The 72,089-nt window shown below is 35.6% G+C and overlaps 3 protein-coding genes across 3 annotated transcripts; all 3 read right to left on the reverse strand.

The window, feature by feature from the left end:
• Positions 1-18,546: 18,546 nt before the first annotated feature.
• Positions 18,547-19,634, reverse strand: LOC141690487 (uncharacterized). Its single transcript, XM_074495281.1, has 2 exons — positions 19,350-19,634; positions 18,547-19,221 (listed from the first exon to the last, which is right to left on the reverse strand). Exons 1-2 carry the CDS (start codon positions 19,632-19,634, stop codon positions 18,547-18,549), a joined length of 960 nt encoding a protein of 319 aa, XP_074351382.1.
• An 81-nt stretch (positions 19,635-19,715) lies between these two features.
• On the reverse strand, positions 19,716-20,051 carry LOC141690488 (uncharacterized). Its single transcript, XM_074495283.1, has one exon. It carries the CDS (start codon positions 20,049-20,051, stop codon positions 19,716-19,718), a length of 336 nt encoding a protein of 111 aa, XP_074351384.1.
• A 25-nt stretch (positions 20,052-20,076) lies between these two features.
• Positions 20,077-55,189, reverse strand: LOC141690489 (uncharacterized). Its single transcript, XM_074495284.1, has 8 exons — positions 54,984-55,189; positions 54,402-54,721; positions 54,024-54,159; positions 53,827-53,932; positions 37,999-38,091; positions 37,358-37,504; positions 20,517-20,655; positions 20,077-20,186 (listed from the first exon to the last, which is right to left on the reverse strand). The coding sequence occupies exons 1-8, from the start codon at positions 55,187-55,189 to the stop codon at positions 20,077-20,079; spliced, it is 1,257 nt and encodes a 418-aa protein (XP_074351385.1).
• Positions 55,190-72,089: the final 16,900 nt, after the last annotated feature.

The following is a 72,089-nucleotide window of genomic DNA, read 5'->3' on the forward strand; positions in this document are numbered from 1 at the left end:
TGTATTTATCACTAGGGAACGTGAGCTTCGAGGCTCGATTTGTCTGCTCTTGTGTTTCGTGACTCGATCTGCCTTACAAGATGCCTACATACCTTGCTGATTGCCAAGGATTAAGTCAAAAACGTAGTTCTGATATGTGGGGTGAGGCCCCTTATATAGATGTTGGGAGTCCTTAAATAGGACTTGGGTTAGGAGACTTGGTGGTCAAGTCTCAGAATTAAAATGGACTCTGGAGTCTTAAGAAGTAGGAAGCTGATTCCTTATCTCACCAGGTTCCTTGGAGACCAATCTACAAGGATTTATTTCTCCACTAGGACTCATTTTATCAGCTGACTTATCCCTTATTAATTAATTACGAAATTAACTAATATTCAGGGTTTTGGGGCTTCTCAAATGGGCCTAGTTGTTGGTCCAATTTTGATATGATTAATGCAACATTAATTACATACCCATGCCTTATTTTCTTCCCTATCAAATATGTTTGGCTAAAGATTAACATGATCTGAGTGCTCAAATTGAAGATCTGGTCAAATTTCGGAATGCAAGACGTTGAGACAGCTGAAATTACACCCATAACAATTTTTATGGTAACATTTCTTTTTAATTATTATCTTGATGTATTTAAAATAAAAGGGGTGGGTTAGTCAAGTAAGTTGTAGGACCAATTACCTAAAATCCAAATTCGATAAACTAATAGATATATTTAATCATCACAAAATAATAAAATCTCAATAAATATATATTTTTACAATTTTTATTGAATGTTATTATATATATGACATATTCTATAATAAATGTAATTTTTGTTTTCACCTAAATATTAAACAGTTCTTTAAGAAAATTATTTTCTAAATTCAAATGAATAATATTGTTATGGTTCAAAAACTAAGGTATAATAATTGCTGTATTTATTACTAGGGAACGTGAGCTTCGAGACTCGATTTGACTGCTCTTGTGTTTCGTGACTCGATCTGCCTTACAAGATGCCTACGTACCTTGCTGATTGCCAAGGATCAAGTCAAAAACATAGTTCTGATCTGTGGGGTGATGCCCTTATATAGATGTTGGGAGTCCTTAAATAGGACTTGGGTTAGGAGACTTGGTGGTCAAGTCTCAGAATTAAAATGGACTCTGGAGTCTTAAGAAGTAGGAAGCTGATTCCTTATCTCACCAGGTTCCTTGGAGACCAATCTACAAGGATTTATTTCTCCACTAGGACTCATTTTATCAGCTGACTTATCCCTTATTAATTAATTACGAAATTAACTAATATTCAGGGTTTTGGGGCTTCTCAAATGGGCCTAGTTGTTGGTCGAATTCTGATATGATTAATGTAACATTATTACATACCCAGGCCTTATTTTCTTCCCTATCAAATATGTGTGGCTAAAGATTAACATGATCTGAGTGCTAAAATTGAAGAGCTGGTCAAATTTCGGAATGCAAGAAATTGAGACAGCTGAAATTACACCCATAACAATTTCTATGGTAATATTTCTTTTTTAATTATTAACTTGATATATTTAAAATAAAAGGGGTGGGTTAGTCAAGTAACTTGTAGGACCAATTACCCAAAATCCAAATTCGATAAACTAATAGATATATTTAATCATCATAAAATAATAACTTCTCACTAAATATATATTCTTTACAATTTTTATTGAATGTTATTATATATATGACATATTCTGTAATAAATCAAATTTAGTTTTCACCTAAATAAGAAACATTTTTTTAACACAACTATTTTCTGAGTTGAAATGAATAATATGTTTGACTGAAGATTAACATAACTGAGTGATCCATATTGATGACAATACTCCATATGAACAATTTATTTTAATATATTAAAAATATAAATTATTAAAAAACTTATTTTTCCCTTTGAGATGCATTAACCGACCTTTTTTGGGATAAAAATACTAATTCGAAGTAGTTCAAAATTTGTTAAATAATTGGAATTTTTTTCGGGTTACAGTTTGAGGTTCTTATATAATATGATATATTGTCAAGTTTTAAATTAATATGAATAGGTAGGTGAATTAGTATCAATGAATTAAAATAACATTATAATAATTATCGAAAGAATAAAATATTGATATTTGATTTTGGACGTAGATTTAGACCAAATGGTTGTAATAGATAATTATGTTGGTCCTAATTTAGGCCAATTTTTAGGGGGGAAATTTTGGGCACTGTAGGACTTAACCTTAGGCAATGGATAGTGCCACCCTTAATTTTGGTCGCCAGTCTTCACCGGCCTAAATCTTGTTTAAAAATAAACTCCAAATTTATATATATATATATATATATATAAAGTACTTTTGAAAAATAAGATTTAACGTTTAAGTTAAATATATAGTAATTATTTAACAAAAATATATTACAAACCGTGATTTGTTTTAAATACAATTTATAATATAGTTGGTTGAAGATGTACTTGATTTAAGTGCTACAATTCAAGAGCCTATGGAAATTCATATATATATATATATTATATTAATAAAAAAATTTATTTTTTCTTTTTTGACTATAGTGATGTCTAATATTATAATAATAGATTTTAGAATATAATATTTCGGTAAAAAAAATTTACACTCCTTCAAATCGATATGATAAAGGATTGAAATAATGTTTGACCGAATATATGAGTTAGTTAAATTAAATAAGTGCATAACATAATTTATAGTTATAAAAACCTCTGCATTTTAATTAAAAAAAGTTGAACTAAACCACATACAACCCAATAGACTGGGTGCTTGCAAGTTGCAGTTATTGAACACGCAGGGGGAGAGCCGAGGGAAAGGGGTTGTCCAGTAACTTCTACAAACTGAGAAAGGGGTTTCTTAGGTTCTGAGGGGCTCATTGCACATTGTTAAAGGCAAGAAGTTCTTTTCTTCAATCTTCAGTAGTTGTTCATCTGCGATATATATGATCAATTAAACTATTAGACATATATGTACTCATGGCGGCTTCCTATGACGCAGGAGGGGTGTGTTATTCAGAATGAAAGGAATGCAATTTCTATGTCCTATTTTTCTAGAAGCATATAATAAAGGAGAGCTGGTATGTTGTTTCCCACTTTGTGATCATAAATCTTTATATTAAGGCATGTACTTATACTTCAGTTCTTTTCGAATTTGCTTAGTCAGTACAATTAATCTATTTATATTTTTTCGAATCAGCCTTTTCCTGAGGAGTTTGTAAAAATGTGGGTAATCAATTGACCAGAACAGTGTATTTTCGGGTTAGAAATGGTGATGCATGGCAATGTTCATTAGATAGTTCCAATGCATGCATATGAAATGTTGGGAAAATAATGGATTTTTATGCAATCAAACCATACAGTGTCTTCCTTCTTGATTACAAAGACCATGGACATTTTCATGTTCAAATATTTGATGGTAATACGGTGGAGATTGATTACCCACTAAGGCCTATTCAGTATCATAAAGTGTGCAGTACAAGACGTGATCGGAAAAATTTTAGTCCAGCAAAAATTGAGAAACTGGCAGCAAGGTTCTTCTACAATGCAATGGGTGACAGCCGCTTAAGTGACAGAGTTTACATTGGCAAAGAATACCTGCAAAAAAATGCTTACACTCAGGTTTTCTCAATCAAATGTCATTTCTCCTTGCTACTTTTACTATTAAGTTCAATTGTAATTCTATATTGGTTAGGTGCTGCCCAATGATGTAATCGCCCGATTAAATGTACATGAACAAATGACCTGGGTTCAGTTATGCCTGAACAAAAGTAGTTGGATTATAAACATGAAATGGGAGAATGGGAATTTGCTCTTTAACGAAGAGTGGACAAAATTCTGTGGATATGTGAACTTGAAAGAATGGGATGTTTGTTTGATTTCACTTACAGAGCATTCGTAGAGGTTGAATATAAGTATCATTGACAATGATAATGACAATGAATCAAAAAATGAAGGTATATTTGCCATTCTTTATCGGACCTCACAAACATTAACTGTATATGATAAAATTGTTAACCATGTTGTATTCTTCTTGGGCAGTTCATGGAAGTGGAACTTCAGACAAAAAATGTTTCAAAATGGTTACTCATGACATGCTGCATGACGTGTATCTGGTAACGTAATTGCATTAAATACATTTGTTGCAACAATTTTAGGGTGTGGCTAATACATTTATGTTCTTCACATCTATATTTATAATATATAGGAATTACCATCAAAGTTTATAGACGCTTATGGTTCAATGCTGGCAACGAAAGTTAGGTTGTCCTTTGGTGACAGGTGGCAGTACATTGCTAAGTTCTCTGAGCTCAATAAACGTTTGTTCGATTTGGATGAAGTTTTCAACAATTATTCTGTGAGGGAGAGTTTTTGGATTTTCTTCGAATTTATTGGTCCATCAAGTCTATACTTAACAATGTTTAACATAAATTGTATGGATATTCTTAATTCTACACCCGGTAAAGTGTCTTTGAAAGAGTTGGGGAAATGACTGTATTTTGAGGTTACTGATATTTCTATGTCAGATTCAGATTCTTCAGGTACTTTTTATTTGACCATACAGTATATTACCAAAGAACCATACAAAATAACCAAATATTCCTTTACTTTATAACAGATGCTCATTTGGATAAATTGCCAGACCATACAACAAGTATAACAATACTCTGTCCATTTATGTACGGCTGTTTGTTGGGCTCTATGCATAATTCATACTAATTCTTTCTATTCCAGGATTGGTTAATGACATTTCATCAGGAGGAAGTCAATTACCTGGGATTTTGCATGATGCGGCTGAGGCAAATGTCGAGGAAGGTACCTTTGAATTGATGGGTTAATTACTTGTTATAGTTTCATACGTAAGTGTATATTTTGTGCGGATGATCGTTGGGCTGTATGCAAAATTATAACTAATTATTTCTATTCCAGGATTGGTTAATGAGATATCATCGGGAGGAAGTCAAATACCTGGGATTTTGCATGATGCGGCTCATGCAAATGTGGAGGAAGGTACATTTCAATTGATGGGTGTAATATATGGGATATATTGTGTAATTATTTTTGCTAATAAATAATTATTATATGTGTTCAGTATCTATTCTATGAATTATTTGTTAAGTGTTAAATGTGTTTTGATGTTTAAAAATATTATTAATTAAGTATTTTAATTTTTATATGTCCAAAATAAAATATAGATAATTGTCATATCTTCCTAATTATTTTTATGTTGATTTATGAATTTATAAGAATCATATGAAATTTACAAAATCTTTTTCCGGGTATTTAAAATCTATTTTATAAAAACGGGAACCAACCGACGTCATCCGTTGTTACATTTTTGGAACCCGAAACTCTTCCGAGAACTCCTTCCTAACCCAATTGTAATATTCCGAGCAGATTCCATTTTTCGACTTTCTCGATCCGGTGTACGGTTTGTCCTGCGCGGGTCCCGGTAAATCAATAAAACCCGTATTTTCGATAAAAGGGAGCTTTTTATTAAACTATCCCAATTATCACCTCGTAGTACGTGTAACCAAGCGCTGAGACCAAGACCGCAGTACAAATTGTACTGATTTGGATAATTATCCCGAAAACCGATATCATTTGGATCAGTTTTTACAAATAAACGTACCGTTTTATATCCGGAATGATCCAACGGGATACTAATTTTCCGTAATTATAAATAGCCTTTATCGTATCAAAAACATTTGCAGTCAGTAATTATATAAATTTCCAGAGAAAATTCATATATTCATAAACCTTTATGAGAATCAAACCAACAATCGGAGGTGTTACCGGGGTCCGTTTGAAAAGCTCGAGTACTCAAAACGAAGGTCTTGAGGTGTTCTATCAGATTCTGTGTTCCAAATCACTGCAGAAATCAAGGTTCATTTTCTGAAAAATTATTTATTTTCGAATTAATTTTATTAAAAATATGAATTTTTGTTCGGATGATTGTTTGTATGATTTGATGCTTGCATGTTGTAGAGCTTGTTTTCCTGATGATTTTCATATGTCATACGTCTGATTTGGAGTTCAATAACATGCTCAAAAGTGGGTTTAATTCTCGAATTTTAAAATTAGGGTTTATAACCCGTATGAATATTTTCAATTGAAATTTGGGTCTTTTTGATTTAGGGGTTATTAGCTGTTGATTTATAGTGGATTATGTTCCTTATAAAATTTGCAATCGATTGGTATGTAGCTCGTTAACAGAGGATTAGTGAATCGAAGGGAGTTATGTTTTGAAGATTTTCGATGTTCGCCGGAAACCGGCAATGTTCTAGGTCATTTTCCGGCTAGAACAGGGATGATTGATGTGTTTTGATTGCATGAATAAGTTCCTGGTGATGTGTAGATCGTATTTGGAGGTGTTGGTGGGGTGAGAACGCCGGGATCGTCTTCTCCGGCGAGCCAAAACTTTTCCGGCGTCCCCCCTGTAAAATTACAGTCTAGTACCTTATCTTTTGGGGAAGAAACAGTTAGGTCCCTGAGGTTTCCAGAACTTGCAAATTTTGGATTCCTGTTTTAAAAATATTCAAAAATCATTATTCCTATTTATTTTTATTATAAAAATTCGATTTTAATTTCTGAAAATTCCAAAAATTATTATTTTAATTCCAAAAAAATTATATTTAATTAAAAATAAATCTGAATTAATTAGTTAATTAATTTCTGTTAATTTTTAATTGATTAATTAGTCAATTAATTCCAAAATTAATTGATTAATTGATTTAATTAATTATTAATTAATTTTAGTTAATTAATTAATTAGATTTAATTATTTAAAAATAATTTAAAAATTCCGAAAAATAGTTTCGAGATTTAAAATATTATTTTAAATTGTTTTCAAGGCTCGATAATTATTATGAAATTGTTTTGAAGCCAGAATTGGCCAACCGAACCCTGTTTACTACTTCGAAATTGATTCAACGATCTGTTTTAATTCCGAAAAATATTTTAAAAATCATTTTAAATATTCGAAAGCCTATTTATGACCCAAGACTTCTTTATAAATGATATATCATTGATTATGTGACGTGTTGTGTGTTATATATGACTTATTGGTTAACTATCGGTCTATATATTCAATATTTACTTGTTTATTGCATAACTTTCAATCCGTTAATCGGATTTGGGTGAAACGAAGGGTAGATAGAAGTATGTGTCGAATAGAATCGTATGAGTTAAATATTGATAGATGTTTATGTTATGTCAGCAGAAGAGGCAAGGCGTAGGAAAGGGAAACAGATAGTCAAGGAGTAAGACAGTGGTGATTGAGAGCAAGTGTAGTGTAGTAAGCTTGTACCAGGAAAGTGTTCTGAACTTTCTCGAGATATTATAGTGATTAATAGTCCTGTTTTATATTACAAGTGCTTTGAAGCACTGAACCCTAAACCCTGATTCCAGTTATTGATCTTGAGCTGTAAACCTGATTCTTTCTAAACCATTAATTGTTGTATCCCCAAATATGAACCTCAAATATACGATACTACTCCACAAATACATACAAACTAATTATCAAACACTGAACCAGATTGCTTACACACTCAAACCATTGTATCTTATGCTTTGAAAGACCAAATCCTTGAAACCCTGAAATACTGATTCTTTTATTATCCAGTTCTTTCACTACCTAGCAGCCAAGCTTTGGAAATGCCATATTGATGTTTATGTAGATTGAAACCATTTTCATTATTGTACGTCCAATGTTGTTAATGATCCTGTTTATTGTTTATTACTACTTATTCTGTTATTAAGGTAGAATTGGATTGTTTTTATAAAATTGTGGACCAAATTCGTGGTCAGACCATATAATGGTCAAGTTAGGCCAATATGTGCCTTGGATCCAGTAGTTAGAGTAGTGCTATGTGCTTTGCTCGGGGTTAGTGCGTGACTGATCAGCAGCCTAACCTTGGTTTTAAAATGAAAATATAATATCCAATTCTAAATCATAATCCATTGTTCACTTGTTATCATAACCATATTTACCTGATGATCATTATTCTCAGTTTTGTCATCGTGACTTGCTGAGCTAGTTATCTCATTTGTGCAATGTTATTTATGTTCTTTTCCAGTTAAGAAGGAACCGGTTGGTACCGAGGATCCCCAGTCCAGCGTGAGAGCTAGGGGTTCAGGTTGATCGAGTTGAGCTAGTAGGCTTCTTTTGGGAGTAATTTGAGTTTGTAAAAGTTTGTAATAATGTTTAATACTCAATGTTGAGTTGGAATAGTTGGGATTTGAACTGTTTGTAATATAAGTGTATGTTGGGCTTGTGTGTATACTTTAACCTGTTGCGGTCCGTGGTAGTTGGTAAGTAGGGTCACTGCATATCATTATTATTATCTTTATCATTGTTATAAGCAGGTTGTTAATAAGGTGTGTGTGTGGACCCCAAACTTCTGACCCAGGTTTGTAGGGCGCCACAGGTTTGGTATCAGAGCTACAGGTTATAAGTCACTGACACAAGCCTAGATTGACGGGAATGGGTAGAGGGTTAGGATTAGAAGTAAGGAATAGAAAGATAGAACGTCGAGAGGTTGAGTGCTATGGTATAACAGGTATTAGTGTAATTCGCGTCATGGTTCGAGATTCTTATATTGCGATATAATTTCAGATAGCAGCAATGGCCGACTCTTTTATCCCCGTATCAGCTAATCACTCAGAGCCTTCAGTTGGAGTACCGTCTTTGGATCCACGTCCTGTTGTTCCACCAGTGTTGGCTATACTACCTCCACCTGTGTTGCAGCCCGTATCACTACAGGCTATTCCACCCCCAGGCATGAGGCCACCTATTAGAGGACCTCCACCAGCAGATTCAGACTCCACTGGGCATTCAGTTGTGAGTGCCCCATTTCAGTCTACATTGCCCCCAGTTCCTTACTACCGGTATGAGGCTCTTCTACTGGAGCGTGATTCCTTATTGGCCCAGATCCGAGAGCTACAACATATCATTAGGACTACTGATGTTGATCGTGGTGTGAGGGAGCTTCGAGAGGAGATTCATATGACACGGAGGGTTCTTGAGGCTAGGCTACATGGAGCTACACTACCTGGCGGAGGCCCTGATGCACGGATGGGCTGGGCTACTGAGGTGATGGAGGACTTTGAGAGGCTGGCAGGGCAAGAGTTTCCTTAGAGTTGAATCAGAGATCCAGAGATAGAGATGCTGAGCAGTGTTGTTATGTTTATTTAGTATATACAGTAGTGTGTAGTGTGTATTAGTAGAATTTTGGGTTGTATTTATAGACTAGCTATGCTGACTAGTGAGTAGGTTATTGTACCCTTTTGCTTTCACTTTCGAAGCGTCTTTACGCTTGTACTACCCAAAACTTTTGATCTATATATATCGGTACCTTTTTCCTTTCCAGTATTGTCATTTATTTTACTGCACCTGTTTTACTTTACCTTATTTATTGCACCAGTTATACCCATGTGATACCATGTACCATGTTTTCCATAACTGTTTATATTCTGTAAAGAAGCATGCAATTTACTTAGTTACAACTGTTTTCAAAAGGAGATATTTCTGTTTTACAAAACTTTTCTTTTATGCAAAGAATTTGATTTAAAAGCTAAATAAGTTGTTTGATTCTTTACAGAAAATGCCTCCCAGAAGAAATACCCGCACCAGTTTGATTCTTTACAGAAAATGCCTCCCAGAAGAAATACCCGCACCAACACCCAGAATGAAGAAACCAACAACAACAATAATAACAATCAAGATGATACAAACCAGAATGCAAACCCAGGACCTATAGACCCAGCAATAGCCCAGATTCTTCAAATCTTGGCCCAACAAACAGTTCACCTGGCACAACAACAACAAAGACAGACCAATCCCCAGGTAACTTTCAAAACTTTTCAGGCAGTAAACCCACCAGAATTCAAGGGTTCCTTAGAACCGATTGAAGCAAATGTTTGGTTAAAGGAGATAGAGAAGGCATTTGCCTTAGTAAAAGTAAAGGATGAACAGAAGGTTGAGTTTGCAGGTTACTATTTGAAGAATGAGGCCACCTATTGGTGGGAGATGGTGCAGACATTGGAAGGTACAGATGTTATTACTTGGGAGAGGTTTAAGGAATTCTTTTTAGAAAAGTATTTTCTTCGGTTTGTCCAGGATCAGATGGAGTTGAAGTTTTTAGAACTAAAGCAAGGAAACATGTCGGTGACAGATTATGAGAGTAAGTTTGAGGAATTGTCAAGGTATGTGCCGTCGTATGTGGATACTGACCAGAAGAAGGCTAAAAGATTTCAGCAAGGTTTGAAACCATGGATCTGAGGGAAGGTAGCCATTTTTGAATTGGATACCTATGCAGGAGTTGTACAGAAGGCTATGATCGCATAGACAGAGAGTGAGATGTCACAAAAGGAGAAAGAAAGCAAGAAAAGAAAATTTGAAGGGAATGAAGGTCAGTCACAACCAGGGAAGTTTCCAAATTTTAAGAAGGGCAAGTTTCAGCTAGGAAGAAATTTTAATTTCAAGAGACAAAATGCAGGCGACGGAAGCCAGGGCAACCGTCCATTTAATGTGAATCAGCCAAATCAGTTGAGATTAACTTTTCCAGATTGTCAAGTATGTGGGAAGAAGCATGGGGGAGTTTGTAATAAGTTGAATGTAGTTTGTTTCAAGTGCAATCAGAAAGGGCACTATTCAAGGGAGTGCCGAAATCAGCCAGCAAGAGAGCCAGTAAATAAGGATCAGCCTATCTGGAATCCAGCAGTGAAGGTTCCAGCCATTGGATTTACGTGCTTCAAATGTGGGAAGCCAGGACATATAGCCAGGGATTGCAAGACACCAGCCCCAGTCGGTAATGTATTGAGGATTATGGGGTCTACCCCAGCAGTGAATGAGACTCCAATGGCTACAGTTTTTGACATGTCTGTGAAGGATGCTATCCAGGATACGGATGTCATGGCAGGTACGCTTAATGTGAATTCTTTATGTGCCAAAGTGTTAATAGATTCGGGAGCAACTCGATCATTTGTTTCACAAGATTTTGTTAGTAAGTTAAATTGTCCAGTTGAGTATTTAAATGAAATAATGACTGTGGAATTGGCAAATCAAGAACGAGTATCTATTAATCAAGTTTGTGGGAATTGTGAGATTGAGATTTCCGGTAGTAAGTTTTTTGTAGATTTGGTACCATTTAAGTTAGGAGAATTTGACGTTATCTTAGGAATGGATTGGTTATCTAAGCACGATGCCCAGATAGATTGTCGAAATAAGAAGTTAATGGTGAAAATGCTAGACAAAAGAATAGTAACGTTCTAGGGCCAGAAACAAGTAAAGAAGTTCATAACGATGATTCAATCCAAGAAGTTACTACGACAAGGATGCGGGCATTTCGTGGCATATGTGATTGATAGGAGTCAGGAGCCTGCGAAACTTGAAGATATTCTAGTAGTGAATGAATTTCCAGACGTGTTTCCCGACGAGTTACCAGGACTTCCTCCAGATAGAGAAATTGAGTTTGCAATCGACTTAGCACCTGGAACAGAACCGGTATCCAAGGCCCCGTGTAGAATGGCGCCCGTTGAGATGAAAGAGCTAGCGAAACAATTGCAAGAGTTATTAGAAAAAGGGGTAATCAGACCCAGTGTATCCCCGTAGGGTGCACCAGTATTATTTGTCAAGAAGAAAGATGGAAGCATGAGACTGTGCATCGACTATAGGGAGCTCAATAAGCTTACAATCAAGAACAAGTATCTGTTACCCAGAATTGACGATCTATTTGACCAACTGAAGGGAGCCAAGTACTTCTCCAAGATTGATTTAAGATCGGGATATCATCAACTGAAAATTAAGCCAGAAGATATACCGAAGACAGCTTTCAGAACAAGGTATGGACATTACGAATTTTTAGTGATGTCTTTTGGATTGACCAATGCCCCGACAGCGTTTATGGACCTGATGAATAGAATTTTTAAGGAATACTTAGACAAGTTCGTCATTGTGTTTATAGACGATATTTTGATTTATTCAAAGGCGGAAGGGGATCATGCGGAATAATTGAGAACAACTTTGGAGATTTTAAGGAAAAAGAAGTTATATGCTAAATTCTCGAAGTGTGAGTTTTGGCTACAAGAAGTTCAATTCTTAGGACAAATAGTCAGTAATGAAGGGATCAAAGTGGACCCAGCAAAGATCGAGGCAATTACAAACTGGGAAAGACCGAGAACACCCACCGAGGTAAGAAGTTTCTTAGGATTAGCGGGATATTATCGTTGATTCGTTCAAAATTTTTCAAGGATTGCAATACCATTGACAAAGATTACACGGAAGAATGAAAAGTTAATATGGAACGACAAGTGCGAAGAAAGTTTTTAGAAATTGAAGCAACAATTAATCACAACACCTGTTTTGTCACTTCTAGACGATCAAGGGAATTTTGTAATTTATAGCAATGCTTCTCATAAAGGACTAGGATGCGTTCTAATGCAGCACGATAAGGTGATTGCGTATGCGTCAAGGCAATTGAAACCACACGAACATAAATATCCTACTCATGATTTGGACCTAGCAGCCATAGTTTTTGCTTTGAAAATTTGGAGACATTATCTGTATGGAGAAAAGTGCGAGATTTACACGGATCACAAAAGCTTAAAGTACATATTCACACAGAAGGAGCTTAATATGAGGCAAATGAGATGGTTAGAATTGATCAAGGATTACGATTGCTCGATTAATTATCATCCCGGTAAAGCGAACATTGTAGCAGACGCGTTGAGTCGGAAGGAAAAGTTAAATGTGTTATCGATACCTGAAGAGATATATAAGGAATTTCAGAAACTGGAATTGGAGATTAAAGTTTGCAGGCCTAATGAACCAAAAGTGTACAGTATGACTTTTCAGTCGGAGTTGCTAGAGAAAATAAAGAAGTGTCAGGAAGATGTAATGGATCAAGATATAAATCATTTGGTAGGTGAGGAATTGTGCATGCAGAAGGATGATCAGGGTATTCTTAGGTTTTCTTCAAGAATTTGGATTCCACCGGTGACGGAGCTGAAGAATGAAATTTTACTGGAAGCACATAATTCAAGGTATTCAATCCATCCAGGAAGTACCAAAATGTACAGAGATTTAAAGGAAAATTATTGGTGGCCAGATATGAAGAGGGAAATTGCGGAATGGGTTAGCAGATGTTATACATGTCAGAGAGTTAATGCCGAACATCAAAGACCAAGTGGATTGCTACAACCATTGGAGATTCCAGAGTGGAAGTGGGAACCTATTGCCGTAGATTTCATAGTTGGATTACCAAAGACAAGGGCTAATCATGATGCCATTTGGATTATAGTGGATAAACTTACGAAGTCAGCTCATTTTCTGCCTATAAATGAAAGATTTTCACTCGACAAGTTGGTCCATATGTACCTGAAGGAAATTGTAGTTCGTCATGGAGTTCCTGTGTCTATCGTATCTGATCGAGATCCAAGATTTAATTCAATATTTTGGAAGAGTTTTCAAGAATGTTTGGGAACAAGACTGAATATGAGTACAGCCTACCACTCAAAGACGGACGACCAAAGTGAAAGAACGATCCAGACGATTGAGGACATGTTACATGTTTGTGCTATTGATTTCAAAGGAAGTTGGGACGAGCATTTACCTCTGGTAGAATTTGCTTATAACAATAGTTATCATGCCAGTATTGGGATGCCACCCTATGAAGCCCTTTATGGACGCAAATGCAGATCTCCAGTGTATTGCGACGAAGTAGGAGAACACAAAATACTTGGACCTGAACTAGTACAGCAGACAAAAGAAGTGGTTGAAATTATCCAAAAGAGATTGATAGCCGCACAGGACCGTCAAAGGAAATATGCAGACCAGTCAAAGAAAGACATGGAATTCGAAGAAGGAAGCTTGGTATTACTGAAAGTATCACCGTGGAAGGGACTAACGAGGTTTGGAAAGAAAGGAAAGCTGAGCCCAAGATATGTCGGACCTTTTGAGATTCTAAAGTGCGTTGGCAAAGTAGCTTACGAATTGGCGTTACCTCCGTACATGGAGCACATTCACAATGTTTTTCACGTATCAATGCTTAAGAAGTATAATCCAGACTCCAGGCATGTAATAAATATGAGCCAATAGAGCTTCAGGCAGATTTGTCATATGTAGAGAGTCCAATAGAGATTCTAGAGAAAAGAGAGAAGGTATTGAGGAATAAAGTGGTAAAGCTAGTAAGAGTGTTATGGAGAAACCCAAAGGTTGAAGAGTCAACCTGGGAGTTAGAAAGTGATATGAGAGAAAAGTACCCTCGTTTGTTTTCTTAGGAGATTCTGAGGACAGAATCCTTTTAAGGGGGGAAGGATGTAATATCCGGGATATATCGTGTAATTATTTTTGCTAATAAATAATTATTATATGTGTTCAGTATCTATTCTGTGAATTATTTATTAAGTGTTAAATGTGTTTGGATGTTTAAAAATATTATTAATTGAGTATTTTAATTTTTATATGTCCAAAATAAAATATAGATAATTGTCATATATAAAATATTTTTCTGGGTATTTAAAATCTATTTAATAAAAATGGGAACCGACCGACGTCATCCGTTGTTACGTTTTTGGAACCCGAAACTCTTCCGAGAACTCCTTCCTAACCTAATTGTAATATTTCGAGCATATTCCATGTTTTGACTTTCTCGATCCGGTGTACGATTTGTCCTGCACGGGTCCCGACGCAATATTTTCGATACAATATTCGTCTCGGTAAATCAATAAAACCCATTTTTATGATAAATGGGAGCTTTTTATTAAACTATCCCAATTATCACCTCGTAGTACGTGTAACCAGGCACTGAGACCAAGACCGCAGTACAAATTGTTCTAATTTGGATAATTATCCCGAAAACCGATACCGTTTGGATCAGTTTTTACAAATAAATGTACCGTTTTATATTCGGAATGATCCAACGGGATACTAATTTTCTGTAATTATAAATAGCCTTTACCGTATTTTATTTCGTATCAAAAATCATTTGCAGTCAGTAATTATATAAATTTCCAGAGAAAATTTATATATTCATAAACCTTTCTGAGAATCAAACCAACAATCGGAGGTGTTACCGGAGTCCGTTTGAAAAGCTCGAGTACTCAAAACGAAGGTCTTGAGGTGTTCTATCAGATTCTGTGTTCCAAATCACTGCAGAAATCAAGGTTTATTTTCTGAAAAATTATTTATTTTCGAATTAATTTTATTAAAAATATGAATTTTTGTTCGGATGATTGTTTGTATGATTTATTGCTTGCATGTTGTAGAGCTTGTTTTCCTGATGATTTTCATATGTCATACGTCTGATTTGGAGTTCAACAACATGCTCAAAAGTGGGTTTAATTCTCGAATTTTAAAATTAGGGTTTATAACCCGTATGAATGTTTTCAATCGAAATTTGGGCCTTTTTGATTTAGGGGTTATTAGTTGTTGATTTATAGTGGATTATGTTCCTTATAAAATTTGCAATCGATTGGTATGTAGCTCGTTAACAGAGGATTAGTGAATCGAAGGGAGTTGTGTTTTGAAGATTTTCGATGTTCGCCGGAAACCGGCAATGTTCTTGGTCATTTTCCAGCCAGAACAAGGATGATTGATGTGTTTTGATTGCATGAATAAGTTCCTGGTGATGTGTAGATCGTATCTGGAGGTGTTGGTGGGGTGAGGACGCCGGGATCGTCTTCTCCGGCGAGACAGAACTTTTCCGGTGACCCCCCTGTAAAATTACAGTCTAGTACCTTATCTTTTGGGGAAGAAACAATTAGGTCCCTGAGGTTTCCAGAACTTGCAAATTTTGGATTCCTGTTTTAAAAATATTCAAAAATCATTTTTCCTATTTATTTTTATTATAAAAAATCAATTTAAATTTCTGAAAATTCCAAAAATTATTATTTTAATTCCAAAAAAATTATATTTAATTCAAAAATAAATCTGAATTTATTAGTTAATTAATTTCAGTTAATTTTTTATTGATTAATTAGTCAATTAATTCGAAAATTAATTGATTAATTGATTTAATTAATTATTAATTGATTATTTAATTATTTAATTAAATTTAATTATTTAAAAATGATTTAAAAATTCCGAAAAATAGTTTCGAGCTTTAAAATATTATTTTAAATTGTTTTCAATGCTTGATAATTATTATGAAATTGTTTTGAAGCCAGAATTGGCCAACCGAACCCTGTTTACTACTTCGAAATTGATTCAACGAGCTGTTTTAATTCCGAAAAATGTTTTAAAAATCATTTTAAATATCCGAAAGCCTATTTATGACCCGAGACTTCTTTGTAAATGATATATCATTGATTATGTGACGTGTTATGTGTTATATGTGACTTGTTGGTTAACTATCGGTCTATATATTCCATGTTTACTTGTTTATTGCGTAACTTTCAATCCGTTAATCGAATTTGGGTGAAACGAAGGGTAGATAGAAGTATGTGTCGAATAGAATCATATGAGTTAAATATTGCTAGATGCTTATGTTATGTGAGCAGAAGAGGCAAGTCATAGGAAAGGGAAACAGATAGTCAAGGAGTAAGACATTGGTGATTGAGAGTAAGTGCAGTGTAGTAAGCTTGTACCAGGAAAGTGTTCTGAACTTTCTCGAGATATTATAGTGATTGATAGTCCTGTTTTATATTGCAAGTGCTTTGAAGCACTGAACCCTAAACCCTGATTCCAGTTATTGATCTTGAGCTGTAAACCTGATTCTTTCTAAACCATTGATTGTTGTATCCCCAAATATGAACCTCAAATATACGATACTACTCTACAAATACATACAAACTAATTATCAAACACTGAACCAGATTGCTTACATACTCAAACCATTGTATCTTATGGTTTGAAAGACCAAATCCTTGAAACCCCGAAACACTGATTCTTTTGTTATCCAATTCTTTCACTACCTAGCAGCCAAGCTTTGGAAATGCCATATTGATCTTTATATAGATTGAAACCATTTTCATTATTGAACGTCCAATGTTATTAATGATCCTGTTTATTGTTTATTACTGCTTATTCTGTTATTATGGTAGAATTGGATTGTTTTTATAAAATTGTGGACCAGATTCGTGGTCGGACCATATAATGGTCAAGTTAGACCAATGTGTGCCTTAGATCCAGTAGTTAGAGCAGTGCTGTGTGCTTTGCTCGGGGTTAGTGCGTCACTGATCAGCAGCCTAACCTTGGTTTTTAAATTGAAAATATAATATCCAATTCTAAATCATAATCCATTGTTCACTTATTATCATAACAATATTTACCTGATGATTATTATTCTCAGTTTTGTCATTGTGACTTGCTGAACTAGTTAGCTCATTTGTGCAATGTTGTTTATGTTCTTTTCCAGTTAAGAAGGAACCAGTTGGTACCGAGGATCCCCAGTCCAGCGCGAGAGCTAGGGGTTCAGGTTGATCGAGTTGAGCTAGTAGGCTTCTTTTGGGAGTAATTTGAGTTTGTAAAAGTTTGTAATAATGTTTAATACTCAATGTTGAGTTGGAATAGTTGAGATTTGAACGGTTTGTAATATAAGTGTGTGTTGGGCTTGTGTGCATACTTTAATCTGTTGCGGTCCGTGGTAGTTGGTAAGTAGGGTCACTGCATATCATTATTATTATCTTTATCATTGTTATAAGCAGGTTGTTAATAAGGTGTGTGTGTGGACCCCAAACTTCTGACCCGGGTTTGGAGGGCGCCACAATGGGTTAATGACTTGTTATAGTTTCATACGTCAATGTAAAATTTTATGCCTCTTTAGGATCCACCCAAGCAAATGCAGAAGTATATTTTGGTGAAGAAGAAAATACCCTTTCCTTCACAGTAACTCTGTTGCCGTTACATGTTGATCAAAGAGGACACGGAGTGGTATGATAACTTGTACCCAGTCCTTGTAAAAAATTGATTATGCTTAATCCGTACTTGTACTCTAAACTTTTTTTTAATTTTCCATATAGTATTTTCCAAGACACATGCTCCAAGTATTTCAACCATGGACCAAATCTACTCTCATTAGACTTCTATTTGGAGATGGTACTTGGTATGTCGCTGTTCAATGAAAGAGGAAAACATGTCGATTTGGATTGTGCTGGAACGATTTCACCTACGATAATAACTTTGTTGCAGGCAACAGACTATAATTCATGTACCAAACAACTTCACATTCAGAGTTGTTCTTCTTACTTAATTCCACTTGCAATCTGGCATCAAGGTTATCTCAAAGCCAATTCCAAATAACCTGTACTTTAATTTGGAACTTATTTGTACTTATGAAGTCTATTACGTTTGATCAACTCTTCGCATTTTAATTACACCTTTTCTTTATCTCTTTTGACGGTCATTAGCGTAATTCTTCTTTCATTATGTTACATGTAAGATGAAACAATTGAGAACATGTTTGTAGAAGAATAAAATACTACCAATCTGTAACATAAGTGACAATATATAATGGTAAAGAGCAATGTATTTAATACAGTAAAACATTTTCCCACAATTAGATTTACATAATTACTTAATCACAATACTGTATCGCTACACATACATAAAATCTAACAAACTAAGCTTCTCGAAGGCTGTAAAAAACTTCTTTATATACATCGTTCTGGGTTAAATTTGTAGCTGCACGAGACATATCATCAACAAATATAGTGAGGCCAGTAGGTGAGGTTACTCGACTAATAGCAACATAGTACTGTCCATGAATAAAAACTGACTTAGGTAAATATAGCCCAACTGTCTTCAGGGATTGACCTTGAGATTTATTGATTGTCATGGCATAGCATATCTGTAGAGGCATTTGTTTCCGTAACAATTTGAATGGCATTTTTGTATCTGAGGGAGAAAGCTCCATACGTGGAATGAAATGCTTTGAACCAACAAAGGTACCACAGATTACTTCACACTCCACACAGAATCTCAGGCATTTGGTCAAAATCATCCTTGCACCATTACACAAACCTAGGGTTTGGTTCAAATTATGCATTAGCATAACAACAACCCCAACCTTAAGTTTCAAATCATGAGGTGACATCCCAGCAACATTTAAGTAGTTCAAATACTCTACTGGGAAGGATTCATTCAGATCCTCATCTGTCCCACCAAATTCCTCTACATCATCAACACTAAAATAGGGCACGGATTCTCCTGGGAGCTTGTCTATAATAAGCGAATCGAGGTGGCCCACAGTCTGGTTGGTAGCGTCAAAATAGCTCTCTCGCTCAAGTACTGTGTACTGTTCCCTTCGTGCGAAAAATTAGGATACGTGCTATAAATCATGTTATCAATTGTGTTTTCAGTTTGTACATCACAGAACTGAGACGGAATCAAAATTTGATTTTCAGTGAGTGGCAAATTGCAGACCCGAGGTGGAATGACCTGGCCATTACCAATATCAAGTACCCATTTTGCAAACTTTTTAAGCTCTTCACTTTCTCTATCACTTTCACCTTGTTTCAAGCGCATGTTTTCAATCAGCAAGAATACTTGGCAAATGGACCACAGCCGTGACCTAGTGATACATGAAACTGCAATATCAGCATGATCTCCATACGTAATTACTAGGAGGATTTTACGGAAATCACCTCCTAGAACTACAGTAATACGGCCAAAAGGCATGTTGTAACATTTTGGATCAACAGCTTTCATGATATCCTTCAACGATCGGTCTAGGCATTCGAATGCGTACCTGTGCTATATAGGTGCCTCGTCCCATATTATTAGTTGTGTCTACTTTATGAGTTGCGCAATATCTGAATCATAGGAAATATTACATGTTGAACATTCATCAAGAACTATTGGAATTTTAAATCTGGAGTGCGCAGTCCGACTACCGGGCATTAACGTGGCAGCAATCCCAGAAGAAGCAACTAGAAGCACAATTTTACCTTCTGAACGTAACTTATATATAAGAGTTCTCCATAAGAATGTCTTTCCACATCCACCACTACCATAAACAAATAAAATCCCTCCAACATTACTGCCAATAGATTGTATTACTGCATAATATATTTTTCTCTGCTCCTCTGTACAGTCCTGTAGTAGCTTGGCAGTTTCATACTCCATCTTCCTGGTGTCATAGCTTGTCTCTTCAATTATCAAATTTTTTTGTTCCATTGTTCAAATAGTTGCGAGGAGGTTGAGGCAACTGATCAAATTTCTTCAAGGATTTACCAACTGACCGGAGCAACTCATCTATTTCTGCAATATTACATATATTAAACTATTGAACCACATTCAGGCAATTATAGATAAAAATTCAAACAATTAATGGACAACAGTTCGAGCTTGCAAAAGATTTAAAAAATAGTCGTAGACTATAATGTAAAAAGGTCTCATACCTCCTAAAGCATAGAACTACAGCTGCGTGTCGTTAAGAATGAATAAGGTATTTGAATAACTTTTATGTTGTCTCAGTAAATGTCATCAACCATGCTCTTCCAATATGTACTCCATAAAGTCTTCAAATCAGTGATTTACAATTGATAATAATATGGACAAAATGCTGTCGAATCTGGGGAGGTAATCTACTTGCAAAAGCTTGAGTCAATACTTCATGCCATTCTTTATCATCGTCCAATAAACCATACTCTTTACAGGCATCGCGGAATGTACTGTAATAAACTCCATTAACGGTCCGTAAAGACTCAAAGGAGGTGGCACCACGTACCTTTATAAGCAATAAACAAAGATACAAGGCTCTCCCGTACTGTGATACGCATAACACAACCTACCTATTTGAAACCCACGCTTCCTCATGCTCCATCTTCTCTCACCATCATTCTACACACAAAACCTTGGAATTTCATCATACGTGTACTTCCGTGCATTAACATCAACAGAGTTTAAAAAAAAGGCTTCTAGTTTACTGAACTTGTTCTTCTCCCTGGCAGCAACTTTCGCGCTTCATTGGCACGGAAGGTGCAATTTTTGTCACTTGGTAAGTGAAATGGAAGTCTGTCAACAGATATACTTCTATGATGGATAGGGAAGCCAAATCTCCTATAGGCTGATTCAGTACCACATAAATATCTGCCATCAAAATATGCATTTATCTAATATATTCCCTGTGACGCCCTCAATCTCGGGGTTAGGAAATGAGGAGCCACACACCACTAACTACCAATAAATAAGCATAAACCCCGATTAACTAATAATAGAATCTAAACAGGATTAAGTTTGAGACAAGATTATAACTACCAACAAGATAATATATATTATAACCTAAAATAATATTTAATTTACACAATCGATTTCGAATTGGAACCGACAGATAACCCATTGTGTCCTTATAACTTTCCAACTAAAGTGCTTGCTCACACATGCCTACGACATGGTAGGGGCCAGCATGTACGCTCTTACGAGCAGTGTGCCTAAGTCTGGCCATCTTCTCGCTTAACTGCCATGGTTAGGACAAAGCAAAATATATGAGCATAAAAAGCTCAACAACTAACTACATAGCAGTTCTATAAAGCAATAACAATAGCAAAATATGAGGCATTCTACTTTTAAATATCTAGGTGGCAAATTTCTATCTTTGGCTATACCAAGGTTATGAAGAAAGGTTTGGGCTTTCAATAATCAAGGATTAATATAGGATGAAAGCCGAAATTCATCGCAATTCAATAGAAGGAGCATCATATCATAAAGGCATAATAACATCATGGACAAGATATATGGTATCATGTTATAAACATTTATAATCAAAACAACTTCAAAAACCTCATTTTAGGATGCTACGGATTATAGCCGGTGATCAGCCGAGAAGTAATCCCGAACCTCGCTGGGTTCTCAAATATAATGGGATCCCTAGGCAACATTTAAGCCTATCAATCGGTGTGAAAGGGACTTGCATCTGAGTCCAATCCACTAAATAAAGAAAATATTCTTATGTTAAAGAGCAATTATCTTTTATAAAACTGATGCCAGGGACAAATTACAAGGATTCTAAACAATAGGATTTATATTTATCAGTCGAGGATTGGAGTTATGGGACTCTTATCAGAAATTGAATTATCTTCTCACAAGCGGGATCATCAAGGATGAGTACCAATGATTCAACAACTAAGGAAGAAAGTATTGAAAAAAAGTTATAACGATAATCAAAAAAGGTAGGAGTGTCTGATATCAAGTGTAGTACATGGCGTACATCTAGTTACAAAGTTTGGATATGGAAATAAAGGATAGTTATTAATAAAGGTAGTTCAAGGAATTCATATTATAAGCAATGGTCAATATTGGGAGTTATTGGAGCAATACTAGAAATCAAGTTCGAGGTATACAAGGGAATTAATCAACAAGGCAAATGTAATTAAGTTAATCAAGTATTCAGGTTAATCAAAATATTTTGCAAGGAAATTCATAAAGGTTCTATTAGGATTTACGAGATCATAGGGTGACAAAGGAGATAGGAAGTGTATTAGGGTATGAATCAATCAAATTGTTATAAACGAGACAAACATGATCCAACAACAAGTTATCACAAAAATAATATTAGGGTTTCTCAGAAATCAACAACAGGTTTATCATAAGTATTAAAAAAATCACTACTTTATCATGGCATTAGCAATCTCAATTCATAAGACAAGGTAGAGTTACTTGCCTTAAATCGTTTTCCTGCTTTACTGAAATTGAAACTGAACTACTGAAGCTGAACTACTGCCACCTAACTTTCCTTTCCCTTTTCTAGCCTGAATGCCTCCACTATTTGAATCAACAATTCTGAATGCCTCCGCTATCTGAATCTACAATACAAAACATAGTCCCTAATTAGCTTCTTATTAGCACTCGACGTTCCCTGAACGTCTAACGATTATCCTAACTCGCATTAAAGCTTAACTTATATACACGAGTATAATCACAGAATATTCACATAGCACTTAGTAGTATATACTTATATACTTAACTCGTATATTCAAGCATAATCATAGAGTACTCATATAATACATAGCGAGTATATACTTGTATACTTAAATCTATATCTTAACAAAACAATCATGATCTAAATAACTCGACAACCAAACAACTATTCTTTCATTTTTAACTATAAAATTCGAACCAAAACAAATGGTACCAAGCCAAGAGATCAACATACAACCAATTAACTTGACATGCAACTAACCAAATCTTTTAAACACCAAATCAATCTTACACAAACCATATAATTAGAATCCAGAATCAAATTGACCAAACAACTTAAATAAACCTTTTTTAGTACCATATACCATTCAGATTTTTCAATAATACACAAACAATTTATCAAATATCGACATGCAAGGTTCCGTTTACAATTTAAACCTATTTTAATCCATTCCAAACAAGAACACTTCTTGAAATCATTTGTTTTAAACCAAAAACTGAACCAAGACATTATTTTTGAACAAAATCTTAACATGCATAAATCCAATCATTTATTCCTTTGAAAACTGAATGAAATCCATGCTTTTAGTAATCAAAACTTAACTTATTCATACTTATCTACTCACATATCCAGTATAAACCAAATTCTATTTCCAAATTAAACAATAACCAAATTAACAACAAAACAACTTGTATGCAATCAATCAACTCAACATGCAATACTCTAAATAAAAAATCCAACTTAATTAAACCCATGATCTAATCATTTAACCCATTTTCTCTCTAAACCAAACAAAATATAACTTGATTATAATTAAAATTTTACATGCATGTAAAGAAACCAACTCAAAAACAAAGGTTTATATATATATTTATATATCATCAAAACCAATCGAACATTAAAACCCTTTTGCCGAACTCATTTATTCGAACCAAAAACCAAATCTTTGAACCAAAACCCTTTGTAAAATTTAAATAAAAAAAAATCAAAATCCCTTTTTAATAGAAAAAAGTCGAACATACCTCAAAAACAAATCCAAGAAAATCACACAACTTATGTACTATACTCTCTCTTAAGATCATACACTAAGCAATTGGGTTTATTTAGATATAACCAAGAGATGTTGACGCAAAAACTTTCTTAAACACTTGCATGCAAAGAATATATAAATGGGGGATTGAAAATGATGAAGATCAATGGCAAGATCTTTAAATTCTAAGTAGATTTTGGTGTTGCATGTAGGACACTCGGTGAGAGAGAGAAGAAGAGAGGGAGAGAGAGCCGAGAGAGAAGAACGAGAGGGGAGAGATGAAAAATGATGTGAATGAAGTGGTGGTATAAATGACAAGCCTTTTGTTTGATTCTCCCATGTGCTTATATTAGTGGAATTGTAAAATTACCAACCTACCCTTCTCTCACTACTAGCACAAAATGCATGCATGGATGATATGGTAATTTGGTTAAGTTGAAATGAGATAATGGGGTTGTTAATGACACAACTTCTCTTCTCTTATATAGTGAGTGAAAATGCATGCAAGGGCAATTAGGTAATCTAATAATTATTAATCTAATTAATTACATAGAATATATTTTATAAATAAAACTATAAATCTATAAATTACAAGAGTGAAATCATAAAATAGTTTAGAATTTTAGGAATTTAATAAAATCAAATTCGAAATTTATAAATAAAAATAATTTTAAAAACTATTTTTTTTAAAGAATAAAAATGCATTTATAACCTATATAAATAGTAATTAATGCACTTCTTATTTTCTAAAATTCCAAATAATATCATACAAGCATATAATCCCAAATCATGCACCTTAATAGTTAACAACATAGATTCACATATCACGTATAGTAATAAATATACTTAATCATAAAATTTTCCTTTTTACTAATATTCATTCTTCACGTAACCGGTCGCGTCCTGACTCACGGCCCGACGCTGAGCGTTTTCAACTACGCTTCACAATCATTCTCTTTATACCAGCGGACACGTCAAACTGGAATATAATATTTATTTAAATATTTCCATTCTCATATAATAATACATTATTCATATAATTACACTTTACTCGCATAATTAATTCACGAAAATTCCCAATCGTTACATTCTACCCCCTTAAAGGATTATGTCCTCAGAATCTAATCTAAACAAATAGAATGGTGATATTTCTCCCACAATTCACTTTTTAATTTCCAAGATGACTCTTCTATCCTGGGATTTCTCCACAAAACTCTAACTAGAGGCACCACTTTATTTTTAAGCGCTTTTTCTTTATGATCTAGAATTTATACTAGATGCTCCACATATGATAGATCTCGTTGAATTTCCACGGGTCCTAGCTCAATCACATGACTGGCATTATCATTATACTTCTTCAAAAGAGAAACGTGAAACACATTATGAAGATGTTGCATCTGTAGAGGTAACGCTAACTTATATGCTACTTTTCCAGTTTTCCTTAACACTTTGAATAGTCCAGTATATTTAGGACTCAACTTGCCGTTCTTCCTGAATCTGGATAGACCTTTCCATGGAGGGATCTTTAACAATACTTTGATTGGGGGTGCGAACATCACATCCTTTCTTTTTTTGATCTGCATATTTCTTCTGTCGATCTTGAGCATCAATTAGCCTTTTATGAATCACATCCATTTTCTCTTTCTCCTGTTGCATCAACTATGGGCTAATAATTTAAGTTCGCCAACCTCATCCCAGTAGGTAGGGGATCTGCACTTTCTTTCATACAATGCCTCGTAAGGCGGCATGTTGATAATTGCGTGATAACTATTGTTATAAGAGAATTCAATCAAAGGAAAATGGTCGTCTCAATTCTCTTTGAAATCCAATGGACAAGTTCGCAACGTACCTTTGATTATTTGAATAGTCCTTTCACTTTGTCCGATGTTCTGCGAATGATATGCCTTACTTGTTTTTCAATTTAGCTTCCAAATGATCATGAAATTGTCGCCAAGATCTCGAGTTAAATTTCGGATCTCTACCGGATATGATAAACACTGGAACTCCGTGACGCATCACGATTTCATCCACATAAATCTTAACTAAAATTTTCCAATGAGAATCTTCCACTGATATGCAAGAAATGAGCTGACTTTGTCAATCGACCAATTATTACCCATATTGCGTCATGATTAGACTTAGTCTTTGGTAATCTTACCACAAAATTCATCACGATAAGCTCCCATTTTCGTTCAGGTATGTCTAGTGATTGAAGCAAACCACTCGGTAGCTGATGTTCCACTTTTACTTTCTGGCATGTATAGCATTTACTTATCCATTTGGAAATCTTCCTTTTTCATATTTAGTCACAATACTTTCATGGTGAATCGATAATCTTGAGTTATGTGCTTTATGAAGAATCTTGTGTTTCAATTCCATAACACTAAAAATTTCAGATAAGCGAGCAACTTGGTATATTCCTTTATTATCCTTTTGAGCCTTAATTTCTTTTCTAGACAACTTATCTTTCTCGTGGTTCATCATTTATTCTTGATGACGTCGAATCTTTTCTAAAATTTCCGGCTGAAAAGTCACTGCATGCATTACCTCACTTCCCATTTCTGAATTCGCATTCCAATTTCCAACTTCCCAAAATCCTTGATTAATTCCTCAGATGAAGTTTAATACATTCAACCCTCCTTTACGGCTTAGCACATCTGCTACAACATTCGCCTTTCCGGGAGGATAACTGATAATACCGTCATAATCTTTGATCAATTCCAACCATCTCCTTCGCCACATAGTCAATTCTTTCTACGTAATAGTATACTTTAAACTTTTGCGGTCCATATAAATTTCACACTTTACACCATTCGAATAATGCCTCCAAATCTTAAGGGCAAATATAATCACTGCTAATTCTAGATCATGCGTAAGATATTTCTGCTCGTGTGGCTTTAATTTCCTTGTCACAGATACTATCACTTTCCCGTGTTGCATCAACACACAACCTAGCCCTTTATATGAAGGATCGTTGTAGATCACAAACTTACCTTTTCATCTGGTGAAACCTACACTGATGCGGTTACTAACCTTTTCTTTAACTTTTGAAATATTCCTTCACACTTATCCGTCCAAACAAACTTTTCATCCTTCCTTGTCAACTTAGTCAATAGGACAACAATCTTAGAAAAATCTTGTACAAATTTCCTATAATACCCTGTTAATCCACGAGAGCTTATGACTTCTATAGGAGTCTTAGGCCTATCCCAATTCGTCACAGCTTCTATTTTGGCCGGGTCTACTTTTAATACCTTTACTGTTAACTACATGTCCAAGAAATTGAACTTCCTTTAACCAAAACCCACGCTTCGAAACTTTGCATATAACTTCTCTTTCCTCAAAATCTCCAAAGAAATCCTCAAATGCTCCATGTATTCTTCCTCCATCTTGGAGTATATCAAGATATCGTCAATAAATAATACGATCAAGAACTTATCCAAATATTCCTTGAATACTCTATTCCTGAGATCCATGAATGCAACTGGCACATTTATCAATCCAAACGCCGTCACAAGAACTCATAGTATCCACATCTTGATCGAAACACCATCTTGGGTATATCGTCCGCTTAATCTTCAGCTGATGATACCCAGATCCTAAGTCAATCTTTGAGAAACAAATAGCTCCTTCCCATTTATCAAAGCAAGTCGTCAATTCGCGGTAGAGGATACTTATTCTTATTTCTCAACTCATTCAATTCGCTATAATTGATACACGACCTCAAACTTTCCTCTTTCTTATTTACAAATAGCACTGGTGCACCCCTCAGGGATACACTCAGGAAAATAACTCCTTTATCCAGCAATTCCTGCAATTACGTCGCTAACTCTTTTATCTCGACAGGCGCTATTCAATAGGGAGCTTTCGATATTGATTCCGTTCCAGGAGCCAAATAAATCATAAACTCGACCTCTCGATCTGGAGGTAGTCCAGGTAATTTATCTAGAAGCTCATCAGGAAAATCTTTAACTACTGGAATATCTTCAATCTTTAAGGACTCCTTTTCTACATCCTTTACATGTGCTAAATATACTTCACACCCATGTCATAACAGTCTCTTCATTTCGATAGCCATTAGAAACTTCTTCTCTTGCTTCTTTCCTTTGAATATCACTTTAATACCATCCTTGGTCTCTAATTTCACTTTCTTACTTCTTAATTCGATTTGCACATAGTGGTTTGAAAACTAATCCATCCGTAATAGAACGTCGAATTCTCTTAACTTGAAAAGAATCAAGTCAGTGGAAAAGTGCCGACCTTCTATAATCCTATTGCAAATGGGACAGATTATCTTGGAAGTAACTCCTTCTTGATTCACTACTTCTCTAATCAAATTAGGTTCGAGAGGGTATGCAACACACTTTAATAACTTTTTCAGCAATAAATGATCTAGTTGCTCCAGAATCCATTAACACTTTAACTTTTACTGAGTTTATATCAAGCATACCTTCCACCACATCCGCATTCTGCACAGTATCTTTCATTGTCATGTTGAACGTTCTTGCCCTTGGCTGAGTTGCTGGTGCTGCAGAGGGCGATGGTCTAGTAATCCTAAGCACATTCGCCTTCTGAACAGGCTCCGTACAGTTCCTTGCCATATGGCCCACCTTTCCATAATTAAAATAAGTCAATTTCGGCTTCCCTGCTTCACTCGAGCATTCCGTCGAATAGTGACCTTCTTGATTGTACTTAAAACAAATCATGTCTTCTTGTATCAGATTCAGAAACCTCATCTCCAACTGGTCTTGCATATAATTTAGAAAATACTTCTCTAAAACATCTCCGTAAACTTCTCCCACATTATAACTTTTCCTTCAAGCAGCGCCTTTGAATATTTCTACCTATAACTTGCCTCAACCTAAAGGTAATAACTTGCGTACTGCACCTTTTTCTCATCCTTAACTTCCGCTAACTCGAACGCTTTTCCATTTCTCTCAACCACGACTGAGCTTTAATCTTTTCTGTAAATCCTAAAATCTATGGGGGAGGCACGGACTGAAAATGTTTAAAGTTTCCGACTTTAGAGGCTACATATTCTTACAACAGTTGAACAAGTCGGTTCATTATAGGAGTATCTTGGTTTAGTTCTTGGTCTTAGGTTTGAGTTTTTGATTGGTGGTTTGGTGATGTGACCATTCTTTACAATCCTGATTGAGCAATTATTTAGTAATATGATAACATGACATATATAATAATAAAGATTCTTTTTGAAACCATTTGTGGGTATTAAGCTTTACCTACTTGCACATGCAATCCTATTACTACATAATTCGCTCCTCAGTTATCTTCCTCATATGGTACAAGATATGATTTACAAGGTATTTAGAAACATGGTATGTAAAAGGGTTGATAAAGATTTCCAGGGTTTACAAGGTGAAATATTTATATAAGGCTTTAACAGTGCATAATAAAGAAGTGTAGGTACAATAAGTTCGTTCATAAGGTACAATGATACAGCAGGATAACATAGAGGAAAAACTGGAAAACATCCCCCTTCCTACCCTTAACTTCTACCTAGCCTCTACTGACTACAACCATAGAAAACCAATCATAATACAACAACATCGACAACTACTGCTCCCACCAAAGTTCCTATATGGTTATCAACATCTAATAATCCAAGATCTCCCTCAAGACAGACAACATCCAGAGGATGATCTTATGCACCCTCTGGGCCTCAACATCTGCCTTACTAGTAGACAGTCCCTCGTCTAATCTCCTCCGGGAAATCTGCTCCACCATCTGAATCCGGACTCTCCACTCTTCCTTCATAACTGAAGTCCTCTTCCTAGACTCTCTAGCTAGCCTATCTACCAAATCTCCCAACTCAGGAATGCGGGAGTGTAAGTCATATGTCATAGACCTATTTGTATATTCGAGGATTCAACTCAACTCAAATAAGAATGTAATAAGTAAATAGTGGAACTACCATCAGAGAGATCTCGCAAAGTAATATCTGTCAAAGGATTCAGAGACAAGGTTCATCTACAGACTTGAGGAATTAATTCACTGGAAGAAGTTCAAGAAATTGATCATGCCTCAGTGATATAAGTCAAGATCGTGGATTTAATCAAGTGACAGAGATCTCGTCAGAGTATCAATTAATTACAAGGATTTAATCTGAAGAAAATCAAAGTGTCAGAGTCAAGACATGAAGAAACGTCATGGAAGTTAGTCACTCATGAACCAGACAATACATCGAGTGTCAACGTTGAAGTGGTGGAATTGATTCATAATTTTCAGTGATTTTCAGAAGATTTGCAGAAGAATGGTTGCTGCTCAAGACTAGAATTAATTCTCTATTAATTAATTAATTCATCTAATTTGATTAAGAAAATAAATTATATCTGCGAAGAATAATTTATTTATTAATTGAATTAATTGATTAATTAATTCTGAATTAATTTTAGGAATTTTCAGAAGTTTAATTGGATTAAATTCAAATCTTAAATCAGCAAGACAAATGGAAATGAACTAGCATGACAATCTGGATTGTCATACCGATTGTCATGCTAGGCCATTTTCCATTGTCATACCGAAAGTTACTCTAGGAGGATAATTGTCTTGCTAGTTCATTCTGATTGTCATGCTAGTTCATTCTGATTGTCATGCTAGTTCATTCAGATTGTCTTGCTAGTTCATTCAATTGTCCTACCGAAAGTCTTGCCAGCTATAGGATTGTCATGCCAATTCAATTCTATTGATTTTGTTGATTAAAAAGAAGCAGAAGACCTTCTTTCAATTATCATCCAAAACACAAGTCAAGAACAAAAGAGCAGCCGCCTTGAAATATAAAATCATCTTCTCTGCAGAAATTCAAGATCAATTTCTAGTTTGTTAATGTTAAATCCAAACCACTAGAATTATTTATCTTGTTCTTGTGTAACAATTTAGCGGATCAAAATCCCTAGAACTTAATCTCAAATCGCGTTTAGCATTTGATTCTAATTATTGCAAAAATAGAAAAAGTTCATGTCGAATTTATTCTAGATTTGTGATAATTGATTTGAGATTAATACCTTGTAATCGATACAGTTGTTGTAACACCTTTCAAGTTTAATAATATTTTTATTTAACTTGAATTTTGTTTCACATTTTTTATTCCGCATTTTATTCGATTATTTGGTAACGTTTGTATTCAACCCCCCTTCTACAAACACATTGGGACCTAACAATTGGTATCAGAGCCTTCTGATTAACTAACAAATCAAGATCCTAGACTTTTGTGATTTTTCAACTCCTTGAATTTTTATTTATTCAAAAATTCATAATGACTTCACATAAAGTTGGAACCGTTAAAATTCCACAATTTGATAAAGAGAATTATATCATGTGGAAGAAGAAGATGCTATTATTCTTACAAGTTGCAAATCCCAAATATTCAAACTTGTTAAAGAAGGGTATAAAAACTCCGATGGTTATTGAACCGGAGGTAATAATAGATGGTGTGGTGACTACTGAAGCTAGAACCTATCCAAAAGAGCCTGAAGATTTTACTCCTGCTGAGAAGGAAGAAGCCTCCTTGGATGCCAGCCTTCAATTAATATTAATTGATTCCCTTGATCCCTTGATGAACAGACATGTGATGAACTATAAAAATTCCAAACACATGTGGGAAACTATTGAGGTGATTAATGAAGGCACAGAGGAAGTTAGGGAGAACAAGTTGGAAATCCTAACCTCTGAATATGAACATTTCAAATCAAATCCAGGAGAAGGAATTACTGAAGTGTTTGAGAGGTACAATGCGTTGATCAATAACCTGAACATCAATGGAAAGTATTATTCAATCAGGGAGGTCAATAAAAAGTTCCTTTTAACACTGCCAGCTCATCTTGAACATAGAATCACTGCCATTAGAGAAGCTAGAGATCTGAGTGAGATTTCTTTGGACAGGCTCTATGGAGTGTTAAAAACCTATGAGTTGGAGCAGATTCAACAGAAGGAAGTCTACGGGAAGGATAGAATGGTCAACACATCTACTGCACTTGTAGCTGAAGGTCAACAACAACAACAATCTCAACAGTTAGAAAGAATGGTACAGTTTTCCAAGGGTGAGGAAAATGAGTTAGTAGCAGAATATGATCCTCCTACTACAAATCAATCAAGTGATGATTTTTATTCCTTGGAAGAGCTGGAGCAATTGGAAGATGAATCAATGGCCCAAATTGTCAAGAGATTCTCCCATGTCAGATTCAGGAGGAATCCCAAGCTTAAGTACAAGTCCAACTACAACAAATTCCAGAAAGGTGGATCTTCATCCTCTAACACCAGCAGTGGTGGGTACAAAACAGGGATGGTTGATCGAAGCACCATTAGATGCTATAACTGCAATGAGTTGGGACACTTTGCCACAGAATGTAGGAAGCCAAAGCAAGTAAGAAAGAACTCTGAAAGGGCTTATCTGGCAAAGGGAAGAAGCTGGGATGATACTGACAGTGAAGATGAAGATGAAGGAAATCTTGCTCTTATGGCTATTGATGGAAAAGCTTCATCGTCAAGAATAGAGGTAAAACTTTCTGATGCTGAAATGGTTTATCATCTAAGAGGTAACTTAGATTGTGCACGTCGTGATAATGAACTGTTAAGTTTACAGATCACAGACCTTGAGAAAGAGGTCAATGAATTAAGACTTGTGCACATTAATCAAGACAAATTAAAAGAACAGGTATCTTTTCTAGAGAATAGAGTTGACTGTTATAGAAAACTCGAAACTATTCTCAAAGACAAGATCACCGGTCTTGAGACTAAGGTTAGAGCCTACTTCAATTCTTGTTCGAAGGCTAAAGAGTTCTACAGTAAGCAAGCTGTTAATCAAACATCTGGAATAGGTTATGATTACAATGCTGCTATTGGAGAATTAGGCATAAACTCCCCTCCTCATGTATGTGCTAAAGGGAGGGAAGTACCACATGTGCTTAAGGGTGTTGATGAACCCCTCTATAAAGCATCAATTGCTGAACCATTTGATGCGACCTCTTCTATTATTCAAGAAGAAATACGTGCTGAGGATCATGCTAATGAGAAGATTGTTTCCAAGTCAAGTGAGTCGAAAGTTCCAGTCAAAGTTGTGAAAGCAACTAAGACTAACTCAGACACACATGAGTTGGATAACAATAATGCCATGTCTACCATGCATAAATTTCCTGCTGTTAATCACTCTCATAAAGCATGTGGTGTTGCTAATTGTATGTCTTGTGCTTTTAATATGATGTATGCTTATTTTAATGGTAAGCATGTGTCTAATGATAAGACTACTCCTCGTCAGCATGTGAATAACAAGAAGCATGATAGGTCTAAGACTGCTAGTCCTTCTAAGGCTAGAAAGGAGACATTTGTGCCTAAGCTTAAACAGAAATTTGTTAAGGCTGTTTACAAGGTCAAATGTTCAGTCATTGAGAAAGTTGAGACAATTAAAATTAAAAATGTTGTTTTGCCTGATAAAGGACAGTTCTACAAGTATGCCGGGCCCAACCAAGTTTGGGTTCCGAAGAAGGTCTAATCCATTTGAAGTGCAGGGCATTAAAACAGGTGTAACCGGTAGTGTGGATTCTTGACAGTGGATCATCAAGACATATGACCGGAGATAGAGCCCTGCTATCAAATGTGGATTGAGAAAGCTGGCCCCCTGGTTACCTTTGGAGATAACAGCAAAGGTTTATCTGAGGGATATGGCTGTTTGCAAGCTGGGAATGTTATCATTGTAATTTTGTATATTGTGCTAGGTTATTATCAGGAAGTAGTATCCAACATATAGCACCAGTGACGAGACTTGGGAATATTACGACATATCAAGCACCTGCTGCACATTACACTTGGAATTGTACTCTAGTAAGATGTGTACAAGTGTACTCCTGATTGGTGAGTTAACAGAGGAAGTCAGTACACCACAGTTCATGGACTTTGCAGCTGCATATCTATTGGACTATGCAATCTCTTCTTCACAATCTCACTTCAGGTTGGTATGAACTAGTATACTGCTCAAGTAATCATCAAGGACATGGTATGGCACTCTAACAGAAGTTATAATTTTATGTGAATAAGTAGAGTCGTCATATTAATAACTATCTTATCACTAAGCACAATCATATTGTTTTATATGTGCAGTGGTATATTGATTATGCAACATAACAATTAGTATCTAAAGTACTTGACAAGTATCGGTCAATGATATGTTGTTAACATTATGTTGTAGATATTTGTAAGCTTTTGACATGAATGAGAATTACTTAGACTTTACCCTAAGTGATCAATGTTTTATCAAAAACTCATTCATTTTGAAAAACAAAAATTAAACTTCTTTCTACATTAGTGATTTCTTATTTCATGTAAAATCTTTTGAAATCACTATTGTAAATCATTTTCTCTCTATTGCCATATGTTCTATGATACAGGTTCAGTCTCCAATGACTTTCTTTCATTGACAGTCATGAGGTTGAAAACCCACAACGTCTATCCCAGACTGTAAAGACAAACACAAAAACAGAACGAACCAACACTCTCTTACCACTAAATGTAGTATGAATGAGCGTGAGGGAGATAGTGCCTAGTGCACCACATAAGGAAGGTTTTGTAGTCAACCCAGTAGCTCTGTCTCCTACATAGATGAGTAGTATTTAAACCGAGACAACTGCTAGCCCCCATACATCTTCTCAAAAAGATGTAATGGCTGAAAAGGCACAAAAACAGTTACTAGATTCATTCTCTCAACAGGGTGAGTCTATTGAATTTTGCCTGTCGGCCAAGGTATCCGATGTAGTGTCACCACTTCAAACATAATCAATTCTTGATGCACAAGGAGAGGTTACACACACAAAGGATGAGTTGACAGAAACAAGAGTTTCGACCATTTTAAGGTCAGATTCGATTGTTTAAGGTTCGTTAATGGACCAATTTCCTTTACAGGTGTTAGGAGAGGATACTGATCCAAAAGCCATATGTCAGTGGTCAGTGTCTACCTCCCCAGGCTTAAATCCCCTGGATGCATCTGCGGATAGTGGATCTGACATAGGTGCAGATCGGCAACTTGTTGACAATGATTCAGATATTACCTGATAAGTCACAAGGAAGTGTCTTCACAGACATTAGAAGGGAACTTTGATCTTTATGCTAAAATCGTTGGATCATTGTTTATCTTCCCAGAATTCAAATCTGGAACCCTAAAAGGGAAACTAGCAACTTGTAGATTATGACTCAGATTTATCTGACGAGTTTAACAAGGATGGGGATTTGTGAACTCCCATTGCACCACCTGTGACCTCCTTTAAGGATGGCTAAGGTGATTTTCCTTGCAGGTACAGCTGGATTATGGAGCTATGAGAGAAGAGTGATACACTTGTGAGAAAGAGTGTAAACACGAGTGGAGAGAAGAGTGAAACACATGTGAGGTACACTAAACAGAATCACACACTCACAGTGAGGAAGAAAGAGAAACTACTTGTTATTTCTTTTCCAACCAAGTGAAATATGAGAACTCCTTCAGACGACGGCATACATTCCTTCTTTAAGAGGGAGATAAAAGCTTAAGTAATAGTTTGGAGGATTCCTCAACTAAGGGGGAGAAATAGCAGGGAGGAAGAAAAAGATCATATGTACACTACTCCACACCATTGTTGTTTCTAACTACGGATCCTATTGTACGGGAGAGGTGGTAAACACAAGGTGATTTCCTAGTAAGGGAAGAAGCTGTTAGGGGAGTACCATTGGTTTTTATCTGCGGATCCTATTGTACGGGAGAGGTGGTAAAACGAAGGTGATCTTCTTTAATCAGTTGATTCTCATAGGGGGAGAAGCAAGAGATATGGGCTTCTCAACAGGAAATGTGGTTGTATAAATGAAGATGGAACTACTTGAAGATATGTTCAGTCTAGAGGAACATCTACTTGGAATCTGGAAAATGTTAAATCTCATCCAGAACTTTTCTGCTATTTACTTTGCATGTATGTTTATATCTTTTTCTTATTTGTTAGTTGAGTTATCCTCTAGGTATTTGTGTGTTATTGTCTAACAAACAAATAGGGGGAGATTGTAAGTCATATGTCATAGACCTATTTGTATATTCGAGGATTCAACTCAACTCAAATAAGAATGTAATAAGTAAATAGTGGAACTACCATCAGAGAGATCTCGCAAAGTAATATCTGTCAAAGGATTCAGAGACAAGGTTCATCTACAGACTTGAGGAATTAATTCACTGGAAGAAGTTCAAGAAATTGATCATGCCTCAGTGATATAAGTCAAGATCGTGGATTTAATCAAGTGACAGAGATCTCGTCAGAGTATCAATTAATTACAAGGATTTAATCTGAAGAAAATCAAAGTGTCAGAGTCAAGACATGAAGAAACGTCACGGAAGTTAGTCACTCATGAACCAGACAGTACATCGAGTGTCAACGTTGAAGTGGTGGAATTGATTCATAATTTTCAGTGATTTTCAGAAGATTTGCAGAAGAATGGTTGCTGCTCAAGACTAGAATTAATTCTCTATTAATTAATTAATTCATCTAATTTAATTAAGAAAATAAATTATATCTGAGAAGAATAATTTATTTATTAATTGAATTAATTGATTAATTAATTCTGAATTAATTTTAGGAATTTTCAGAAGTTTAATTGGATTAAATTCAAATCTTAAATCAGCAAGACAAATGGAAATGAACTAGCATGACAATCTGGATTGTCATACCGATTGTCATGCTAGGCCATTTTCCATTGTCATACCGAAAGTTACTCTAGGAGGATAATTGTCTTGCTAGTTCATTCTGATTGTCATGCTAGTTCATTCTGATTGTCATGCTAGTTCATTCAGATTGTCTTGCTAGTTCATTCAATTGTCCTACCGAAAGTCTTGCCAGCTATAGGATTGTCATGCCAATTCAATTCTATTGATTTTGTTGATTAAAAAGAAGCAGAAGACCTTCTTTCAATTATCATCCAAAACACAAGTCAAGAACAAAAGAGCAGCCGCCTTGAAATATAAAATCATCTTCTCTGCAGAAATTCAAGATCAATTTCTAGTTTGTTAATGTTAAATCCAAACCACTAGAATTATTTATCTTGTTCTTGTGTAACAATCTAGCGGATCAAAATCCCTAGAACTTAATCTCAAATCGCGTTTAGCATTTGATTCTAATTATTGCAAAAATAGAAAAAGTTCATGTCGAATTTATTCTAGATTTGTGATAATTGATTTGAGATTAATACCTTGTAATCGATACAGTTGTTGTAACACCTTTCAAGTTTAATAATATTTTTATTTAACTTGAATTTTGTTTCACATTTTTTATTCCGCATTTTATTCGATTATTTGGTAACGTTTGTATTCAACCCCCCTTCTACAAACACATTGGGACCTAACAGGGAGTAAACAAAATCCCGATCCTGGGCTAACTTGCCACCAACACTAACAGACATAATCTTAGGCATCTCAGACTCTGGCTCAGGGGCTGGGGTCTCTGACTCTAGCCTCAATGGTGATACCTGCATAGGAATCCCACTACTCTCAGATGGATCCTCGTCCTGATCTGAACTCACATACATAGGCTCCTCTGAAGAGGGTGGAATAGAGCCCACTGGGATACCGGTCAAACTAATCTCCAAACCGGAATCACTGCCACTACTAGGGTTCTGAGAGAAAACACAAAACCGCAACCAAAAAACACCGTTACGGTTAAATAAAACTTCCGACTAACTCACACCCTAACTCTAGTTGCTATTTTAACCTATTCACTTTTCTTAGACTATACCTAATAGTCTAACTCAAATCTATATGAGTCGAACACTCTTGCGATATAGTTATATACCCGAAATACCCTTTATCCTAACTTGTCTCAGGGACTAGATCATGCAGCTCTGATACCAAACTTGTGATGCCCTCAATCTCGGGGTTAGGAAATGAGGACCCACACACCATTAAACTAACAATAAATAAGCATAAACCCCAATTAACTAATAACAGGTTTAAGTTTGAGACAATATTATAACTACCAACCAGATAATATATATTACAACTCAAAATAATATTTAATTTACACAATCGATTCCGACTTGGAACTGACAGATAACCCATTGTATCCTTATAACTTTCCAACTAAAGCTCTTGCTCACACATCATGTACTACGTGCTCTAGCATCTGGAAGCCTACGACACGGTAGGGGCCACCAGGTATGCTCTTATGAGCAGTACGCCTAAATTTGGCCATCTTGTCGCTTAACTGCCATGGTTAGGACAAAGCAAAATATATGAGCATAAAAAGCTCAGCAAGTAACTACATAAAAGTTCTATAAAACAATAACAATAGCAAAATCTGAGGCATTATACTTTTAAATCTCTAGGTGGTAGATTTCTATCTTTGGCTATACCAAGGTTATGAAGAAAGGTTTGGGCTTTCAAGAATCAAGGATTAAGATAGGATGAAAGCCGACATTCATCGCAATTTAATGGCAGGAGAATCATATCATAAAGGCATAATAGCATCATGGACAAGATATATGGCATCATGGCATCATGTTATAAACATTTATAATCAAAACAACTTTTAAAATCTCATTTTAGGACGCTACGAATTACAGCCGATGATCTGCCGTGAAGTTATCACGAACCTCGCTGGGTTCTCAAATATAATGGGATCCCTAGGCAACATTTAAGCCTATCAATTGGTGTGAAAGGGACTTGCGTCTGAGTCCAATCCACTAAATCAAGAAAACATTCTTTTGTTAAAGAGCAATTATCTTTTATAAAAATGATGCCAGGGAGAAATTACAAGGATTCTAAAAAATAGAATTTAAATTATCATTCAAGGATTGGAGTTATGGGACTCTTATCAGAAATTGAATTATCTTCTCACAAGCAGGATCATCAAGGATGAGTACCAATGATTCAATAACTAAGGAAGAAAATATTGAAAAAGAGTTATAACGATAATCATAAAAGGTAGGAGTGTCTGATATCAAGTGTAGTACATGGCGTACATCTAGTTACAAAGTTTGGATATGGAAATAAAGGATAGTTATCAACAAAGGTAGTTCAAGGAATTCGAATTATAAACAATGGTCAATATAGGGAGTTATTGAAGCAATACTAGAAATCAAATTCGAGGTATACAAGGGAATTAATCAACAAGGTAAAGGTAATCAAGTTAATGAAGAATTCAGGTTAATCAAAATATTTCGCAAGGAAATTCATAAAGGTTCTATTAGGATTTACGAGATCATATGGTGACAAAGAAAATAGGAAATGTAATAGGGTATAAATCAATCAAATTGTTATAAACGGGACGAACAGTTACCAACAACAAGTTATCACAAGAATCAATATTAGGGTTTCTCATAAATCATTAATAGGTTTATCACATGTATTAAAAAGGATCATTACTTTATCATGGCATTAACAATCTCAATTCATAAGACAAGCCAGAGTTACTTCCCTTCAATTGCTTTCTTGCTTTACTAAAATTGAAACTGAACTACTGTAGCTGAACTACTGCCACCTAAGTTTCCTTTCCCTTTTCTAGCCTGAAAGCCTCCACTATTTGAATCTACAATTACGAATGCCTTCGCTATCTGAATCTACAATCCAAAATATAATCCCTAATTAGCTACTTATTCGCACTCGACATTCCCTGAACATCTAACAATTATCCCAACTCGCATTAAAGCTTAACTTATTTACACGAGTATAATCACAGAATATTCACATAGCACTTAGTAGTATATACTTATATACTTAACTCATATACTAAAGCATAATCATAGAGTACTTGTGACGGCCTCAACCCCGAGGTTAGGAGTTGAAGTCACTAAACACAATTACCAAAAATATAAACAACAGAATTATTATTAAAATATACTAACTTGACCCCAAACCAAGATCCAATCCAGGTTCAAGTATAATTCAGGTTCTCACTATTACAAACTCTTTATTCAACATCTAACACACACTAACTTTATTCAGCAACTCTTCAGACCTCATGGCCTGATACAAACTACCTCAGAGGAGCCGGGTCCAGTAGGGGCGGAAACATGGGTCGGTCTGACTGATCTTCTAGGCATCTGCAAAATATACATAACAGTTTGCAAGGTTGAGCATAATCGCTCAGCAGTACCAAGATATGAATAACAGAGTAAAACAACAATGTAACAATAATGGGAACAGAGTTATTATCATGGTATCAACATTTCATAATGAAAATCAGAGATAACTGGATATCACTAACTAGCATGCTTTATTAAAACCACATAGTAATGTGCTGTGTAAATACCAGAGTCCAATTTTAGCATGCTAATCATTTTTATAAAACCGCTGTATCAACTATTTATTCTCTTATATAAATCATAAATCCCAATCAGATACATAGCGGATATGTGAAGACAACTGATCAGGCTATCAACACCAGGCGCTTCTAACTGCCATCCCATTTACCTGTTCCGGAACTCAAAGACTAGCTAGGTCTCTGACCTGCTGGACTAATCGGTTTTATAGTGCGCGCAACCGAATTAGCCACTTACGCCACCTCAATAGGCCTACTCTGGCCTCAATGTATCCCATATCTGACCGTTTTATCCAGTTTTCAAAACACTTGTACCTATCTCATTTCCAAAATCATTTATTTAACCAGCAAACATATAAAATCCATTCCACAGATCATTCCATTCGAGATAGGTACCTTTCGAAGTTACTTTTCCCCAAAACTATTTGAAAACAGTGATTTATAACTACAGGGGATACGTAACTTAAAATGTTTCTATTCCATTTCGAGAATAAAATATTTAGCTATTCATATGCACTGAACCATAGAAGAATGGTCAGGGGTACTTGCCTTGCAACACTTTACAAAACCCTAAGTAGCTTTCACGCTGACTTTGATCCTGGGAAAAACTCGACTGGGATCTACAAATACACAGTACCCTAATTAGTTATACCGACATGCTTGATATCCTCAAATCCTAATTATCCAATCCGATAACCCGACTCGTATAATTATTATACACATAATCACGTAATCATGTAGTCGGAACACTATTAGGGATAACACGTAAAATATAAATACGTACGTTTACACATATACATTTTTTTTTGAAAATTTTAAAAATTTTGGCAGCAACTTCTTTGTTAATAAGACTACCCGTCGATTACAATCGACGTCAACAATCACAACCATCCGAAATATTGCTCCATTATTTTATACAACATACATCTCACCATTCAAAATTAATTATTTAAGTCTGAAAATATTTTATATAATTATTTTATTTATTTATAAAATTTAGGACTCAGAACATCGTCATCACTGTCCACCGTCCGCTCGTAACGAGTCATCGCGGTACGACGGCAAAATTTCCGGGGTACCCGATAATTCGGATTCCAACCAAAAATTTCACCGATTTATTTTTAAAATTGGTTTTATTGCACGGATATTTTATTTCACAAAATCAGTCAACAAAATCCCTGCAAGAACACAATTAATTCATATTAAAACCAACTGCACAATACTTAAGCCCATAATTAAAGCCCACTATTAAACCCAACTGACAGGCCCAATAATAGGCCCAACAGAAGGCCCAAATAGTCAAGCCTGAACTTCAAGCCTAACAACACATAAAGTCCAACACCATGAACACAACCACACCACCACTGCACAGCCAACACTTCCCATCGCACACACGCACATCACATACACACGCGCACGTCACAAATACACACAAACACATTACAAACACACACACACACATATTACAAACACACACACACACACATCACAAACACAGAAGCACACACAAAATCACACAATACACACACATAATCACCTACCGCCGCCACCAAACCGGAGAACCGGCGGCGACAGCGGCCAGAAAAAGAGAAGAACCGACGAGGAAATAAAAGAAACAGGTGGCATAGGAATTACCGAGAGGAGGTAGCAAGCGGGGGAGGAAGAGTACGAGGAACAGAGAGATAGAGATTACGAGAGAGAATAATGAGATTAGAGAGAGAATGAGAGAATAGAGAGTAGAGAGACTCGAAGAAAATAGTGAACAACCGGGAGGGTTGTTTCTTTCTTTTTTTTTTATTTGTTAACAGATGTTGCAACATGAGGCATAACACGTGTCCCGGGTTAATAAGAAACTGACACGTAATACTTAAGATAGATATGGAGACTCTGAAGCTCGATTTTATCCTAAAACTCAAATTTAACGGACAAAGGTGCACGAAAAATAATCCCAGAAAATTATGAAAATAATCTTAAAATGTCATAAATATCCCGAAGTTTATACAACATAAGTTTCGTAATTTTTAAAACACTATTTAAGGTGCACTTTGTACCCGCTTTTAACAAATAACGAAACGACGCGCGGGTGAAACGATTCCCGAAAATTTCTAGAATAATTTTAAAATTCTCAGAATATTATAAACTTCATAAAATATGAGTTTCGTAATTTTTGAAGATTTCCATAATTAAGTATGGATTTTACAACCAAACATACTCAGAAAATTAATTAAAAATAAATAATTAATAGAATATTGATTTCTCAATTTTGTAAAGTCCTAAAAATAATTTTTAAAATTATAAAATTATAAAACCAACTTTATAAATAATCCAAGTATTTATGAAATTAAAACTATAATAAAATCACTTTTACAAACGAGATAAAATCATACCACTTACTAATAAGTCACACAATTCAATCCCACATATCCACAGGTCATACATAATTAAATAAAAATCAGTAACTGCTACCAAAACCAGTACCCAACTTTATTTAATTATTCAAATCTTTATTACACGTTTAAATGAAAAGAGAAATACATGAGTCGTTATATCCTTTCCCCCTTAAAAAGATTATGTCCCCAGAATCTGACTTAGCTAAACAAATGAGGATATTTATCAAGCATGTCTGACTCTAATTCCCAAGTAGACTCTTCTACTCGAGGATTTCTCCACAAAACTTTTACTATAGAAATCGACTTATTCCTAAGGACTCGTTCCTTAAGGTCTAGGATTTGGACCGGTTGCTCCACATAGGACAAATCTGGTTGAAGTTCAATCGGTTCATATTCTATGACTTGATTCGAATTAGGGACATAGGGTTTTAACATAGACACGTGGAATACATTATGAATGTGCTGCCATTGTGGTGGTAATGCTATCTCATAAGCAACATTTCCTATTTTCTTCAGAACCTCAAAGGGTCCTATAAATCTAGGGCTAAGTTTACCTTTCTGACCAAATCGTACTAACCCTTTCCAAGGTGATACCTTTAGTAACACTAGAGCTCCTATCTCGAAGTCCATATCTTTCCTATGCAAATCTGCATACTTTCTCTGTCTATCTTGGGCTGCTTCCAACCTTTTCCAGATCAACACTATGGAATCTCTGGTTTGCTAAACCAACTCAGGACCTAACACTTTCTTTTCTCCTACCTCATCCCAATACAACGGTGATCTACACTTATGTCCATACAAGGCTTCGTAAGGCGACATCCCAATACTGGCATGATAACTGTTATTATACGAGAACTCAATCAAAGGTAGGTGCTCATCCTAATTACCTTTAAAATCCAGAACACAGACTCTCAACATATCTACTATGGTCTGAATCGTTCTTTCACTCTGGCCGTCCGTCTGGGGATGATAAGCGGTGCTCATATTCAACTTCGTTCCTAGGCATTCTTGGAATTTAGTCCAGAACCTGGAATTAAATCTCGGATCTCGATCTGACAATATGGAAACAGGCACTCCATGTTTGGTAACTATCTCATCCAAGTATAGCTTAACTAACCTTTCCAATGAATATCTTTCACTGATCGGAAGGAAATGCGCTGACTTAGTCAAGCTATCAATGATTACCCAAATAGCATCATGATTCGCTCTCGTCCTTGGCAATCCTACTACAAAATCCATAGCAATCTCCTCCCATTTCCACTGGGGAATCTCCAAGGGTTGTAACAATCCACTCGGTCGTTGATGCTCTGCTTTCACCGTTTGACACACATGACATCTACTTACCCAATTGGCAATATCCTTCTTCATTCCTGGCCACCAAAATTTTTTCTTCAGATCCTGGTACATCTTGGTACTACCAGGGTGGATAGAAAACCCAGAGTTATGTGCTTCCTGCAATACTTCGTTCTTCAATTCCGTTACATTAGGAATCCAAACTCTGGATGAAAATCTATATAAACCTTGACTATCTTTTTGAGTACACAACTCTTCTCTTGTCAAAGTATCCAACTCTTGTTCCATAACTCCTTCCTGACATCTTTTGATCTTTTCCATCAATGCTGGCTGGAAAGTAACTTCATATAGTTGCTCTGACTTTCGTTAAGTACTCAAACTTCAATTTCCATTCTTTCCAAGTCTCGTGCCAATTCTTCCGCAATCTTAGCCATATTCAGCCTTTCCTTCCTACTCAAGGCATCAGCCACTACATTGGCTTTACCTGGGTGATAATTAATCGAATAATCATAATCCTTAATCAACTCCAACCACCTTCTCTGTCTCATGTTCAGATCTTTCTGCGTGAATATGTACTTCAGGCTCTTATGATCTGTGTAAATATTACATTTCTGGCCATACAAGTAGTGACGCCATAATTTTAAAGCAAATACTGTAGCCGCCAATTCAAGGTCATGAACTAGATATTTTTGCTCGTGGGGCTTTAACTGTCTGGAGGCATAAGCAATCACTTTGTCATGCTGCATTAACACACACCCCAATCCTTTTAAAGAAGCATCACTATAGATTACAAAGTTTCTTGTCTCATTTGGCAATGCTAACACTGGAGCCGTCACTAGTCTTAGTTTTAACTTCTGGAAACTCTCTTCATACTTTTCCGTCCAAACGAACTTCTCATTCTTCATGGTCAACTTAGTTAGTGGGGATGCAATCTTCGAGAAATCTTTTACAAACCTTCGATAATATCCTGCTAATCCAAGAAAACTCCTTATTTCCGTTGGTGTCTTCGGTTGCTCCCACTTTGATACGGCTTCGATCTTTACCGGATCTACTTTGATACCTTCCTTACTCACTACATGTCCAAGAAACTGTACTTCCATCAGCCAAAACTCACACTTAGAAAACTTAGCATACAATTGCTTTTCTCTTAATTTCTGAAGGGCAATCTGCAGATGCACTGCGTGATCTTCTGGGTTCTTCGAATATATAAGGATGTTGTCAATAAATATAATAACAAACTTATCCAAATACTCCTTGTATACCCTATTCATCAGATCCATGAAAGCCGCTGGCGCATTCGTCAATCCAAACGACATCACTAGAAACTCGTAATGGCCATACCTTGTTCTGAATGCAGTCTTGGAGATATCTTTAGGCTTTATTTTCAGTTGGTGGTAGCCAGATCTTAATTCAATCTTTGAGAAGTAACATGCTCCCTTAAGCTGATCAAACAAATCATCAATTCGTGGCAAATGATACTTATTCTTTATTATCAACTTGTTCGGCTCTCTATAATAAATGCACAATCTCATGCTTCCATCCTTTTTCTTCACAAATAGCACTAGGGCACCCCACGGGGAAACACTAGGTCGAATAACTCCCTTGTCCAATAATTCCTGAAGTTGCTTAGCCAATTCTTTCATTTCCATCGGGACCATCCTGTATGGAGCCTTAGAAACTGGTTCAGCTCCAGGTATCAAATCAATGGAAAACTCTACCTCTCGATCAGGTGGCAATCCTGGTAACTCTTCTGGGAAAATGTCAGGGAATTCTCTTACTATAGGGATCTCATCCAAGATAGGGGTCTCTTTCTTCGTATCCACCACATGAGCCAAGTACGCCTCACATCTTTGCTGCATCAATCTTTTTGCTTGCATCACTGAAAGGAACTTCCTATCTTATCTCTGTCCTTGGTAACTGATCCTTTTATTATCTGGGGTGTACATAGCAACTCTCTTTTTCTTACAATCTATATTCGCATTATATAAAGATAACCAATCCATGCCTAAAATAACATCAAAGTCTCCCAACTCGAAGGGTATTAAGTGATACCCTGAAATCTCTAGGGAACAACTAGGACAAAATTGTTTTACAGGTACTTTATATTTATTAGCCACTTCTATGGCTAGGGGTTCGTCTAGGTCTTCTAACATCAATTGTATTTTATTCACACAATTCACAGATATAAAAGATTTGGACGCTCCCGAATCAAACAAAACATTAACAGGTACGGAATTAAGAGTAAGCGTACATGTAACCACATCGGAATCATGAACTGGAGACTTCTGGGTCATCTTAAAAGTCCTAGCTCTAGCAATACTGGTTGCTGGTCCTTGGGACACACTCCTTCCGATATTACCTTGAGTCACTGGATTGTAATTCCTAGCTATGTGTCCCACTTTACCGCAACTAAAACAAGTAACTCCTTGAATCTCAGACTTACACTCTGTGGAATAGTGACCTTTCTGTCCACACTTAAAACAATTAATATTCTCTCGGCACTGTCCACTGTGCTTTTTCCCACATGCCTTACAATCAGCCACTGGCTTACTCATCCTCGTCGGGGCAGAGTTAACTGAAGTTGTACCGGGTTTAGCTTGGGGAAAATTCTACCTTTTAAACTTCTTATTCTTATTCTTTCCAAACCAACGCTGAAACTTCCGACTTGCTATTCCTGATTCCGACTTAGCGGGTCCACTTTCAAATTTCCTCTTCTTCTCACCCTATTCTTTTGCAGCTAACTTCTGATCACTCTCTATCACTAAGGCAGCCTGGACTATCGGAGTATAAGTCTTAAGCTGTAAGGCTACAACTCCACTCCTTATTTCTAGCTTCAACCCTTGCTGAAACCGCTTCGCTCGTTGAGCTTCTGAATTCACATATTCCAGTGCTCTACGGGCCAACTTCGTAAACTTCGCTTCATATTCCGTGACACTTCTATCTCCTTATTTCAGTTCCAAAAATTCCATCTCCATTTGATATTGGAGACAGTCCGGAAAGTATTTTTCCAAAAACAACTCTGTAAATCTGGCCCAGGGAACTAGACCTTTACCTTCTAGGGCTCGCGTAGATTCCCACCAATAATTCGAATCATTCCTCAGAAAATAACTAGCATAATCAATTTTTAAATCCTCACTCACCTTGGTGAGCGCAAACGCCTTTTCCATTTCCTTTAACCATATCCTGGCAGCAACAGGATCTACTTCTCCTTCAAACTCTGGGGGCTTCACTGCTTGAAAAGACTTAAAACTAACACCCTGATTTGCCCCTCTCATCTCATGCTGCTGTTGGATTTGTAGTTGCTGCTGTTGGATTTGCTGTTGTTGTTGTATGAGCTACTGTTGCTGTTGTTGTTGTTGTTGCAATTATTGCTGCTGCTTCTGGAATTGTTGTTGCTGTCGGGCCAGCTGTATAGTCTGCTGACGCAACAAGTTCATCAAGTCACTCATGGAAGGATCCCCAGCAGATCCGTTATTGGGCTGAGAATTTCTCTTTGGTGGCATCTCCTGAAACCTAACAGTCATATATAAAAAAATGAATTGCTCTAGCAGTTTATATTTATGCATCAGGAGAGCGTTGCCACAAAGACAATATTCTCATCCCCAGTTTAATTGGATTCATCCTGAGTGAATGATTATAGTCTAAAAATGCCAGCAACAGAAACAACAATAATAATAACAACAATAATAGCAACGCACAATATATAAAAACTGAATAATAAGATAAAGCAGCTGAAATACAGTAACCAACAAAATCCAACTAGTACAACTGAAAATCCAACTGAAAAGAACCATCCGAATACACACCAAAATTTGCTGTCATAGCAGCCTCGCCTACTACAAACTATCACAACATAATGTATATATACAAAGTAAACAATTACAGAACTCCTAGAGGTCAACTCTGAGCTCTGCATCCCTCTGCTGCAACTCTGTCTAGCCACTACCACTGCCACCAATGGAACCTAGCTCAAACACTAGCCAGTTCACTAGGTCCTGATACTGCACAGCTCTGAACTCTGAACTAATGAAACGGTCAACAGATCTAGCCCTCTCTACTGCCATCTAGGTCAATGCTCGCACACGGGCTCGCACCTCAGGGGAAGGGGCAGAAATACCCTTAAATGGTGCAATAGGTACCTGGTCCAACTGAGCAGCAAACTCCGGACTCTGATCTCTAATAAAGGAAGTATTCACCGCCCTATGGATATGGTAAGGGATCGGTGAAGAAGTACCACCAGGGGCCACAGGAGGTACTGAAGGTCTCATCATGAAAGAACTGGGACCGCAGCCGGGAGGGAAATCCCTGACAGTAGACACAGACCTACATACCCAACGGGGACGAGGACCAGATCCAGGGATGTCTCGAGGCACAAAGGAAGGGACCGGTGGAGGAGGCATAGGGGTCTCCTCAGTAACAGCATCAGGGGGTCTCTCAGAATCTGAGCTATCCGAATTAGAGGGATTCTCCCGAGATGGAGAACTCGAAATCGCAATAGGCCACTGCCAACATAATAAATATATAGGCAAGACACAACCAGGTCAAGGAAATTCTATCAAAACATTTAATAGATGTCGGGGTAACGCCGCCGGAACCCTCGACTGACTCTAATGGTTTGCTCCTCTAAATGAGTTGCTGACTCACACCTACAGACTTACAGTATCACCTACTCGACACACTCCCTAACCTGAATCAGGGACTTGAACCTGTAGCTCTGATACCAACTGTGACGGCCTCAACCCCGGGGTCAGGAGTTGACATCACTAAACACAATTACCAAAAATATAAATAACAAAATTATTATTAAAATATACTAACTTGACCCCAAACCAAGATCCGATCTAGGTTCAAGTATAATTCAGGTTCTCACTATTACAAACTCTTTATTCAACATCTAACACACACTAACTTTATTCAGCAACTTTTCAGACCTCATGGCCTGATACAAACTACCTCAGAGGAGCCGGGTTCAGTAGGGGCGGAAACATGGGTCGGTCTGACTGATCTTCTAGGCATCTGCGAAATATACATAACAGTTTGCAAGGGTGAGCATAATCGCTCATCAGTACCAAGATATGAATAACATAGTAAACCAGTAATGTAACAATAATGGGAACAAAGTTATAATATGGTATCAACATTTCATAATGAAAATCAGAGATAACTAGATATCACTAACTAGCATGCTTTATTAAAACAAAATAGTAGTATGTTGTGTAAATACCAGAGTCCAATTTTAGCATGCTAATCATTTTTATAAAACCGTTGTATCAACTATTTATGCTCTTATATAAATCAGAAATCCCAATCAGATACATAGCGGATATGTGAAGACAGCTGATCAGGCTATCAACACTAGACGGCTCTAACTGCCATCCCATTTACCTGTTCCGGAACTCAGAGACTAGCTAGGTCTCTGACCTGCTGGACTAATCGGTTTTATAGTGTGCGCAACCGAATTAGCCTCTTACGCCACCTCAATAGGCCTACTCTGGCCTCAATGTATCCCATATCTGACCGTTTTATCCAGTTTTCAAAACACTTGTACCTATCTCATTTCCAAAATCATTTATTTAACCAGCACACATATAAAATCCATTCTGTAAATCATTCCATTCGAGATAAATACCTTTCGAAGTTACTTTTCCCCAAAACAATTTGAAAACAGTGATTTATAACTACAGGGGATACGTAACTTAAAACATTTCTGTTCCATTACGAGAATAAAACATTTAGCTATTCATATGCACTGAACCATAGAAGAATGGTCAGGGGTACTTGCCTTGCAACGCTTTACAAAATCCTAAGTAGCTTTCACGTTGACTTTGATCCTGGGAAAACTCGACTGGGATCTACAAATACAGAGTACCCTAATTTGTTATACCGACATGCTTGATATCCTCAAATCCTAATTATCCAATCCGATAACCCGACTCGTATAATCATTATACACATAATCACGTAATCATGTAGTCGGAACACTATTAGGGGTAACACGTATAATATAAATACGTACGTTTACACATATATTTTTTTTTTGAAAATTTTGAAAATTTTGTCAGCAACTTCTTTGTTAATAAGACTATCTGTCGATTACAATCGACGTCAACAATCAAAACAATCCGAAATATTGCTCCATTATTTTATACAACATACATCTCACCATTCATAATTAATTATTTATGTCTGAAAATATTTTATATAATTATTTTATTTATTTATAAAATTTAGGACTCAGAACATCGTCATCACCGTCCACCGTCAACTCGTAACGAGTCATCGCGGTACGGCGGCAAAATTTCCGGGGTACCCGATAATTCGGATTCCAACCAAAAATTTCACCGATTTTTTTTTTAAAATTGTTTTTACCGCACAGATATTTTATTTCACAAAATCAGTCAACAAAATCCCTGCAAGAACACAATTAATTCATATTAAAACCAACTGCACAATACTTAAGCCCATAATTATAGCCCACTATTAAACCCAACTGCCAGGCCCAATAATAGGCCCAACAGAAGGCCCAAATAGTCAAGCCCGAACTTCAAGCCCAACAACACAGAAAGTCCAACACCATGAACACAGCCGCACCACCACTGCACAGCCAACACTTCCCATCGCACACACGCACATCGACACACGCGCACGTCACAAACACACACACACATTACAAACACACACACATAACAAACACAGAAGCACACACAGAATCACACAATACACACACATAATCACCTACCGCCGCCACCAAATCGGAGAACCGGCGGCGACAGCGGCCAGAAAAAGAGAAGAACCGGTGAGGAAATAAAAGAAATAGGCGCCATAGGAATTACCGAGAGGAGGTAGCAAGTGGGGGAGGAAGAGTACGAGGAACAGAGAGATAGAGATTACGAGAGAGAGAATAATGAGATTAGAAAGAGAATGAGAGAATAGAGAGTAGAGAGACTCGAAGAAAACAGTGAACAACCGGGGGGGTTGTCTCTTTATTTTTTTTATTTGTTAATAGATGTTGCAACATGAGGCATAACACGTGTCCCCGGTTAATAAGAAACTGATACGTAATACTTAAGATAGATACGGAGACTTTAAAGCTCGATTTTATCCTGAAACTCAAATTTAACGGACAAAGGTGCACGAAAAATAATACCAGAAAATTATGAAAATAATCTTAAAATGTCATAAATATCCCGAAGTTTATACAACATAAGTTTTGTAATTTTTAAAACACTATTTAAGGTGCACTTTGTACCCGCTTTTAACAAATAACGAAACGACGCGCGGGTGAAACCATTCCCGAAAATTTCCAGAATAATTTTAAAATTCTCAGAATATTATAAACTTCATAAAATATGAGTTTCGTAATTTTTGAAGATTTCTATAATTCAGTATGGATTTTACAACCAAACATACTCAGAAACTCATTTAAAAATAAATAATAAATAGAATATTGATTTCTCAATTTTATAAAGTCCTAATAATAATTATTAAAATTATAAAATTATAAAACCAACTTTATAAATAATCCAAGTATTTATGGAATTAAAACTATAATAAAATCACTTTTACAAATGAGATAAAATCATACCACTTACTAATAAGTCACACAATTCAATCCCACATATCCACAGGTCATACATAATTAAATAACAATCAGTAACTGCTGCCAAAACCAGTACCCAACTTTATTTAATTATTCAAATCTTTATTACACGTTTAAATGAAAAGAGAAATACACGAGTCGTTATAGTACTCATATAACACATAGCGAGTATATACTTGTATACTTAAATCTATATCTTAATAAAACAATCATGATCTAAATAACTCGACAACCCAAAAACTATTCCTTCATTTTTAACTATAAAATTCGAAACAAAACAAATGGTATCAAGCCAAGAAATCAACATGCAACCACTTAACTGGACACGCAACTAACCACATCTTTTAAACACCAAATCAATCTTACACAAACCATATAATTAGACTCTAGAATCAAATTGACCAAACAACTTAAATCAACCCTTTTTAGTACCATATACCATTCGGATTTTTCAATAATACACAAACAATTTATTAAATATCGACATGCAAGGTTCCATTTACAATTTAAACCTATTTTAATCCATTCCAAAAAAGAACACTTTTTGAAATCATTTCTTTTAAACCAAAAACTGAACCAACACGTTATTTTTGAACAAAATCTTAACATGCATAAATCCAATCATTTATTCCTTTGAAAATCGAATGAAATCCATGCTTTTAGTAATCAAAACTTAACTTATTCATACTTATCTACTCACATATCCAATATAAACCAAATTCTATTTCCAAATTAAACAATAACCAAATTAAAAACAAAACAACTTGTAGACTTGACATGCAATCAATCAACTCAACATGCAATACTCTAAATCACAAATCCAACTTAATTAAACCCATGATCTAATCATTTAACCCGTTTTCTTTCCAAATCAAACAAAATATAACTTGATTATACTTAAGATTTTACATGCATGCAAAGAAACCAACTAAAAAACAAAGTTATATATATATATCATCAAAACCAATCGAACATTAAAACCCTTTTGCAGAACTCATTTATTCCAACCAAAAACCAAATCTTTGAACCAAAACCCATTGTAAAATTTGAATAAAAATCGAAATCCCTTTTTAATAGCAAAAAGTCGAACCTACCTCGAAAACAAATCCAAGAAAATCACACAACTTATGTACTATACTCTCTCTTAAGATCATACACTAAGAAATTGTGTTTTCTTAGATATAACCAAGAGATGTTGATGCAAAAACTTTCTTAAACACTTGCTTGAAAAGAATATATTAATGGGGGATTGAAAATGATGAAGATCAATGGAAAGATCTTTAAATTCTAAGTAGATTTTGGTGTTGCGTGTAGGAGATAGAGAGAGAGAGAGAAAGAGAGCTCGATGAGAGAGAGAAGAAGAGAATGAGAGAGAGCCGAGAGAGAAGAAGGAGAGGGGAGAGATGAAAAATGATGTGAATGAAGTGGTGGTAGAAATGACAAGCCTTTTTTTTATTCTCCCATGTGCTTATATTAGTGGAATTGTAAAATTACCAACTTACCCTTCTCTCACTACTAGCACAAACTGCATGCAAGGATGATATGATAATTTGGTTAAGTTGAAATGAGATAGTGGGGTGGTTAATGACACAACTACCCTTCTCTTATATTGTGAGTGGAAATGCATGCAAGGGCAATTAGGTAATCTAATAATTATTAATCTAATTAATTACAAAGAATACATTTTATAAATAAAACCATAAATCTATAAATTACAAGAGTGATATCATAAAATAGCTTAGAATTTTAGGAATTTAATAAAATCAAATTTGAAATTTATAAATAAAAATAATTTTAAACACTATTTTTCATAAAGAATAAAAATGCATTTATAACCTATATAAATAGTAATTAATGCACTTCTTATTTTCTAAAATTCTAAATAATAACATACAAGCATATAATCACATAATCATGCACCTTAATAGTTAACAACATAGATTCACATATCACGTATAGTAATAAAATATAATTAATCATAAAATTTTCCTTTGTACTAATACTCATTCTTCGCGTAACCGGTCGCGTCCTGACTAACGGTCCGACGCTGAGCGTTTTCAACTAAGCTTCACAATCATTCTCTTTATACCAGCTGGCACGTCAAACTGGAATATAATATTTATTTAAATATTTCTATTCTCACATAATAACACATAATTCATATAATTACACTTTACTCGTATAATTAATTCGTGAAAATTCCCAGTCGTTACATTCCCCTCTCATCACTGTCATTCGGTTGCCTTTTTCTCTTTCTCTGGACATGAACCGTAGCACGATCATGGCCTTTCAAACAGTATTTATATATATATACTTAAGACTGCGTGCGTGACAACATATTTCCACATTCATATGGAATTGATACTTGACCAAAAGATCTCGGTTGTATGGTACTACCCACTGGTTGTCCAACTCAGTCTTTCTTAATTCAACAATAATGTTTGTCCTGCGTTGAATATACATCGGGAAGCCACTGTCATCAAAAGTAGTTCGAGCACAGTACCTGAAACCATTCAGTTATTACAAAGTTTAGGTATTAGGTTAACTTACTGGATTCTGAAATGACATAAAAAAAAGGTATGCCTATATCTTACTTTTTGGGAAAATGACGTATGCAACGTAAATCTTTCATGCATGGAGACTTGACATTTTGCAAATCACATGGACCGTGGATCATAAATTCCTTCACGGCCGTATAACCAACCGGATCTAATAAAGTATCTCGGATTTCTGCGGATACAAATTTATCCACATTCTGCTTGATGTTTTTTTCGAATCAACATCAAGCCATATTAACATATGTATATGTGGAAGGCCTCTTTTTTGAAACTCAACGACATATATAACTGCAAAATTGGAAAATATAGATTATATTGGCAATTTGCAAAACAAAATGTACGCCTACCAAAATTTTCTCAACGTAATAATCTGATTAGAAATTAAACTAAGAAAGTCCTGGTTAGCACTCTTACCTCCATTACAAACCCCAAAGTGTTTTTTGTCCTTAATATCTACCATTAATTGATCAAGTTTTAGCCTAAACACCCTTGATATGATGTCGGGACAGCTTGGAGCAATGCAACCAGGCACATAATCCATCATCTTTTGTATTTCATCCCAAAGAGAATTACAGGTCATAGTCAGGAATATGTCAGGATGTCCGATGTAACGGTATATGGCCAGCGCGTCTTGGAAATTTTGTTGCATGTATCGCTTCGAACCAACGTAGCCAGCTGGCAGAACTATACCTTTAACGGTATTTGAACTGTCCACATCACCTCTACTAACAAATCTACAAATATTGTTGTATAATTCATTCCGTAAAGTAGTTTGGTGAGTACGGAATCACCATAGTCGAGTATGTTCAATGGTAGAAAAAGCATCAACCATATACCGTTGAAATAGTCTTCCACCAAGCTGAGGATTCAAACCTATAATATAACTTTCATTATTTATTTCTGGGGAACATAAACAAATATATATTATTTATGAAATATAGCTTATCATCAACCTCTCTAATTTAGGAAGCATATGAGTAGTAATTCTTCAGAGACAAAAAGCCACGTGGTTTGCAAGAACTATCAGTAGTCTTTTGATATTTTATCTTTGGGTGAAATCCATCTTCTCCACGTAGAAAGAGTAAAGGGTACTGTAAAGCCATCAACTTCGGATGAACATAAGAAACATGGACAAAACCTTTGCCTTTTTCATTGACAACTATATCACGGTCGGCACATGTTTCTTCAGTGTCACCAACCATAATGCCAGCAACTTAATCAGTGCTAGAAATATGACACTCTCTTCCACTCTCAGATCTAATAACTTTCAGTGTAATCTGCAGCTCAACAATTTCATCGCTTTCATAAAGATCACGCTGCTGCCTAAACTTACCAACCAATTGATTTGTTTCATCTAACATTGTTATAAGACCTCATACAACCTCTTTATCAACACTTTCTCGAACCTGAACACTAACCCACCGAAGATGATTATCAACTTCGTTAATGGTGTCCTAAATGTAAAGTTGATAAAATTTGGGGGTTTCATTATCATTCGGTATTAAAGATCCAAAAACATGGTAGTTCTGACTATTTAATCTATACACATAAGGCACCCTTCCATTATTGATTGAATGATCTATATTACCACCGGTAGAAGTAAAGGAAAAAATTGCATTGTAGAGTCGTATCAATCTATGAAAAGCAGAACCTCTTTTCTTGTCGTTGTATAAATCCAGAAAATACTGAGGCGTAGGAGGGATTGGAGGCAATCTCACTGCACTTTTCATGCAACAAACAATGTCTTCATCATCACCATCAAGCGACCAACTAAGCAATCTGTATCATCTGTATTTTTTAATTTTATTGTCACAAAATTAAATGTGGGTAATTTTTTAGGAGTACGTCTTTGTATTTCTTACCACTTGATTCACAACCACTTGCTTCATAATCTGATCCTTCAGAAAAATCAGACCATAGCGAAGGAGCAACTACATTCAGACCTGCAAAAAAACATTAAATGGTAAATCATAATTACGTAACATAACAAAGACGAAATGTCAGATACATATCACCTTCATTAAAGTCATTACTTTATTCCTCATCATCAATAACAATCTTATCTGCGAATAATTCTCTACCAAACCCAAGATAATTTTCCTTCCCTTTCCGGTTCAAAGGTTCACGTTCATTTAAGGAAACATCATTAATATTTGATCGTGTTTCCTCTATTTCATAATTAAAACAACAATTCTTTAGTTATTCCTGTTACCATAAGATAGACAGGCAAAAGCTTAACAATGGTAGAATCTAATATTTACCTTTCACCATATTTCTAGAAAATGAGGCGCTACCTAAATTTGTTAAATCTGATAAAGGAGTTATATCCTGACTACCTTCAGGAGGATTCATATAGTTTCCTCCGCTATTTGATCGGGGAGTAACAATTGGACTACTACATTCTACCAACCAAATATTAAACGCATTATTGCATCATAAACATAAAATAGCAGTTGCTTTGCAAGAAAAACACAGAGTAAATTAAGAAAACAAACAGTACTTGCAGCTATTTTCATTAAAATGGCCTGACCTAGGCAAGTCACCAAGTTTTCTCCTCTTTCCCACCAACCTAACAATATTTGGCGTGGATTCTGTCAACATACCTACATTACAAACACAATAATGGGTAGTCAAAACATAGCTTAAGTATGGCTGCAGTTCAAATTTTATAAGAATTAGAATCTATACTTGTAGGTTTTTTGATATGGCTCCCACTACTAACTATTGCTGGGGTGAACAGAGGTGGTCGGTTCATTTTGGGGGACGGAGTATGAACGTTGGCCATTGAACCTGTTAACACGGAAGCTGAACAAACACAAACAGAAGTCTTAGTTAAATTCACATATATGAAGAGACGGTACTCAATAACAACTAACTTACCTGTGGTCGTGCTTCTTACCTGTGGAAGAAGATAAAGCACAACGATCAGTAACAATAGAGTCGACAACCACATTTTCTTTGTTACCATTCAATGGTTTCGTTCTTCTGTACTTCTGACCATAATCTGCATTCAAATCTTCCATGTTAAAGAACTTGTCAGCTTCTTCACCACCCATACCTTGGACAATGAATCAACCTGTAGTAAAATTATCAACCGGAATTTGTATACACAATCTTAGAGGGGGTGAAGTCACTATTCAAAAGAGGGGGATAAGTCACTAATCAACCTAAACAAACTAATTTGAATTTGAAATTCAAATTCAAAAGTGTGTAGGACACATTCTTACCTTCCAAGAGAAGCTTAAGAAGTTTCAACATAAGCTTTCTTCTCATCCAATATATATATAATTATCAATTAAAAAAAACTAATCAGTGGCAACTTCAGTAATTTTTTACAACTTGGTGGGTATAATGCTAAAAAGGGGTTGAAGTTACTATTCAAAAGAGGCAGTAGGAACTATTATATACATAGATAATACAATATTAGCCTGTATTGTCTAAATCCGAATTTCCAAATTATTTTTGATCGAGTTTATTAGGCTAAAAAGTTTGAAGTTTATTTATGACTTTTTAATAAAGAAAATTGCACCAGTTCCCTGGCAAAAAAAGAGAAAAAAATTGCACCAGTTCGAATGACAGCGTGAGCGTCCAGAATTTCAGAGAGAAACATTACTCTCTTCCATACAATGAGTCACCCTGTGTCCAGATTGTTTAATAAAATTTACTTCTTTCGTTCCAATAAATTCTTAACATTTCAAATAGAATGCTCGACACGCATTTAAAAACTCTTATCTAATATAGTTACGCAAATTATTTTAATTTTTTTTCAAAAAAATAAAATTTGAAAACTAAGTTATGAAATTAGACTAGATAAGAGTTTGAACATGCGTGTCATACCCTCCATTTCAAACATTAAGAACCTACCGCGACGAAGGAAGAATAGACACTATTGTGCCCAAAATCTGTAATAGGCTCGATTTAAGGCCCATAAAAAATTTGGGCTTGATTGACACAATGATTTTAATACAACTTGGGCTCCTGAAAATGGGTAATTGGACATTTTCAGGTTCCGGTGCAGGCCTGGGGTCCTTAAAGCGGGTTTATGTCGAACATATGAACCTTGCGGTGCTTACATGTAACTGGAGCTCCCCTTTAGGGGTCCAGCTGATAACAAACATGGTCACAATGGTACAACTGTGCATCAGGATCAGCCCCACGAGGGCAGGATAAGTGCTGAAAGTACCTCTATACTTAATCATGCCGATAAAGTACAAGTGCAGGTGCTCTCGCATACCCCCGTCACGGTATCAGTAATGGGAATGGACTGTACCTCCTATCTTTTAGAGAAATGCTTGGTAATCAGGGAATCACTTCCTAATCAAACTCTATCACTCTGGACGTGATAAATACATACAATTACATGATTAGTACATCAATTCATGGATAATTATCATAAACAATGAATTTCTCCGATTTTAGGTGTCATGCTATACATGGACACTCGAAGCCCACCTGGGACACAGTTTGGATCAACACAAACACTTCTTTGGCTTATCAGCAATGTAACTTGATTCTCAAGGACAGGAGTCCAACCCCAAAGAACTATATTGAGCTTGATCCCAATAAATTAATAGGGTATGCAGGAAGTTGGTAAGGGGGTTTAGTTTGTCACTCTCTACATGGGCATGACGTGTTATCACAGTCAACACTTTTCCGAGTACAACTGACCGGCCTGAAAGCACTTTCTCAGCCCTTTGTACGTCTTACCTTTCTAATCCAGCTCAAACTTACTTCACATTTCCGGCCACACTACATTAGTCGCACCACTGTAGTCACAATTGTTGTTAGAAAATGGAGAGTTTGAGGCATATTTTATATATGTTCTTGATATGATTTCCGAAAACTAACACTTGGAGGTTGTTCCTTGACATGAGGACTTAAACTTTCATATTTGGATCTAAGATATTTTCTTAGTGGAATCCATGAATATATTGAGACAAAGTTGCTTGTTTGTAATGGGTTATGGGGATTTTGTCCCACATTGGTATTGTAAAAGAAATATATTGAGTTTATATAGCATCTTGTGTTAGTATTGTTTACAACTACTAGCATAAGTGGAATGCTTGTGTGGCCTAGTGCTAGTGGGAACTCTTATATTTTTCTTTTCTATTACAAGTTTAATTATTTATATTGATTATTTAATTATTAATATAAAATATATTGAGTAAGGATTATTTTAATCATACTCTGAATATATTTTGTAATATTAATATTAATTAATCAGGATATAATATAAATAATAAGGAAAACCCATTTTGTTTACTTTTTTCTGTTTTGTTACTTGGTGTACCACATCGAGTAAAATAGAAGAAGAGCAACTTGAGATGCCTATATATTGAGAGGTATACTTGAGATTAAAATGAAATAGGTCTCGGTGCCTACCTCGCAAACATATATGAGTTGCATAGGTTTTTTGGGCAAACTGAGGTGCGAGTCGCCGTTGATCATTGTTGGTTCCGTGGCCAGATTGATCTATTGCTGTTTTATCCTGGAAGCGATATTGCTGCATTCCATCACAGCTTAAGTGGGGGGCAATAATCTCTTCACAGTCAAGTCCTCTTGAAGGGTTTGGCGACTCAGCTGTTGTGTTCTTCTTCTTATCACAATTTGGAAAGCGATAAGAGATAAGTTTTCTTTACTTTCTTTGTCAATTACAGTCTTTATAGTTTGTTATTGCCTTCGTGTTTTGTTTCGTTAGTTGGTTATTTGTCATATTCTTGTTGTTATATATATAACTGCCCATTGTTGTTGTGTAGTTAGAATTATACCCAACAATTGTAGCTACAGCTCCAAGCCCGAGAACCAAGGGCAATCACATGTCGTGGTGTTGTAACCAAATTTCCCTCACAATATTTTTGACTCCAGAAGGAGGGGATTCCCAATATCTTTTTTGAGAGAGGTTGATGTTGTATAATTCCGACGAGGATCGAACACCGAAGAAGGGTTAGAAAGGCAACAACGGCGACCCGAATGGAGAAATCACAAAGAAGGATATCCTTAGTTAGTTGCAGCAGTTGGGTGAATTGAGTTACTAGAGAAGAAATCCTTAAAGACGAGTAAGCGCAAAAAATGTAAGTCATCAAGGAAGCGAAAGGTTGCGCCTCTCAATCTTGATTTTAAAGATGATGATGGGTCTGATTATGATCCCCCGAAAGTTACTTTTTCTGGCAAGGAAGTTGATGAGGATGACTCATAATGGGAACCAGAAGATTAGGGCTTAAAGGTAGCAAAAGCTTCGCCTACGCAGATGGATAGAAGATCTAGGTCCACCGAGGATGATAAAGATTCCACTTCTCACCAGAGCACTGATCACAGTTCCAATAGTGGATCAAGAGATGTCTCTGGGGAAGAAGAAGTGCAGGCATCTGATGGTGAATGAGGTACATATACGTATGCGGACCTACAGAAGGAACTGGAGATGATGAAGTCTGAGGGACGATACAGGACAAAATTGGCTATAATTTCACCTTTTACAAGAAAGGTACGAGAGTTGCCCCTCCCTCATGCCTACAGGCGGATAGTCGATATGAAATTTGATGGGACCAAGGATCCAGTTGAGTATCTAATCCATTTCAACACAAAAATTGAGGTATATCAGGTGGAAGAGCCATCAAGGTGCAGATTGTTTGCTTCAACCCTGACCGCGAATGCACACCGATTGTTTGTACAGCTTCTAGCCGATTCTATAGTATCTTGGGAGTAGATGTGAGAGCATTTTCTAGGGCAGTTCCAAGAGTACAATGAATATGTAGCTTCATCGAACACTTTGGAAAGCATAAAACATATGGATAATGAAACTCTAAAGGAATACCTTAGGCATTTCAATGATGAGGTTCCCAGGGTAAAGAAAATAGGTGAAGAGATACTGAAGAACCTCCTTATGGCATGAGTTAATCCCGAGACATATTTTTGGAAAGAGCTTCAGGTTTGTGAACCTAAAACTCTACTTGAGTTTTATACTCGAGCAGAACCCCGAAAAGTGGTAGAGGAATGCATGGCTAAGGTGGTGAATACCTTCAGCTCAAGTGGAAAAGGGAAAGCTTATGGAAACCAGGTTGCCTCTAAAAGAGGCAGGAGGACATTAGAGATGAAATATGAAAATTATACTCTTGTGGTGGCACTAATAGAAGAGATCTTCACAGTTTCAAATAAAGATGGAATATTTACAAAGCCAGCATGAACCCCTACATGCGGGAGCAAATAAGAATCTAAAAAAAATATTGTGCTTACCATGAAATGTTATGCCATCATACCTCTGAATGTAGAACATTGAAGGATCAAGTGGAGGATCTTGTTAGGCTTGGCCAGCTCAAGGAATGAGTACCTTTAAAACCCAAGTAGACTCCTTAGACAGTCCTTAAACTTTTGAGGGGGAGCTCTACACTTAATTTTTATTAGATTTCTATTCTTTGATATAGGTATTTGTTAAGGATGGAATTGTACACCCACCTGAAGAATGATGTATTATTTTAGTGGAGTGTTTCTTTAATAAAGTCAGTTGGATTTATGTAATGAGAGCATATGTTTCTTAAACGGGCTTCATAAAATGTATATATGACTTGGTGTGATCAGAAAAAAATATAAATGATAAATAATTCTGTTATGAGGCCTCTTGGTTCTTACAACGAGCATGCTCAGGTAGACTTAGAGGTTCGTAGCTGAAGCTGTTTGTCACTCAATGAAAGGTAAAAGATAGGTTAAACCCGGTAATTAGTGAAATAAGACTTCTTTTACAATTAACGGCTACAAGGAGTCAAGGATCTTAGAGTAAATCAAGGAAGGAATGATGGAAGAAAGCGTACGTACTACCGGAAAGTTCGTTAGTGGAACCTCATCATAGGTTTAGTTACATGCAAGCACCCGGAAATTAGGTTCTAGGAGGTTCATGCAATTAAGGAAAGGAACAGAAGACTTAAAGGTACTTCGATAACAAAGATCGAGCTCGCCCTTTAAATGTTCATTGACAGTAAGGATGACATGTTCTATGCTACATGAAGGGTTAAGGCAGAGAAACTCTTCAGCCATACTCATGACATAAATAGGCAAGGTTTGAGGTATGGATTTTTATTCTTGAATTTACCTATTACCTTAATATGTTACATAGAGATTTAATATGGTTATAGTATCCAGATAGGCTTCACAAAGATAAGATTCTTAAAACTAATTTGAATTATCTACTACTTGATATACTCTGTACGGTTAAGGTTAAATATGCAATTTGTATGTATTTTACATATTGAGGTACGACTGCGTGCTTGAATCTTATTCTTTATTATAAGTTTAAATTATATTAAAGAACTCGCGGGGTAGTAGGTGTATATATTATTAAGATGTGTAACTTGAAAGTGGCTAAATCTTAAAGGAAATTTGAAATTTAGTTGGAATTGAAATGAACGGGTGTGCTTAGATTTCTTTATATTTGGGATATACATGAACCTAATGGTTTGATTATAGTGCATTTCGTTTATCTTATGAGGTGGTCTATAGGAAAATATCATAATTGTTGGCATGATCTACTTGGTATGTGGCATGTAAACATTTGCTAAATTATAATGTTCACCATTGCATGAACATGGGTATTAACTAGCTCCAGCTGGATACATGTACCTATCGTTAATGACATACTTGATATAATAAGTATAAAGGATATCATGTTATTTGCTTTGTTGTATGTTGTCTAAATAGTTGTGCAGGAATACCAATGCTCCTGGAGAAAAATGTGCAGGTTTCGCTGCACATGTGAACCTTCGTCATAGTAAGATCGATGGGGAGTAACGAGCAATTTACAGGTTCAATAAAATTCTCAATTACCTAGGGTGTTCAATTGAAGTTCACCCGAGCTTTTTAGGTTTAGATGAAGCTCACCCAAGATTCACATATGTAATTGAAGCTTACCCCAGTTTCATATGTTCAACTCAAGCTCATCCGAGCTTCAGAGGTTTAGCTAAAGCTCACCCGAGCTTCACATATGTAACTGAAGTGCACCCATGCTTCACAGATTCAGCTGAAGCGCACCCGAGCTTCACAGATTTATAGATGCATCTCACCTAAGCTTCAAATCTTTGACAAGAGCTCACATGCGCTTAACAAGTTCAATGACGTATATTGACGGATGCAGATTTATCCACACTACAAGAAAAACACAATCAGACAACACCGATCAGACAACACTCGACCAAAAAAGTGTTGCCCGAATTTTTCATACAACGGTTTTTCTGCAACCAAAAAACTGGTGTTGTCTGACGTTGATTACTACAAGCAATTAAAAAATGTTGTCTAGTAAAACAAATCAGACAAGTATTTTCGAAATCAAGGTGTTGTGCGAATGGGAAGGCTTTAGCATTAATACAACGCTTTAAAATCCATTGTCTAGTTGATGGAGACAGACAATCCTTTCTAAAGTGATGTTGTGCAAATGAGTAAGTTTGCACAACGAGTTTTAGAATGCATTGTCTGAAAATGATTGAGATAACGTCTAGTTTAACAGTTGTGGAAATGAGACAAGTGTTTTTTCTATTGGTTATTTAAGCTTGAATCGCACAATGTACAAATTAGGTGTTGTCTAAATGATACCTCATAGACAAGTGTTTTACCTATATTGTATATCACCTATATCAGACAATGGTCTAATTCTTAAAACAGTTGTCTTTCTTACCAAATTTAAAAATATGTTGCACAACAAAATGTTCAAATAAATCGTTGTCTGATTTATTACAATAAAAATATTAAACAATTTAAAAAACAATCCAAACAATTAATTTTAAATTTTTTTAAAACTACAAATTCTAATTAAATCCACTTTCATCCAGATTAAATATTTAAATTTTATATTTCAAAATAGTTTAATTATCTACTTTATAATTAACAAAAAAAATAATCACAAGTACTTCAAATTTACATTGTTAATTGTTCAATTCAAACAAGTATTTTTCGACAAAACACGTTGTATTAATCTACCTTATACAAGTTTTTTTAAAATAAAACACTTGTAACAGTCAGACAACCATTATCGATATTTATCATCTGTTGTAAAATTTATAATACTGCAACAATCTTAAAGAAAAAATCATTGTAGAATTCCAACAACGGTATTTCCTAAAAAACGCTTATGTAAAGTAACTTACCACAACATGATTTTAGAAAAAACCGTTGTCTATACTTTTACTAGTTTTTATTTTTTTTGGAATAATTATATGCCACCGTTAATTAATTTATACGAGTAACCAATAACTTACACCAAATTAATTTATGTTTATTAAGATTTAAAATCATCTTTTTCATAGATTTTTGAATTCATTTACCTATTACTATTAGACGTTACACGATTATTAATAGCGTCAACAGATAATCACACTGATGAGGACAAAACGTGTAGATTAAGAATGTAACTCATAATATCTATTTGTTGGTTTTGCAGACTTTGTACGAACGTTAATAGCGTTAACTTACGAATATTACTCATAATAACATAAAACAACACATAATTTATATACTAACTTATAGATATAAGTTATAATAACGATATTAGGATTTAGTTGACATTATATAGGAATGTTAATAGTGCTACTTTTCAGATATAACTCGTTATAATATTATTCGGCGTATCATATGTGTGCTAACCTACAAATATACCTAATAATTACACTTCAAATTTACATTGTTAATTGTTTAATTATTAGAGACTGATGATACTTTCTTTTTAAGGTTCCACTGTCCATGTGGTTGCAGCAGCAGAAATGTTGTTCAATCTAAAACCACATAGAAAGTCTCCAATTATGAAGTGTATCAAAGAAATAATGTATGACTTCTACCTAATCTCATGGATCATTTATTCTGCAATAAGCAGTTTTGATGTATGTATAATTGCATTTCCATTTTGAAAGAGACTTAGGTGTGTCTTCGTGTTTTTTTTATTACTGATTCAGCCCAACATATGAAGTTGTATATAACTTCCCTAGATAAAGTTATTTATCACATTTAATATACTAAGGTAAGCTGCTATTTGTGTAGATTATGGGGATGTGAAATCAGAAAACTTTCTGCTAGTTCCACATGGAACACCAGGACAAAAGATCTCCTCATAATTTGATATTATGCTCAAGACCTACTAAATGAAATAGCTCAAGCACAAACATTCTTGCCGCAATGGGACTTTGTAGATGGGAGGAAATTATTTACAGAAAAATGTATTCTTTTATTTAAGAAAATCACTGTAACTCTATATAGTTCCGTACATATTTTTATATAAAACATTTCATATATTTGTATGAAATATTTAGTAAAGTATTGTCAAAGAGATGTATATTTTACAAGTGTATAATTATTGTCAAACCATTGTGTGTAAAAAATAAAACAATGATTTTAACTTACCAAACCATTGTTTAATGTCAACAAATAAGATATATTAATAGAAGAAAACTGTTGTCTGTAGCTATTTCCACAAATGTTACAAATGAATAAAGCTTTGTTCAAAGAAAATACACACAACATTAAGTTTACCTAAACGTTGTAACATATGTTTTCCACAATGCCTTAATAGACGAAAAAGCTTGTACCAATATGCTACACTCCACAGATTCGTAAAACTAAACTATTGTATTCTGAATACTCAGACAATACATTTTTTATCAGAAACACTTGAATAACTACAAACCTAACAACGGTCTATTTCAAGTAAATCGTTGTATATACCCACATTCCAACAACATTTTCTTATGTGCTCGCCGTTGTTTGTTCTGATTGTAATACAATGGTGGTTATCATTTGTATTATTTGTTAACGTGAAGGACAATATATATATCAGAATAAGGGTTGTGTGTTATGTTCTATTCTTAAACTGTTAGTGACCATATACACAATGTTTTATTAACACATGTCTAATTATTCTTCTTACAACAGAATGTATGGAAAAATGTTGTTTTTCCTGGTTGTAATAGAACGGGGGTTGATGGCTGATCGTTGTCTGCGATGACTCACACAACTGTTTTTTCTCGTTGTTTGATCCATGTAAGAGACGGCGGCTCAATAGACAACGAAATTTTAAGGTATCAGATAACGGGTTGAAACACTTGTCTGAGCAAGTTTTCCTTGTAGTGCCACCTCAAGACTTGATGCATAAAATATACATGTAACTAACATCTTGCATGTTCGTGGCTATTTATATGAAGATAATATCCCCCCCAGGTTCACCTATATTCATAAGCGTCTTGCAGCTTCAAGTTTGCAGGTTCATTGATGTTTAGCTAAAGATAATGTTGGATATATTTGAGATGTCATGTGTAATATATTTCATGTTTAGTTTTTAGATCTTAACTAACAGGAAATATTAGTTCTTACTGGAATCAGGACTTACTGGAAGTCAGAACTTAAAGATATCAGGACTTAGATTATCAGAAGATAATATCAGAAGATGGATATCAGAACTTAAGTACTGGAGGACTAACAGTTAAGGAAAGAAGCTGATTTATAAGAAAGAAGATCGAGACTAATACAAGAAGAAGATATGCATGGAAAGAGTTAGAGGACTAGAAGAATTATATAAGATATCTGATTGATATATTTTAAGAGACAGAATTATATTCCATATCAATTAGAAGTTATCTTGTAACTGTGTGTCTATATAAACACAGACATAGGTTTACACTATATGTCTTATGATCATCGAGAAGATCATACATTGTAACCTAGCAGCTCTCGAGATATTTGTTCATCACTGAGAGAGAACAGTTCTATTGGAATAGAGTTTATTATATCGAATACATCTGTTTTATGTTACTAGTATTCTAAATCGATTTGATTGTATTCTACACTGTATTCAACCCCCTTCTATAGTGTTGTGTGACCTAACAAGTGGTATTAGAGCCTATCTGTTAACACACATACAGTAAAGATCCAAAACAATCATGTCTGAAGAAGCAGAAAATCCAACCAAGCCCTCCAAAACTGAAGAAACTCCAAAGACTCAAACCTACAGTCGATATGAGACTATCAGGGTTCCCATAGTGAGACCTTCTGAGTATCCCATATGGAAAGTGAAGATGGATATGTTTCTGGAAGCTACAAATCCAGAATACCTTGACAGAATTTATGAATGACCACATAATCCAACCAAGCTCTCTGTTGTGGTTGCAGATCAGCCAGCAAAGACCATACCAAAGGAGAAAAGTGAATACACAGCTGAAGATATCTCATATATTGCCAATGATGCAAAGATAAGGCATTTGCTGTATAGTGCCATTGATAATGTCATGTCAAACAGGGTAATTCAATGCAAGACTGCAAAGGAGATATGGGATGCTTTGGAAACAAGGTGTCAGGGAACTGATGCAATCAAGAAGAATAGGAGGACTATACTCACTCAAGAGTATGAGCAATTTGACTCAAAAGCTGATGAGTCATTAACTAGTTGATATGACAAATTTGTCAAACTCTTCAATGATCTGTCACTGGTGGAAAAGGAATATGATCTTGAAGATTCAAATCTTAAATTCCTTTTAGCTCTTCCTGAAAGTTGGGATTTGAAGTCAACTACTATCATAGACAACCATGCTCTTGATGAAACTACTCTTGATGAAATTTATGGTATGCTCAAGACTCATGAACTTGAGATGGATCAAAGAAGCAAGAGGCATGGAAGAAAGTCAAGGACAGTTGCTCTTAAAGCTGAGGAGGAATCCCCTAAAGTGGCTCCCTCAAAGAAAGGCAAAGGAAAGGCTCTCATCATAAAGTCTGATTCAGATTCATCAAGTTCTAATGATGATGATGACTCAGAAACTGAAAGTTTACCTGAAGTAGATGCTGATGAAGAGATGATGAAATTGTGTGCTCTTATGGTGAGAGGTATCACAAAGATAGCCTATAGAAAATTCAGAAAGGGAAAGAAGTTTTCCAGGAAAGGAAGAAGTTCTGATAAGAAGGGCTTCAAAAAATCTGAAGGCAAAGGAGAAAAGTCTGACATAGGAGATTACTCAAATGTCAAATGCTACAACTGTGGTGAGAAAGGCCATATATCTCCTGACTGCAAGAAAGGAAAGAGTGACAAAGGCATGGCTCTTGTCACAAAGAAGAAAAACTGGACATACACCTCAAATTTTGAAGATGAGGAGAACTATGCCTTGATGGCAAATGCTGATAGCAGTTCTGATGCTACTGAGTTAAAGGTACCTCAAACAACTTATGCCTTTCATACTGATGATAATACTGAGTTGAGATTATATCTTAAAACCATGTTTATTAGTTACAGAGATCAAACTTTAACATGTGAGAGATTAACTTCTGAAAATCTTGCTTTTAAAAAGAGGAATGATTATTTAGAAAAAGAGGTAGTTATGTTCCATCAAATTCAGAAAGATAGAGATGATGCTTTCTATGTTAGAGATGAAGTGCTAAAAATGAATAAATCTCTAAAAACTGAGTTAGAAAAGGAGAGAGAGATTATCAGGACTTGGACTAACTCTGGAAGAGCAACTCAGGATATACTAAGTAGTGGAAACTGGAAAGAGGGCTTAGGTTATGGAGATGAGAAAAGTGAAAAAGGAACTGAACAATTTAAGCCAATTATTGTTAAATAGACTACTGAGCCAAAGATAAATCATGTTAAATGTGTAGCTAAAACTGTAAAGTCTGATACTGAAAAAGATGAAAGATATTGAGACAGTAGTGATAAAAGAGTCAACTTCTGACAAATTAGAACAGGATAAACCAGCTGAAGTTAAGATAGGCTTAATGACAAAGAAGCAGCTTAAATATAAGCTGAAAGAGATTACCAGTGCAAGCAAAGTAAAGGATGCTAGGAAAAATAGGAATGGAAAGGAAGGTGTGAATAAAAGCAACAATTATATGCCTGTTCTTAATGCTCCTAGAAAGAAAATGCTATAACTGTGGAAACTCTAACCATCTTGCTTCTTTTTGCAGGAAGAATTAGAATATAAACTCTTTACCTCCTAAGTCAGGAGTTAAAAGTCAGTCTGTTAGGTTTAAACCATAAAATCCTTGTTTTCATTGTGGTAGTATATGGCATTCCATTTATACTTGTAAGGAATATCTATTGTAAAGTATGATGCAAAGTCTGATACAGTAAACCCTGATAAGAAAAATGTTAGCATAAACTCTGATGTCAAATCCGCTGCAAATGTTAACAAACTTAAAAAGGCCAAAGGATCCAAGCAAGTCTGGGTCCTTAAAACTAACCATTAGTGGTCTTTGTGATTGCAGGGCAACATGAAGAACATCCTAGTTCTAGACAGTGGATGTTGAGGACACATGACTGGAAATAAAGCCCTGCTATCAGATTTTGTGGAGAAAGCTGGCCCAGGAGTTTCTTATGGAGATGGCAACATTGGAAAACTCTGGGATATGGCAAGATCAATCTTGGGAATGTCATCATTGAAACAGTAGCTCTAGTCTCAGGACTTAAACATAATCTATTGAGTATAAGTCAAATCTGTGACAGAGGTTATCATGTGGATTTCTTTGAAGAACACTGTGAATTTATAAGTAATTCTACAGGAAAAGTGGTTCTGAAAGGTTACAGGCATGGTAACATTTATGAAGCCAGACTTTCAACAAACTCTGATGGCTCTGCAATCTATATGTTGAGTAGAGCATCAATTGAAGAAAGCTGGAATTGGCACAAGAGACTCTCCATTTAAATTTCAACAATATAAATGAGCTTGTAAAGAAAGATCTTGTGATTGGACTTCCAAAAACAGTATTTGCTCCTGATGGCCTTTGTGATTCATGTCAGAAGGCAAAACAAAGAAAATCTTCTTTCAAGAGCAAAACTGAGTCATCAATTCATGAGCCTTATCACCTACTGCATGTTGATCTATTTGGTCCAGTCAATGTCATGTCTATTGCAAAGAAGAAATATGCTATGGTTATAGTGGATGAGTTCACAAGATACACTTGGGTGTATTTCTTGCACAAGAAGACTGAAACAACATCTACTCTAACTGATCATATCAAACAGTTGGATAAATTGATCAAAGATTCTGTTAAAATCATAAGAACTGATAATGGCATTGAGTTCAAGAATCCAATCATGGAAGAGTTCTGCAAAGATCATGGAATCAAACAGAAATTTTCTGCACCTGGAACTCCACAGCAAAATGGAGTTGCAGAAAGAAAGAACAGGACTCTCATTGAAGCTGCACGAATAATGCTTGATGAAGCAAATCTACCAACCTATTTTTGGGTTGAAGCTGTGCAGACTGCTTATTTTACACAAACTGCTACACTCATAAACGAGCATGGAAAAACACCATACGAAATGGTGAAGAAAAAGAAGCCAAATCTGAAATACTTTCATGTATTTGCTTGCAAGTGTTTTGTTCTTAAGACTCTTCCTGAGCAGCTGTCAAAATTTAATCTAAAAGCTAATGAAGGAATTTTTGTTGGATATCCACTTTCCACAAAAGCTTTCAGAGTCTACAATTTAAGAACAAGGGTTGTCATGGAATCTATCAATGTCTCTTTTGATGATAAGAAGATTACTGGACTTGAAGATTTCAATGATCATGATCAGCTGAGATTTGAGAATGAAGATTTAAATTCTGATTCAGGAAAATTCTGATGACTTATATCCTGATCCTGTAAGTTCTGATGGATTAAGTTCTGATGTCATTGAAACTGTGGTAACAAGTCCAAAGGAAAATGCACCTGTCCAGGGGGAGCAAGCTGAAGATTCTATCACATCTCAAGACTCTCGAGAAGCATTAGAACCTGTCACTGGCTCTTCAAGTTCTGATTCATCTAGTTATGATGAGCCAAATTCTGATAATTTTGGAAGCTCTGATTCTTCAACTCCTGAAAAATCAAACTCAAATTCTGAAGTCTCAGAGAGCATAACTACAGGGGGAGCATCAGAAAATACTGATGGAGACAGCATGGATCATGGGGGAGGATCCAGTTCTAGAGATCAACTTCCATCTACAAGGAAGTGGACTAAAGCACACACACCTGATTTAATCATTGGAGATCCTGAAGCAGGTGTTAGAACTAGAACTGCAACTTCAAATGAATGTCTCTATCATTCCTTTCTATCTCAGACTGAACCAAAGAAAGTGGAAGAAGCTCTTCAAGATGCTGATTGGGTGTAAGCAATGCAGGAAGAGTTAAATGAATTTGAAAGAAATAAAGTCGGGACCCTAGTGCCAAGACCAAATAACAGATCAGTTGTTAGTACAAAATGGGTGTTCAGAAACAAAACTGACAATGATGGCATAATTACAAGTAATAAAGCAAGACTGGTTGCTAAAGGCTACTCTTAACAAGAGGGTATTGATTATGATTAAACATTTGCACCAATTGCTAGATTAGAAGCCATAAGGATCTTTTTCGCTTATGTTGCTCACAGGAAGTTTAAAGTCTTTCAAATGGATGTGAAAAGTGCTTTTCTCAATGGAGAATTGGAAGAAGAGGTATATGTTGAACAACCTCCAGGCATGGTAGATCCTAAATTTCCCAATTATGTCTAAAGGCTTGACAAAGCACTTTATGGCCTTAAGCAAGCTCCAAGAGCATGGTATGAGACTTTAGCTCAATTCCACTGGAAAGTGGATTTCACAGAGGCACAATTGAAAAGATTTTATTCTACCTCAACCATGGAAAGGACTTACTTTTGGTACAGATATATGTTGATGATATCATATTTGGTTCTACTAATTCCAAACCGTGTGAGAACTTTGCAAAGATAATGCAGTCAAGATATCAAATGAGTATGATGGGAGAACTCAGCTATTTTCTGGGCCTTCAAGTCAAGCAAACTGAAGAAGGCACTTTTATCTATCAATCCAAGTACACCAGAAATTTATTGAAGAAATTTGGAATGGAAGATTGTTCAACTGCATCCACTCCCATGGCCACTGCATCCAAGTTAAATAAGGATACTGGTAAATTAGTAGATATTACTAACTACAGAGGTATGATTGGCTCATTGCTCTATCTAACTGCAAGTAGACCTGATATCATGTATGCTACCTGTCTGTGTGCAAGATTTTAGGCTGATCCAAGAGAACCTCATTTATTAGATGTGAAAAGAATTTTCAAGTACCTTAGGGGTACAGCTGATCTAGGATTGTGGTATCCTAAGGAATCAGATTT

This window comes from Apium graveolens, chromosome 10, assembly GCF_009905375.1.
Source record: "Apium graveolens cultivar Ventura chromosome 10, ASM990537v1, whole genome shotgun sequence".
NCBI lineage: Eukaryota > Viridiplantae > Streptophyta > Magnoliopsida > Apiales > Apiaceae > Apium > Apium graveolens.

Coding starts and splice junctions, on each gene's coding strand:
- LOC141690487 (XM_074495281.1), bottom strand. CDS start 19,634: ATGAAAGCTGTTGATCCAAAATGTTACAACATGCCTTTTGGCCGTATT. Junction 19,222..19,349: donor GCCAGGTCATTCCACCTCGG/GTCTGCAATTTG, acceptor CGAAGGGAACAG/TACACAGTACTTGAGCGAGA.
- LOC141690489 (XM_074495284.1), bottom strand. CDS start 55,189: ATGGTTGGTGACACTGAAGAAACATGTGCCGACCGTGATATAGTTGTC. Junction 38,092..53,826: donor CTGAGTTGGACAACCAGTGG/GTAGTACCATAC, acceptor TAACCATGGCAG/TTAAGCGACAAGATGGCCAA. Junction 20,187..20,516: donor ATTGACTCAAGCTTTTGCAA/GTAGATTACCTC, acceptor GTAATATTGCAG/AAATAGATGAGTTGCTCCGG.
- LOC141690488 (XM_074495283.1), bottom strand. CDS start 20,051: ATGGAGTATGAAACTGCCAAGCTACTACAGGACTGTACAGAGGAGCAG.